General features: G+C 39.0%; 2 protein-coding genes across 6 annotated transcripts; one reads left to right on the top strand and one right to left on the bottom strand.

The window, feature by feature from the left end:
- Window positions 1-36,839: 36,839 nt before the first annotated feature.
- Window positions 36,840-40,908, bottom strand: LOC129024092 (X antigen family member 1-like). Its single transcript, XM_054471054.1, has 3 exons — window positions 40,829-40,908; window positions 39,477-39,582; window positions 36,840-36,941 (listed from the first exon to the last, which is right to left on the bottom strand). The coding sequence occupies exons 1-3, from the start codon at window positions 40,906-40,908 to the stop codon at window positions 36,840-36,842; spliced, it is 288 nt and encodes a 95-aa protein (XP_054327029.1).
- An 11,393-nt stretch (window positions 40,909-52,301) lies between these two features.
- On the top strand, window positions 52,302-71,494 carry VCF2 (VCP nuclear cofactor family member 2). Of its 5 annotated transcripts, none has more exons than XM_054472953.2 (3): window positions 52,302-52,755; window positions 55,723-55,822; window positions 68,279-71,494. In XM_054472953.2, the coding sequence occupies exons 1-3, from the start codon at window positions 52,736-52,738 to the stop codon at window positions 68,504-68,506; spliced, it is 348 nt and encodes a 115-aa protein (XP_054328928.1). In that variant the 5' UTR covers window positions 52,302-52,735; the 3' UTR covers window positions 68,507-71,494. The 5 variants fall into 5 exon arrangements, with proteins under 5 accessions (XP_054328928.1, XP_054328927.1, XP_054328926.1 ...); XM_054472952.2 differs by having other exon boundaries at window positions 52,509-52,755; window positions 55,723-55,825; XM_054472951.1 differs by having other exon boundaries at window positions 52,706-52,905.
- The last annotated feature ends 595 nt before the right edge of the window (window positions 71,495-72,089 follow it).

Here is a 72,089-nt window from a genome sequence, read left to right as displayed (position 1 = left end):
ATGTTGCATCAAGTTGGTCTTCATGGTTATTCAGGTTCTAGAGTCTAAATTATAAAATACTAAAACAGTGAGTGGATTGTTTTAAACTAATGTGTCCTAAAACATAAGAAAAGTTCCAATGAAGGTAAGAACTTATGAGCAATGAATGTAACATGGAAAAAAATGATATAATCAGAGTGAATGACTAAACCAAAGCTAAAACTAGGCATAGAGCAGAGCCTGACAGGTGGAACAGTGTTGTAGAAACCAGAGGCTCCTCATTCACAGTGGTAAATATAGGCTTTTTGTAACTTCTGCCCTTAGTTGAGATACTTCGGATGCTGGTCCTTGTGTGCACACACTCCTTTGTGTGATTGTATGAATACCATTTTCACACTTGCTGCATAGGAATTAGAGCACATGCAAAGTATGTTGGCATTCAGATGTGTATCTTTATTTTTCATGATGCATAGTGGTTTATATTGAATACCTAGCTCTTAGTAGAGTCCTCTGACAGGCACTCAACACAGATCCTAACATTCTTCTGATGGGGCAATTCTGCAAAGTCAATATCCTTATGATGTAATTTCCAACACTGTGTTTTTAGTGACTCATACTACTTTTGTCCCAAAATAAATTATAAAGCTAATTTAACATGGGCTGGAAAGCACCCTTGTGACTTCACCAGAGAAAATGAGACTTAAAATTTACATCCGTCCGTGCATGCAAGAAGTCATGACTCTACCCATCCATCAGTTCAAGAGATATGGTTTGAGATCCTCCATAGGTCATGAACTGAACTACAGTTCACATCCCATTAAAGGAATACAAAATTACAGTTAGAGAGGGAGAATAACTTTAAGAGACCTTGAAAAACGCTGAGAGTGGATGTTAAGTGTTCTCACTACAAAACCATAACTACGTGAGGTAATACGATGTTAATTAACTATATTTAACCATTCCATAACATATATGTACTTCAAAATATTATGTTGTGCACAATAAATACATACAATTTTATCTGTCAATTTAAAAATAAATTCATTTGGAAAAAAAAAGTCTTCAGCATCAGGGCAAGGGACTCTCTGAAGGGACCTTCTTTCCTAATTTTGAAACTCTGATCCTCTCTTGCCTTCTCTGAGCCCTGTTACTTCCTTTGGATGTTGTTTGACATATTTATCTCCAGCTCATACATAAAATTTCTCAGAGACAACCATGGTTTTTATGCATCTTTTTAGATGGTGTAACAATGGGGTTCTCCCCACTAGCCAAGAGCAAATGACTACAAAATAACCAAAAGACGAAAGTGCTACACATCCACTTGAATGGTGCTTTTCAAACCATAGGCATCCCAGAGCAGGAACTGCAACATCTAAACCCTTGCTTACAATGTAAAATTTTGAGGTCAATTTTTTTAATATGTAGGTTGAGCATCTGACTTATTACTAAGCAAATTTCTAGCCCAATTTATCTGAAGAGAGGAAATGTCTGTGATTCTTTTTGTTCCTAAATTGCTAGAAATATGGCTGAACTTCTTTCAGGTGAAGTAGGTTTATGGTAGAATTTGCTCTAAATAACTAGTTGTAGATATAGCTTTAAACATAATGTAAATGTCACAATGAGCCTTGGTGGATATCCAAATATAAAAAAAATCAATCCAGACACAGTCCTTATACCTTTCATTAAAATGAACTCAAAATGGATCTTAGATCCAAATGGAAAACTGTAAAACTTCTAAAAGACAATGTAGGAGAAAATCTAGGTGACTTTGGGTTTGGTTTTATATATATATATAACCGATATATATATATATATAACCGATATATATATATATATAACCGATATATATATATAATGGATATATATATATATAACCGATATATATATATAACCGATATATATATATAAAACCGATATATATATAACCGATATATATATAAAACCGATATATATATATAAAACCGATATATATATATATAAAACCGATATATATATATATATATATAATTTTTTTTTTTAGAGGGAGCGTTGCCCTGTTCCCCAAGCTGGAGTGCAATGGTGCGATCTCAGCTCACTGCAACCTCCGCTTCCCGGGTCCAAACAATTCTCCTGCCTCAGCCTCCGGAGTAGCTAGGATTACAGGCGCCTGCCACCACGCCCAGCTAAGTTTTGTATTTTTAGTAGAGACGGGGTTTCACCATGTTGGCCAGGCTGGTCTCGAACTCCTGAGTTCGTGATCCACCCGCCTCGGCCTCCCAAAGTGCTGGGATTACAGGCATAAGCCACCACGCCCGGCCTGGTGATGATTTCTTAAAAATAACACAAAAAATACAATCCATGAAAGAAAAAAATACGATAAATTGGACTTAAATTAAATGCTTCTGCTTTCTGAAAGATACTGTTCAGAGAATGAAACAAAATACAGAAGACTGGGAGAAAGTATTTGTAAAACACATGTAATGAAGGACAGGTATCCAAATATACAAAGAATTCTGAAAACTCAACAATAAAAAAAGGAAGAACCCAATTAAAAAATAGGCAGGAGATTTGAACAGACACCTGACCAAAGAGGATATACAGATGGCAAATATGTGCATGAAAAGATGTTCAACATCACGTGTCATTAAGGTACTGCAAATTAAAACAACAATGAGATACCAATACACACCTAGTAGAATAACTAAAATTTAAAATACTGACTATATCAAATTGCCACCGGTAGAGGGTCGTGACTGCAAGTTGTCCAGGTTCTTGCCATTTTGAAAAAAGAATTGGACAAAACGCCCAGCAAAGCAAAGAAAGAATGAAGCAACAAAAGAACGAAAGCCGGGCTTTATTGAAAAAGAAAGTACACTCCACAGTGTGGGAGCAGAGCCAAGCAGTGGTTCAAGGACCTGAATACGGAATCTTCCTGGGTCCGAACGCCCCCTAAAAGTTTCCCATTGGCCACTTCATGCTCACCTCGTAAAGGAAGTGGTAGCCCGCAATCAGTCTGATTGGTTGCAGAAAGCAGCCAACCAGAGGCTGAAGTGAAGTTACAAAGGTCACACTCCTGTGCAAACTTCAGAAGCTAGGGTGAAGTTATAAAGTTACACTTCTATGCAAAAGAAGACTCTGCCCGCAATCAGTATGATTGGTTGTGGACAGCAACCATTCAGAGGCTGGAGTGGAGTTACAAAGTTGCAAACGAAGACTCGGCCCACACTCAGTATGATTTGTTGCCGGCAACCAATTTCCTATCTGCCACGCAGAAAAGGTGAAAGGGAGTAGCCTCTGGTCCTTTTGTTACTTAGGTGTGGAAAGTTAGGGTTTTCCTTTCAATTTAGTTCTAGGAAGTCGGAGTGAAATAGCCTTAGGTTCCCTGCCTCCAGACCCCATTCTCCTGCCTCAAAATGCTGGCAAGGATGTGGAAATGGAAACAGCAATGAGATACCAATACACACCTAGTAGAATAACTAAAAGCTGAAATACTGATTATACCAAATGATGGTAAGGATGTGGACCAACAGGAACTCTCATTCATTGCTGGTGGAAATGCAAAATGGTACAGCCACTTTGGAAGACAGTTTGGCGTCTTTTTAACAAAACTAAGCAATACAACCCAGAAATCCTGCTCCTTAGTATTTACCCAAATGAGTTGAAAACAATATGTGGGCCAGGCACGGTGCTCATGCATGTAATCCCAGCACTCTGAGAGGCAAAGGCAGGTGGATCACCTGAGGTCAAGAGTTCAAGACCAGCCTGGCCAACATGGCAAAACCCCATCTCTACTAAAAATACAAAAATATGGTGGGTGTGGTGGCTCACACCTGTAATCCCAGCACTTTGGGAGGCCGAGGTGGGTGGATCACCAGGTCAAGAGATCGAGACCATCCTGGCCAACATGGTGAAACCCCGTCTGTACTAAAAATACAAAAAATTAGCCGGGCGTGGTGGCAGGTGCCTGTAGTCCTAGCTACTCGGGAGGCTGAAGCAGGAGAATCACTTGAACCTGCAAGGCAGAGATTGCAGTGAGTAGAGATTGCACCACTGCACTCCAGCCTGGCGACTGAGCAAGACTCCATCTCAAAAAAAAAAAAATTAGCCGGGTGTGGTGGTGTGGGCCTGTAGTTCCAGCTACTCGGGAGGCTGAGGCAGAAGAATCGGTTGAACCTGGGAGATGGCAGTTGTAGTGAGCCAAGATTGTGTCATTGCACTCCAGCCTGGGTGACAGAGCGAGACTCCGTCTCAAGGAAAAAAAAAAAAAAAAACTTAATATGTGCACAAAACCTACACATAAATGTTTATAGCAACTTTATTAGTAATTGCTAAAACTAAGAAGCATTGAAGATATTCCCCAGTGGGTGAATGGATAAACAAACTCTGGTATGTCTGTACAATGGAATATTATTCAATGATAAGAAGAAATGAGCTCTTAAGCCAAAAAAAGATATGGACAAACATTAAGTGTATACTGTTAAGAGAAAAAAAGCCAATCTGAAAAGGCTATATACTGCACCAATCCAACTGTATGACATTCTGGAAAAGGAACAATTTTGGAGACAGTCAAATGATTAGTAGTTGCCAGGGATTTGGAGGAGAAAGACAGGGATAAATGATGATGCACATGAGATGTTTAGGGCAGTGACACTATCATGTAAGATACTGTAATTGTAGCTACATCTTACATATTTGCCAAAACGCATAGGCTATACAACTTAAAGAGTGAAAACTTAACTATAGACTTTTGCTAATAATTACGTATTATTGGCTTATCAATTGTAACAGATTTACCACACTAATGCAAGATGTAGATAACAGAAGAAACTTTGAGGCTGGGGCAAGATGGAATATGGAAAGCATCTGTACCTTCCCTTCATTTTCCTATAAATCTAAAACCACTAAAAATAAGTCTTTAAAAAGAAATCCTTGGAATAAACGGCATGCAATAATTGTAAAAGATAAGCAGTGCTTCTCTTCCTTTCATGATCTGGCATCTGCCTACATTCGCACATCATCCCTGCCTCCCGCACTTATACCTCATGCCCCAATCAAAGTGCTCCTCTGGGCTGGAAGGAATACTATGTACATGCTTCTGTGCATTCACAAGGACCCCTGTGACAAGCAAATTTATTGATCCAGCACTGAGGCCTTCCTCCCACCCTCTGCCTACTTAGACCTCAGGTGAGACTGGGAATGTGCTTTGCTAATAGCAAGAGGATAAATGTGTGGTAGATGGTTCCAGCAGAGAGGTGAAATCTTGGAACTCCCTAAGAAGGGACTGGGGGAGGGACCCAATTCACCAAGAAAGCCTTCTGTCTAGCATTGAGATCCTAAGAGACAATGATGACTATGAAAGTGCAATAGTTATAATATGTTCTGTGTTTTTCTCCAGCAGTACTCAGTGCTACAACCCAGGCCCTGGGAAATGCAGTCTGTGTTGTTAAAGAACACTGGAGCCTAGCTAGCATCACTTGTAAAGGGCAATGATGAGCCTCTAGGAGGCCCTGCTCACTCAGTGACAATGCTCATCAGTTTCTTCATTCTGTGTGTCAGTCTTCTGGTCCTCCCCTCTTTCTGTGCTCTTTTCTAGGGGGTCTTTTATGGGTGGATAAAATTGTCCTGGGTTAACAGAAAACCATATACTGCATGTTCTCACTTATAAGTGTGAGATAAGCATTGGGTACACATGGACATAAAGATGGGAAAAATAGACACTGTGTACTACTAGAGCAGGGGAGACAGGGAGGCGAGTAAGGGCTGAAAAACTACCTATTGGGTACTATGCACACTACCTTAATGACAGAAGCATTCATATCCCAAACTTTAGTATCACCCAATATACCCAGGTAACAAACCTATACATGTACCCCCTGAGTCTAAAACGAAAGTTGAAATTATTTTTAAAAATTGTCCTGGGAGAATGAATTGATTACTAACTCCATCTCCCATGTGGCATGGCCGGCCTCGTATCTATTAAACTGTTTCTCTATTACAATATCATGGTCTTTCTTTGTGCAGCAGGCAGGGGAAAAACCCTCAGGTGGTTACAAATTTGGAGGCTCCTTCAGGATCCCCTGCCTATGGCTCATCAGCCCTCTATCTACTAGTATGATTGACCCGGAGGTGAGCTCGGCTTATTTAACTGAAGGCCATCTCTGGTACTGTCCCTACTGATGACGTGATATTGACCCATAGTGCTTGGGACTGATTGCAGTGGAGAAATAGTTCCTGGAAAAATACCTTTAAACTTGTCTGGTGGGTATTCTAGGCACTGGCAACACCTCCTTCCTTTTTTTCCCCCCCGATCAGTTCATCTCCTTTCTTAGGGCTCAGTTTGGCTCCTTTGGGAGTCTTGGCTGGTTCTCCCTAATTAGTAGGAAGAGTCCTGGTTTGAGAGATTTCTCCTCAACTGGCAGGATTTCAAGGATATTTTTCAGATGGAGACTAGGAGGTTAGTTTGGAAGAAATACTCTTGAAAATTCTTGGTTAGGGATATTGGTTTGGAAGGCCTTCCATTGGTCTTCTCTTGGTTGTGTGTATTTGTGGAGGGGATCTCTGAAAGAATTGCTGACAGAAGTCCAACAGGCCTAACTCCGAGAACCTTCCTTATTTGTCTGGTCACATTCAGTGAGCTCTGAAGGAATTGTTAGCAGAAAGCTCAACAAGCCTGACTCAGGGTGACTGCTCATTACCTTGCCCGGAGACCACCTATTGAATTCCTGGTCAGAGGTCATCCCTCCCTACCTTGAGTGGGTCAAAGATGACAAGGACCAACACAGGCAGGTCGATATTGGGTGCAGTGTCTGTTTTGTTATGTGTATTTTGTGTCAGCTGGGATGGAAAATGTTAACTCAGTTCCCCCATGCAGCCCGTTGGGCGGCATCTTGCAAGATTGAGAAGCTTTTGCGTATGCTTCCATGAAACAGAAAAAGGTGATTTTTCTTTGTGATTATGGTGCGGCAAGCAGGGTCACCAGAGCCGCTCAGGGAAAGGGACTCCAGGAACCTGGCATGCTGGCAAAAGGGTAAGAATTTCTTACCAGAAAGTCTTTTGGTCTCTCTCTCTCTCTCTCTCTCTCTTTCTGTGCAAACTGGTAAACTGTAAAAATTCCTGTCTTTAAAAAGGATTTGTGAGGCTAGTCTTAGGCTGTAGCAAATCTGGTGCAATTTGTGCTATGAATTTGTCTTTCTGTGTCGTTCTGTCATAAAGAGGGATACTGCAAGATACAGCATGGGCCTAGGACCCTTATCAGCCCACTGTTCAAACCCACCCAGCAGACTGGTCACAAACGTGGCTGTGGGTCCCTGAAACAAAAACCAAATGAGGTTTCCCTCTCATCTTGTTTTATGTCCTTGAGAGCATGACTTTGTGACCATGTGGAGGCACTCTCTGTTGGTCTCCTTCATCCAGTAGGCAGGAATTTTCGAGTTCATGTCAGGCGGCCAGTCCAAGAAGACCTGGAGTCTGAGATGAGTCAGCATATTCTGCCTTCCGAATGTCAAGCCCTTGGGTGAGTTTTGTCTTAAAAGGTCTTATCCCTTCGGGGCTTTTGTATTCTTTTGCTATCTTAAGCTCATTTCTGAGAGTAAATTATTGGGGATCATAAAGATGCCTCCTCTACCCCCTTTCTGGAAATACCTCGTACTTATATGGTAAAAACCTAGAAAATTACCATCTGGACTTTAACAAGCTTCTTGGACTGAGTTATTATTAGAACTGAGTATACCACTAAAAGAAAAAGGTTAAAAGGAGGACGCATAATAATGACATGGCTAGCATTAGAAAATTCTCTTTTTCTAACGCTTTAAAATCTTTTGCATGCTTGAAATCTTTTGCATGCTTGAAAATGCTCTATGCTCCTTCTGGGAATGACAATAGCAGTCACCTTGTATCTTAGGTCAGCTGCTAATGTTTTGCCCTCTCGCAATGGTAGCCAGGGTTCAATTCCTGGCTTTGAGGGTGAATCATTTGTGGTTTAATACCTTTGGAACTTTTGCCATTTATTCATTCTTTTCCCCTCCATGGACAGCTTCTGATTTCATGCCTTGAATTCTCTTTCCTCTAAACTACCTTGGGGGAGATTCCAGATCTTGTAAAAATTGCTTACTATCGCTTTGGAGACACCTCGTGCATCTGTGGTTGTCATCCCCTTAGTTAAGGCTTATTAATTTCACATAGGAAGTTACTTTTAGTATAAAATATTCAAAAGCCATAAATATTGGCCATTTCTCCTGGCTGAAATCTGGTAATAAAAGATTTTTAAATAATTTTTCTTTTGAGAGCTCTCTAATTAGAAATCAACTTATTTAAAGCTGATATTTGGCTGTGTACATATGTTGTTTTAAAACCCCTGCTCTCCCTCTAAAAACTTCTCAGTTGACGGAATTTTTTTCATGATTCTGTTTCTGTCTGTGTATCTGTATGTGTTATGTGTGTGATGTTTATATAAAAGAGCTCTAGTTAATTGGCTTAAACAAATATAAGCACCTGAATCAAACATAATGTCAGAAAAATAGAAATATTAATGCCTTTAGTTCACGTGATTCTGATAATCTTTGAAAAATAAAGAAAGTTTAAAGATAATTGGTAAAGTAAAATAAAAACGTTTTCAAAGTTCACATATTTGGTCTACATTAGGCAAGTCAGATACTGTTTGGTAGGTGTTTTAAGGGCATAAAATGCTATGACTTTTAGTAATTGTTTGACTTGTCTGTTTTACAGCCATTAGATTCTAGGTAAGGCCTGGGGTATATGGAGTTAGCCAACTACCTTGGCTAAGCCGGGAAAAGTCATGGACTCTGCAATCTTATACATTGTTAAAACTGCTTACCTACCAGGTTTTTCACTAAAAGTAAAAGCTGCTAAGAGTTAACATTGTAACACGTGTATTTGAGACTACTGGAAAAACAGGTTTACATGCAAGGTATAGAAGGAAAGTAGAATGTTTTTGGTGGGAGGTTATAAATGGCATGGGAATATGGTTTTTGTTAAAGGGAATGTAATTTTGTCTAGTTCAGATGTTTTAAAGCGTTGTCCTAGCCTAAAAGAGCAATGAGGCAAAACTAAAGGTTGAAGCAAGTTGCAAAGTGTTTGTGAAGGGTTGATCTTGTAAAAGAAGCTCTGTGGGTATGGGCAAGTTAGCTAAGATTTGAAGGGGATTATTTAGTTTTTCTGTAGGTTGAATATTGAAATAAAAGCACACACATGCTGGGTCAGAACCTGGGCCCATGTGACTGAATAACAGGGTTTTCTTAGAGAATTGATCGGCTGTTTAATAGAAAATTGTAAAAGGTTGTAAGAGGTTTATGAAAATTTTACCTCATGGTCAAACTAAGATTGTGTAGATTTTATTATAAGGGGTTTTTTTGGTCTTTTTTTTTTTTTCAGACAGGGTCTCGCTCTGTCACCCAGGCTGGAGTGCAGTGGTGTGATCTCAGCTCACTGCAGCCTCTGCCTGCTGGGTTCAAGCGATTCTCGTGCCTCAGCCTCCCGAATACCTAGGATTACAGGCGTGTGCCACCACGCCCAGCTAATTTTTGTATGTTTGTAGAGATGTGGTTTTGCCATGTTGCCCAGGCTGGTCTCAAACTCCTGGACTCAAGCGATCCACCCACCTCAGCCTCCCAAAGTGCTGGGATTACAGGCATGAGCCACTGCACCCATCCTATAGGGTTTTATTAAGAATTGGGTTTAAGATTAATAATATACTAATGCAAAGGAGAAATTTGATTTTCTCTTTTAAACAAGATTTTCATGTAATGTTAAAAGGTAATAAAAGATTTTTGTTTGCCTTTTGAATAAGTGACAGAAAAAAAAAGGAGGGGAGGAACAAAGAGACAGATTTATTTGGCCTCTTGCTGTCTTTATTGGGTCCTGTTTGGAAAACTGAGTCTCTCCTCTATCAATGAGTAAAGATTTTTGCCTTTAAAAATGTTTTGAGTTATCATCTTGGCTGAATAAATGACTTACAGTAATCTGGGATTTTATCTTGTAATAGCAAGTGTTTAAACCTTTGATATTTGACAAGCTTTCCAAAGTTAAATTCTAAATTAAGCCTTTTTTAAAATGTGGTTAACCTTTTAGATATTAGTTACCGCAAAGTCCAAAAGACACATATTTGGCTTATTTGGTATATTAAAATAGTACAAGAAACATTGTCAAGTATGAAATGGTATCAGGTTTTCTTTAGACTGTATTTATATGAATGTGTTATTGGTATGTGTTCCATAACAATGTAAGATTTTTGTAATTCTGTTATGTCTCAGTATATGTTATCAGTGATAATTATGATTGTTATGTTAAATCATAGTGTGCCACAGAGATGACTAGACTTTATCATGGCTGTTCTGAGGCTTTTGTCATCTGCAATTGTTTCGCTTTGGTTATTTTCAAGGTGGTTTCATAATCAGCTATAGGACTACCACAGGTGCTCCTGAATGCATGTTTCTGATAACTTTGGAGATTGTGACACTAGAATAGAGGAAAAAAACTTCCAAGACTCCCATAGAGAGCTAATGTGTTCATGAATATCAAGCAGAACAGGAGTTAATTACATAGACTAAACTAATGGAAGACTAAAATAATCTTTTTATGGCTTTTTGTTGGAAACATTCCTAATTTTTTGTTTTTCAGAGTTAAGAAAACCTTTATGTCCTTTTAACTATTTATAGATTTTAACAATTGGGTAAAGTAAACTCCTGTGAGCAAACTTTGAAGCATATTTCTTTCTCTCTAGCTGATTTCTCCAGAATTTGGAAACTATTCATAAGTATACTTAATTTATGATGGTAAAGTTATTTGCATATGTTCAGTAAATACCTGTTTTCTTTTGTAACAGGACACAATTGGAGACACTGGCTATTTTACCCAGGCTTTGACTGGAATAGCATACTTTCAGACATAAATAGATTGAAACAAAGTTGATTTATAGAGCCAATAAAAGCCCCTTGGGAAAGCTGGCCTCATATCTTGTCTACACAGTCCCTGTACAGGGTTCCTTACCTGTGGTAAGTAAAGAGTGTCACTTTCTGACAGGTCCAGGAGTTCCAAATTACCTTGGGACTACAAGGTGTGGAATTTACCCAATTAATACAAGTATTTGTAGGCACAGATAAATTCATGGCTGGGCTCAAGGTTTTGAAGTCTAATCTGAGATTCCTTATGGAATAAAGTTCAAGCAAAGCCAAATTTTAAAAGAGCCTATAATGGCAAGTAATATGCTGACTTTATGCAAATACTCAGGCCAAGTATAATAAAACTAAAACTTATTTTGCAAATGAATTTGTCCTACTGTGATTTGTCTTTAGTAAAAGCAGGAATTGGAGAGAGAAAAATTATGTTTCAGAAAAAAACTGTAGTATACCTGTTGGTAGATTTTAGTCTCATCCACTGTTTTTGAGTTTTTATTATTTTCTGCCACTGAAGCCACCATTGCAAAATTATAACTGAGACAGTGACAGAGATCTGACCTAAGCAACTCCGTCTTGCTTCTAACCTCTAAGCTGTCCTTGTTCATTCCTGAGTGTAGGCTGAACTAACTGGGAGGAACTTAGTTTATAGTTTAGCTTTGAAACAAAGGGGATAACAGTCCCTTCCCAAAACAAATCCCCTTCCTGCCTGGGGACTAGACTGCCTTTGCAGGACTAACAAATTAGCCACAAGATTAGAAATTATGATTTAGGAGTCATGCAGCTGGAGATTGCAAGATTCTAAACCTCCCCAAGTTGCTCCCGGGGATAACATCACTATTGTCAAACCTAAGATCAGAGCTTGAGATATTTTGCAGACCCTGTACTCGATGGACCAGTTAGCACCACCCAGATACACCGGCTCATCTGGTTTTGTGGGCCCCATCCAGGAATTGACTCAGCACAAGAGGACAGCCTCAACTCCTGTGATTTAATCTCTGACCCCACCAATCAGAACTCCTGATTCACTGACCTCCTACCCACCGAATTATCCTTAAAAACTTTGATCCCCAAATTATCAGGAAAACTGATTTGAGTAATAATAAAACTCCAGTCTTCCACATAGCCAGCTCTACGTGAATTACTCTTTTACTACTGCAATTCCTCTGTCTTGATAAATTGGCTCTGTCTAGGCTCTGTCTAAGCAGTGGGCAAGGTGAACCCATTGGGTGGTTACACAATTTGGACTGAATCCTGAATTCTTTCTGGGCTACAATCCCCATCCTAATGCTTTCAAATGTTTCTTTTATTTTTCTGATTTTTCCTCAATGAAATTGCTACTCCCTCTTTACTGAGGCCCTGCAAGCTGAAGCTTGTGCCTTGTAATATAAGCCAGAGTAAAAAGTGTCAGATTGTCACTGCCTTCCTGCTCTATGACTAAAGATGTCTGGATAAATTGTGCTCAACATTAACCTTTGTTTTTCTTCTGTCTCTATAGAAATGCCTCTTATTAAAAATCTGTTTGTCTTCATGCCATACAGAAGCCTTGTCCATTTGCAATGTCACCTCCTAATGGATATAGCTGTTTAACTGGACTGATCTAGTCTCAGGACTACAACACTGACTAAAAAGATATGGAACAGTATATTTAAATTTGCCTGTTCTTGTTTATCCTATAAACCAAAAAGTGTCTGAGACAAATCTCAATCAATTTAGAAAATTTATTTTGCCAAGGTTAAGGATACACCCATGACACAGCCTCAGGAGGTCCTGACGACATGTGCCCAAGGTGGGCAGGGCACAGCTTGGTTTTATACTGTGAAAGGAAAATCTTGGGGCCCCCAAATTACTAAGCTAAGGGAAAAGTCAAGCTGGGAGTTGCTCAGGACAAACCTGCCTCCCACTCTATTCAAAGTCATCCCTCTGCTCACTGAGATAGATGTGTATTCTGATTCCCTCCTTTGGAAAAGCTTATCTGAAACTCAAAAGAATGAAACAATTTGTCTCTCACCTACCTGTGACCTGGAAGCCCCCTCCATGCTTCAAGTTATCCCCGCCTTTCTAGATGGAACCAATGTACTTCTTACATATATTGATTGATGTCTCATGTCTCCCTAAAATGTATAAAAAGAAGCCATGCCCTAACCACCCTGGGCGCATGTTGCCAGGACTTTCTGAGGCTGCGTTGCAGGCACACATCCTCAACCTTAGCAAAACAAACTTTCTAAATTAACTGAGACCTGTCTCCAGTATTCGGAGTTTACATTTGGTAACTATGGAAGGATTGTGAGTAGAGATGCCCCTGACCTTTGACAAATCTCCTGTTGTTGCTTGGTACTATCATGAGCTAACTTTATGGCTCAAACTAATAGGACAATTTTCTGAGGTCTGAGAGCACCATCTCCAGAGAATCCCTCATCTCCCAAAATTTGGTTGAGATCTAAAGTTTATTTTGTGGTACAACTCTTTTTTGGAGTTTTACTTGCTTCCCGTGAGGACGGCAAGATCTCCTGTTTCCATAACTATGGAAGGCCGGTAACTCATTTATGGAGTTTGAGCTCGATTCCAACATGGAAGGTGAGGGTTTTTTTTCCCTTCTTCTAGGATGGTAGACAGCAGTCTACAGCCTGAGACCCATCCCTAGGTAAGTAACTGAATTGGGGTTTGTCTTGGCTAAAGTTAAGATTAACAACCAGCTGGTCTTAATTTCTCCTTACCATTAGAGCACTCAAGTCATCATATAATTTGTTTCATTCATTTGTTTGCTTAAGTGTTTTTCTGTTGCTGTTTGTTTGTTTCTGTTTTTGATGTTGTTTCAATCTTTTTCCTATTGGGTTTGGCCAACTCTATCTGACTTGATCAAATCTGAAGAAAAGTTCAAAATGGTGGGGAACAAGGCCTCTAAAGTGGCTAAATTCCTACTAAATGAAAGGTGGTGTACTGCAGGGAGAAAAACAGCCAGCAAAAGAAAAAAAAAAAAAACAAAAGGAAAGATTTTTGATTTTGACTATTTAAGGGGCTTTATTTCCATAACAAAGCCACATTTTTTTGCTAACCATGCCAAACTGAAAGCAATGGCTGTCCCCTCTCTCCCCCCAACCATGCTGCAGTTCAATAGCTAAGGTTCTGCCTTCTTTTTTTCCCCACCATGACAGCCTAGGTTTGGTTCTAAATCAAATCCTTTCTGGTTTGATACTTGGTATTTCTGAAACAGCAGCAATTTGTTCTAGCTGAAATAGGGTAATGAGATTTTAAAAGATTTTTTAAAAGGAGCTCAATGGTTAAAAGCTTAATTAAAAACTAACATCCAAGATGTGTGTGTATGTGTGCATGTGTGCCTGTTTGTATTTAAAGGCCTTCATGTTTTTGTGTTTGTTTTTTTTTTCTCTCCTAGGACCTTGTTTTTCTGAGCAAAAGTTTTTTTTTTTATTTTCTCAGTTGACTGAATTCTGTTTTCTTCATTAATAGCTAGTGCAACAGAGACTACTGAGTTTTTAAGGAAGAGTGCAGTTTAGACTCTTAGAAATGTCTTTGTTAACAAAAATTAAGTGCACTGTAAAAGCATCATGTGGTCTAACCTCAAAATGATTCTCTCTTTTTTTTGGAGGCCCAGGATTCGGACTGGTGGGCTCTGCCCAAAGCTGAGATCCAGTTAACAGATAGGTAATCCCTACCTAAACAAAATTGGTCTCCCTATACAATCCTATGATAAATTTCTGTAATTCTATGTTTAATTTGGCTCAAAGAAAAACAAAAGTGTCTCCCTCTAGCACCACCAGACTTTTTTTCTCTGTACCATATGATGTAAATTTTGCTATTTGATTTTCACATGAGTTGTTTCCTTCAATATACAAATTTAAAGCTATTTAGCTAATAACTGCCTAGGGTTGGAAAACAGGTTATTAAGAATCTGAAAGTCTAAGATAGGAAAAAAGAAGGGGGGGGCCTTTATTAATCTATAAGATGTATTTCCATCAGCATGCCTAATATGTATCTGTATTTATGTGTTGTTTACACAATGTTTCACTACTTTTTGGTTGCATTTATTAATCAACCAATTTCACACTTATCCCTGCCAAATACTACAAAGTGTCAAAATTTAGCATAGCAGTTACAAAAGAATAAATCCATCCCAAACCAGAATAATCTTTGCTTTTGTAATTTTTAATAAATCAGACATTGATATTGGTTTAATAAAAATAGCTGCATCTTGAATTTAGTAAGATTACCGTAATTTCTAATCCTGTGGCTTTGGGCAGTCGAGTCCACAGGCAGTAAGGAGGTTTGTTTTGGAAAAGGACTGTTATTGTATTTGTTTCAAAGTGAAACTATAAACTATCCTCCCAAAATCCAGCAATGAACAAGGACAGCTTGGAGGTTAGAAGCAAGATGGAGTTAGTTAGGTCATATCTTTTTCACTGTCTCAGTTATAATTTTGCAATGGTGGTTTCAGAACTTTAAATCATGACTATCACAGTTTTCATAAATAATCTAGGTAAACAATTAAAATAATTTGGTAAACATAATGAGATAAATACTTGTAAACAAATGACATAATTTAGAATACAAAGTTATATTAAATTAAATAATAAATATTTCATTATTTGGGTATTTTCCAATAAAAATATATTGTAGGAAAACATTCTTGACAAAAAAAAGTGTCCTTTTTTAAAAAGGTGAACAAGTTATGTCTAATTCAAAGCTTATTTAAAGGTTATGTGTAAAAGAAGGTAAAGGAACCAGGAAGTAAAAAAGATGTAAAGAAAGTTATAAAAATAAAGAAGTTTTTTTTGTCATAAGAAAGATTAAAGATAAATAATTTTATGTGAGAAAGACTCTTGTATTGTAAATTTAGTCCTAAAATAAAATGACTGGTTGTTTAAGAGGAAGGATGCTCAGAACAAACCAGAAAATCAAAGCATGTCATGAATGGTCTGTGTAAGTCACAATAAAAGGATTTATTTAAACAATTATATTATCAAATTATTTATAATTAAAGGAAAATTAAAATGCTCTTTCTAGAGATTGGGCTTAATGTAAAACAACACTTGTACACTAAATAATTGGTTAAAACAATAAAACTTTCTTAATGGGTTAATTTACTCTTTTTTTTTTTTTTTTTTTTGAGACAGAGCTTCACTCAGTTGCCCAGGCTGGAGTTCAATGGTGTGATCTTGGCTCATTGCAACCTTTGCCTCCCAGGTTTAAGTGATTCTCCTGCCTCAGCCTCCCAAGTAGCTGGGATTACAGACCCATGCCACCACACCCAGCTAATTTTTTTAATTTTTTTAAGTAGACATGGGGTTTTCCCATGTTGGCCAGGCTGGTCTCAAACTCCTGACCTCAGATGATCCACCCTCCTCAGTCTCCCAAAGTGCTGGGATTACAGACCCGTGGCACCACACCCAGCTAATTTTTGTATTTTTTTTAGTAGACATGGGGTTTTCCCATGTTGGCCAGGCTGGTCTCAAACTCCTGACCTCAGATGATCCACCCTCCTCAGCCTCCCAAAGTGCTGGGTTTACAGGCAAGAGCCAAGTTTACTCTTAATGAATTATAAGAGATTTTAACTTTTTTAACCCAAAGTTCAACTTTTATTGCATCTCATCACTTTTCAGCTTTCTCTTCCCTTTTAAAAGGCATGTTGTCTTAAAGGTCTAAAGGAAATGTTTTCTTCCAACATAACATTCTGTGCACTGCTGAAGGTTTTTTCTTTTGCTCTTTGGTAACTGGCCTAACAGATTTTATGTTTTATTGAAATAGTTTCTATGCCATTATTATTAAGTTTGATTTTGCTTAGGAAAAAACTGAGATTTAAAATTTTTTAAGTTAAGGTTATTACATCCCTGCATCTTTCTGTATGTGCTTTTAAAGTACTTGTGACATTAAGTTACAGGGCTTTAAATCCTGGTTCTAGAAAGAACACCAAGTCCTGATAAATCTTAAACACTGACAGCAATTACAGCCTAATCTTCAGGCCCTGTAGAAGATGCCAATCAAAATAAACTGAATTCCTGAGACACAAAGCCAGAAATTAAAGCCATTCAACTCCTCAAGGCCCAGGGACTATTGCAGAAGAGGTGGGCATGTGAGATTGTAAGGGTCAATTTTAAAAGATAAAATAAGTTCATTTTCTCTAAATTAATCATTAATGTCAAAGGCACACTGATGCAAGACCAGCATATGGACCCCTGTGTCAGATTAACAAGGTTTTCATTTTTTTTTTTTTTTTGAGACAGAGTCTCGCTCTGTTGCCCAGGCTGGAGTGCAGTGGCACGATCTCGGCTCACTGCAAGCTCCGCCTCCCAGGTTCACGCCATTCTCCTGCCTCAGCCTCCCCAGTAGCTGGGACTACAGGTGCCCGCCACTACAACTGGGTAATTTTTTGTATTTTTAGTAGGGACGGGTTTTCACCATGTTAGCCAGGATGGTCTCAATCTCCTGACCTTGTGATCCGCCCACCTCAGCCTCCCAAAGTGCTGGGATTACAGGCATGAGCCACCATGCCCGGCCAACAAGGTTTTCTTGAAGCATTAATCAACTCTTTAATAAAGGTTATAAAAGGCTTATGGAAGTTATATTTTATAATCAAGATTAAATTTTATAAATTGTTTACAAAATTTTAAAAACAAATTTAATTGGCTTCATGCTGTTTTTATTAGGGCTTCTTCTTTGGAAAATTGTCTCCTCTCTCAAAGAATGAAGGTTTTCACTTTTTTAAAAATCCTTGAGTTATCATTTTGGTTAAATGAATGACTTTACAATAACCTGTAATCTTATTTCGTAATATCAAGTGTTTAAAAAACCTTTAATATTTAACAAGCCTTAGAAAATCAAATTATAAATTATATCTTTTTCTGACATAATTAATCCTTTAAGATATTGGGTTCCCTAAGGTCCAAAAACGACATAATTTGGCTTATTTGGTATAAAAATTATACAGGAAGCATTGTCAAATATGAAATGGTGTTTGGTTTTCTTTGGGCTGTATTTGTATAAATGTTATTGGTATGTTTTCTAAAATTATGGGAAACTCCTATAATTCTAATATGACTTAGTGTACATTATCAGTAATAATTGTAATTGTTTTGTTAAAATTATTGTGTGCCACAGAGGTAACAAATTTCCTTGTCAATTATGTCTTTGATTATGGCTGCCCTAAAACTTTTGGTCATCCATGGGCAACTGTGTTGTTTTGGTCTTCTTTAGAAGGTGGTTTTATAATCAGCTATAAAACTATAACAGGTTTTATATGCAGGTTTCTGATAACTTTGGAGACTGTGACATCAAAATAGAGGAAAAACTTTGAGGACTCATAGATAAAATATTCATGAGTGTCAAACAGAACAGGAATTAACTGCATGGACTGAACTAATCTTTTGATTTTTTGCTTAAAATGTTGCTGATCCTTTGTTTTGTTTTTCAGAGTCTTGAAACTTCTCTTTTGAGCTATTGACAGCTTTTAACAATTTAGTGTACTCCTATGAAAAAATTTGGAGCATATTTATTTCTCTCTACCTGATTTCCATATTTGTTTATCTCTACCTGATTTGGAACTATTTGTAAGTATTCTTAACTTACAGCAATTCAGTATTTGCAAAAGTGCAGTAAGAATCTGTTTCCATTTGTAACAGCATACAATTGGAGAAACTGATTACTTTACCAAGGCTTTGACTGGAATGGTGTGCTTTCCTTTAAGGAATCAAACTTGACTTATGGAGCCAATAAAGCTCTTGGAAAAATTGGCCTCATATTTTGCATATACAGTCCCTGTACAGAGTTTCTGACCTGTGGTTAAGTAAAGAATGTCACTTTCTGACAGCCCCAGAAGCCCCAGGTTTATCTTGGAAACTCAAGAGGGAAGGAAATGTACCCAACTCATAGATATTTGATGGCACAAATCCACGGCTGGGTTTAGCTTTAAAAAAGTCTTACCTGAAATTCCTTCTATGGAGCAAAGTTCCATCAAAGCCAATTTAAAAGCCTATGTAAAAATTAATTATTCTTGCTGTGCTATATACAAATAATTAGGTCAACTGTAATAAAGTAAACCAGCCTTACCATGATTTGTCCTTAGCAAAAATGGGAAACTGGAGAAGGAAAAATTATGTTTCAAAAAAACTATAGTACACCTATTATTAGTTTCTATTCTTGCCCAGTGTTTTTCAATTTTTATTGTTCTCTACAGTTTGGACCAAATTCTAATTTTCTCTTGGCTACATGTCTTCAAAATAATGTTTTCAATTTTTTTCCTTCTTTTTTTCCCATTTTTTCCTAATTTTGAGTCACCAAAAACTAAGCTATGCTTTTATAAAGCCCTGCAAATTGAAGCCAGACAACCTAAACATGAGAAGAAATTAACAGCAACCTATTTACTTACATAAGCCACTTTTATACCTGCCTACTGATGTATGGACTTCAGAGTAATGTGGCCTATATCAATTTTCCAGAGTTGTTCTTTTGTTTGTTGTTTTTCTCCCTTCCTCCCCCTATTTTTTCTTTCCATAGGACATGAGACCTCACAACCTTCTAGAAATGAGCTTTCCTAATAACTCTAGACCTACCTGTACATAAATAAACCATCCTGGCCATGAGAGATCAGACAAAACCTGGGACCAGAGACTCATTTCCTTTTAAAATGCTTTCTCCAAAAGACTTTAAAAAAGAAGTCTGTGGGTGGGGAAATGTTAAAGGAAATTAAATCTTGGAACCCCAAACTCATTAAGCCAAACGGAAAATTCAAGCTGGGAACTGGGTGATGCAGACCTGCCTCCCACTTTTCGTTCCTAAATAAGATGGCTACAAGATGAAAAGCTACCTGTCTCCCCCATATTTTGCCCACAAGGAAATTCCTAGTGAGCTGCAAAATCTTTCAAGGTGTTTCTGTTAAAATTTCACCATGGCAATGTAAATTGATAGCTTATTTTACAGGTGCAGTCACCCCCAGCCCACAAGACACAAATGCATTTCTGATTGTTCCCTTGCCCCATTTTTGTCTATGTTATCTTATGTAAAGTGCAGATTCCCTGCATTTTTCCTCTGTCCCATTTGTCTATGTCATCTTATATTAAAAATGCAGATTCAGTGAGCCACACAAAAGCATGAATGGCTATTTTTGCCTACCCCCCTTTTTCATGAAATTGTGTGCTTCTCAGTATCCTGCCCTTTCCCCTTCAAATTTGGGAGCCCTCAAAATCATCTTCGGAGAAAGGCACAGACCTGTTTCCCAGGCATGCAAATAAATCTCCTAAAATGATTGAGACTTATCTCATCATTTTTCTCAATTGACTGTCTTTTTAATTTCACAGATGAAGCAACATACAATCCTCCCTCAGTTTACAGGGAATGACATGTATCGAAAGTCCAGTTGTTTTAAGAGTCTGGAAAAAGACATTTGGCTCCCTGTAACCTTATGCCCCCATTGCTGGTAGCCTCTGCCAATCATTCCAACAACCAAAGCTGTCCTTGGCAACTTCCAAAATGTCCCAAAGTGGGCGATGATATTCTGCCTATAAACCACAAGTTTACGATTTAAAAGAAGTACCCTCAAACTTTTTATTTACATTGAAAGAATAGAAATGTTTCTGTCAGAACAGAAGAAATAACACGGCACCAGGAAGATGGAATTAAGCCAATCAGGCAAAAATAAAGAAAAAAGAATAAAAATAAATAAACCAAGTCTCCAAGAAATAAGGGATTATGTAAAATGGTCAATCCTAAGAATAACTGATGTTCCTGAGGGAGAAGAGAAAATAATGTCTGGAAAACCTATTTGAGGGAATAATTGAGGAAAACTTCCTGGACCTGGCTAGAGATCTAGATATCCAAATCTAAGAAGCTCAAAGAAATCATGCAAAAGTCACTGCAAAAAGATCTTCACCAAACTATACAGTCATCAGGCTATCTAAAGTCAGCATGAAGGAAAGAATTCTAAGAGCACCAAGACAAAAGTAGCAAGTAATCTTCAAACGAAAACCTATTAGACTAACAGTAGACTTCTCAGCAGAAACCTTACGAGCCAGAAGGGATTAGGGCCCTGTCTTCAACCTCCTTAAACAGAACAGCTGTCAGCCAAGAATTTTGTATCCCACAAAACTAGTGTATAAATGAAGGAGAAGTAAAGTCATTTTCAGACAAACAAATGCTGAAGGAATTTGTCACCAGCACTACAAGCACTATCACTACAAGAAATGCTAAAAGGAGTTCTTAACCTTGAAAGAAAAGTCCAAAACACACCAAAATAGGACCTCTTGAAAGCTTAAAACTCACAGGGCATATAAAACAATAACACAATGATAAAAAAAATCTAGGTAATAATTAACATGATGAAGAAAGCAGTACCTCACATTTCAATATTAACACTGAATGTAAATGGTCTAAACCCTCCACTTAAAAGATACAGAATGGTAGAATTGATAATAGATCACAATATAAATATCTACTGTCTTCAAGAGACTCACCTAACACAGAATGATTCATACAAATTCAAGGTAAAAGGGTGGAAAAAGGTACTCCATGCAAATGGAAACCAAAAGCAAGCAGGAGTAGGTATTTTTTTTTTTTTTTTGAGATGGAGCTTCACTCTTATTGCCCAGGCTGGAGTGCAATAGTGTGATCTCGGCTCACTGCAACCTCTGCCTCCCAGGTTCAAGAAATTCTCCTGCCTCAGCCTCCTGAGTAGCTGGGTTTACAGGCGTCCGCCACCACACTCAGATAATTTTTTTTTATTTTTAGTAGAGACGAGATTTCACCATGTTGGCCAGGCTGGTCTCGAACTCTTGAACTCAGGTAATCCACCCGCCTTGGCCTCCCAAAGTGCTGGGATTACAGGCGTCAGCCACTGTGCCTGGCCGGGAGTAGCTATTCTTATATCAGACAAAACAGACTTCAAAGCAACAACAGAAAAAAATAAATAAATAAGACAAAGATGGTCACCATATAATGACAAAAGGATTAAATCAACAAGAAGATAATAGAATCCTAAAGTTATATGCACCAAACACTGGAGCTTCTAGATTCATAAAACAATTACTACTAGACCTAAGAAATGAGACAGACAGCAAAACAAAACAATAATAGTGGGAGACTTGAAGACACCACTGATAGCACTAGACAGATTTTAGGGGCAGAAAGTCAACAGACACAATGGACTTAAATGACACACTAGAACAAAGGGACTTAACAAATATTTACAGAAAATTCTGCCAAAGATCTGCAGAATATATGTTATTTTCATCAGCACATGGAACATTCTCCAAAATAGACCATATGGTAGGTCACAAAACAAGTCTCAATAAATTTTTAAAAATCAAAATTATATCAAGTATCTTCTCAGACCACAGTGGAATCAAACTAGAAATCAACTCCAAAGAGGAACCCTAAAAACTACATGAATACATAAAAATTAAATAATCTGCTCTTAAATGATATGTGAGTTAATAATAAAATCAAGATGAAAATTTAAAAATTCCTGGAATTGAATGATAATATTGAAACAAGTTATCAAAACCTCTGGGATACAGCAAAAGCACTGCTAAGAGAAAAGTTTACAGTGCTAAATGCCTACATTAAAAAGTCTGAAAGAGCACAAATGGACAACTTCATGTCACACCTCAAGGAACTGCAGAAACAAGAACAAACTAAACCTAAAGCTAGAAGAAGAAAAGCAATAACAAAGATCAATCTATGGATATTTCTGACCCATACACTGTCTAAATGACCTATAGGTAGCTCTAGAATGGGGATTAGAGGGTTGGAACTTTCAGCCCCACCCCCAACCCTCAGGGAAGGGAGAGGGGCTGAAGGTTAAGTTGATCACCAGTGGCAGGCCAATGGTTTAATCAATGACGCCTACATAATGAAAACTTCCATCAAAACCCAAAAGGACAGGGTTCAGAGAGCTTCCAGCTAGCTGAACACATGGAGGATACCATGCCCACAGAGGGCATGAAAGCTCCTTGCCCCTTCCAACATACTTTACCCTATGTGTCTCCTCATCTGCATCCTTTCTCGGGGTAACCCATTTGCCACAAAATATGTGAGAATTCCCTAGGCTGTAAAGCTGGGTGAAAGAATTAGGGCCTAGGTAGAAGAAAGGGGAAAGTAACCAGGGCAACTTGCTGAGGCAAGTTGACTTGGGTCCTACCTACACTGTCGCTTTACAGGCTACGGCATGAAGTAGCCATGGGTTTCCCTCCTGCCTCTCACACACTGGCATTGAAGTGTCGGGCAAGATACTTATATTCTTTGGGACAGTTTTCCCATTTCTAAATTAGAAATGAGAATATTTACACTAAATTATTCCTATGAAGAATCAATGAAATAACATATCAAGTAGGCATTACATTGTAGATAAATTTGGTTTACTAGTTATATTTCCTTTTTTCCTTTAAAATTTCAAATTTTTTTCATTCCAGTTTTCTTTACAATTACATCTCTAGTATGTGATAACTGCTTTTGAATGTCAAGCATGGATATCTACTTACCTTTTTAAATGAATATCAGTTCAGAAACTTATTTGATTTAAATAAATTATGTTAATCAAATAGCAGTGTAGCTGATGTCAGACATGGCATCAATTCCATAGTTGATTTGTAAATAACCAAGGTGTGACAAGGCCAACCCTAAGTCAATAGTAGTGCTGAAAACTTGTTTGCTGTGTGTGATGCCATGAAGAATAGGCCAATATTCTGGTCAGGCAACACCACACACAAATGAATACAATACTGTATCAAGTGCTCAAGCATTCCCTAAGCAGCCCTGTGGTGGCGGACAGGGCCACAAGGATCACCACTGCAGCTGTTAGTTTGGCTTGTCACATATCCATAGATTTGGCCAATAGGGAGACAATGAGCCCAAATGGATCCCAGTGGTTGATTGCTTGAAGACACAGCAAAAGCAAGAACAGCATCATGTCCCATAGTATGACGTTAATTTGGAGGTACTCAGTGACAGCACAGATGGTCGATCTCTCTGCCTGTGAGGAGCCCACAGACATACCCTAAGGCAGTGAGCACTTTTATACTTTATAACTTTACCCTAAGACAAGGAAAGGCCTGTGGTTAACTGAAACTAGGAAGATGAATGAAGAATGGCCTTGTGTTGGCCTTCAAGAAGATAGGGAGCTGGTGAGAAAGTACCTGTGGCAGCTCCCACCATGCTGCGTATCTCCCTTTGCTCCAACGAGATTCGAGGTATTCTGCCAGGACTCAGGTTAGCCTGCAGCCTGGCTTTGCCTATGTGGCCTATGTGGTGACCTGCAAGAGCTCCAGGACACCGTGGCAGAGCCATTACCCTAGAGTGTCTGGCACAAAACCAAACACCATACGTAAGGTGCCTAGAAACATACCATCTCCAATAATGAGTCCAAAACAGAGGAGGTGATTTTCTGTTGGATCATTACAGAAGATTGATTAATCAATTCAATAGACAAGGATTGATGCCTGCCACATTACAGGAAATATCTGAGATGCTGGAAATGGGAAGACCAACAACACGTGGTACTTGCTGTGGGGGCTGTCACACTGTGGTGGGACAGACAGACCTTTAAACAGAAGAGCAGTTGAAGTGCAAAGGAGAAACAAAGGGAAGGGACACAGGGGAATAAAAAAACAATGAATGTAGTGGCCAAGAAGCACGAGGAAAACAACACAATTTCCTGAAAAGACAATTTTTCTCCATTGCCTTTGCACCTTTCCTGAAAATCAGTTTTACTATGTCTGAGTCTGTTGCTGAACTCTATTCTGATCTGTTAATTTTTTCTCCAATAGCACACTATCTTGATTCCTATAGAATTAACATAATTGACATATGGGGCTGGATAATTAAAAATCATATTAATAAAATAATAAATAAATAAGAGAATTAATGTGAATCTTGACATTATGCAGCATGAGTTCCCCAACGTTATCCTTCAGAATTGTTTTGGCTGCTCTAGTTCATTTTCCTTTCCAGATAATTTTGAAAATTGATTCCAATGCAGTCAGTTGTTTATGTTGATGCAGTTTTGCTTTCAATGGCAGCAGATAAATATGTTAGTAGCTACACAAGGACATGGGGGAAGAAGGTGAATTTCACCTTAGCTTGGGGAATAATCCAATATAGAGGGAGCAGTTGATGGTTCAGGAGAAAGAAGTGATCGTTGCAGAAACAAAGCCCCTGAGAAGGTGGGAGGCATGGGATCCTGAGCTGAGATGAGGGGGCTGGCTTCGGTTATGAGCACTGTATGCAGAAGGGCGGCAGAGAATGCCAGGGAATCACTGAAAGTGAGGGTGGCCTTGGGGATCCCTGACACAGTGGCAGCAGCAGTGTGAGTCACCAGCAAGACCCTGACTCACTAAAATATGGTGAAAGCCCTCTTCCAATAAAGGAAGAGTGAAGGGGTAGAGATGATGAAGCTGTCACACCTGGGAGACTATGGATTTCCCCATAATGTGAAGCAGCAGCTGACCTGTTGTCTGTTATGAGAAATATATGTACTCCCAGCATTTAACAATAATCCCTCCAAATGCAAGAGAGCTGGCTCCCTGGATCCCTTAACTGCTGTTCTGTGCTGGATAACGGAAGGGGGAAAACTGCAGCCAGATGCTGACTTTGGTTTTGTCTTCTCCTGCAGGAAGGTAGAGAAAGGACCCAAATGTCAAAGAGCTTTGAGTAGCTAAAAATTCCTGAACGTTTGAATTGCTCTTTCCTCCAAGTGGGAGGGAAAAAAAATCAGTTTCCTTGGCTTGAGCAAGCCTTAGATCAACCTTAAGCCTTAAAGGAAAAAAACAGGGAAAACAAGCCAGGTGTAGTGACTCCCACCTGTAATCTCAGCACTTTGGGAGGATGAGACATGAGATCACTTGAGGCCAGGAGTTCAAGACCAGCCTGGGCAACACAGTGAGACCCACCTGCTCTACAAAATTTTAAAAATTTGTTGGGCGAGGTGACACGTGCCAGTAGTCCCATATACTCAGGAAGGTGAGGCAGGAGGATCACTAGAGCCCAGGAGTCTGAGGTTGCAGTGAGCTGTGAGCCCTCCAGTGTACTCCAACTTGGGCAAAAGAGCAAAACCCTGTCTCAGAAAGGGGAGTTGGGGGTGTGAAGACACATTCCAGCCTTGTTTTCAGCTGGGCTGCGGCTACTGCAGCCACCTCCCAACATTTGAGCCAGGATTTATTTTGTCCATGATACTTTTAACTCTGTGAGTGCTGAATTTACTGCAAGGAGCTTGAAGGAAATTTCTTGGAGATGAAAAAAGGGGGGAGTTTTAAAACAGCCTTCCGTTTCTTGGTTAATACATCTGGATGTGTGACGATATTGACAGAAGAGGTCCAGCAGTTTGGCTACTCAATGCAGCAGCCACAAGCCAGGGATTGCAGTTTTCCATGCTTCTCTGAATAAATGATAGAGACAAAAGGGATGGAGGTTCTGTAAACTCATGTTTTAATTTTTTCAAAATTTGGAATTTTATCCTGACCATTTCTTAAACATGATGAAAATTTTTACTTAAATTATACTAAAATGTGGTTTCTGAAAATGCTTTTGTCCCTCTTGCATACAACCCCTCCAGAAAAATCTAGAGGAGAAAGAGGATGATTAAAGAGATAAAAAGTTTTCATCACAGAAAAGGCCCTCTCCTTTCCCTGAAGTTTGGGGGTGGGGCTGAAAGTCCCATCCCTCTAATTCCCCATGGTAGAACTACCTAGGGGCTGCCAGCCTCAGTCAACTCACTAGCATATAAAAGATGTCACTTCCTTTGGGAGGCCAAGGCGGTTGGATCACAAGGTCAAGAGATCGAGACCATCCTGGCCAACATGGTGAAGCCCCATCTCTACTAAAAATACAAAAATTAGCTGTGCATGGTCACAGACACCTGTAATCCCAGCTATTCGGGAGGCTGAGGCAGGAGAATCGCTTGAACCCGGGAGGCGGAGGTTGCAGTGAGCTGAGATCATGCTATTGCACTGCAGCCTGGTGACAGAGCGAGACTCTGTTTCAAAAAAAAAAAAAAGTCACTTCTTGGAGATTCTAAAATTTTTAGGAGTTGTATGCCAGTAAACAGGATGGAGGACCAAATACGTATTTCACGATATCACACTTGCTTACACTAGTTCAATCAGAACACAAAATTTCAAAATACTCTTCCCCCACCCTTTTTTTTAAAAAAAACAAAGTCTCCCTCTGTCACCCAGACTGAAGTTGCAGTGACCTGAACATGATTAACCTCATCCTCATGCTCGACCTCCTGGGCTCAAGGGATCCTTCCACCTCCGCATCCGGAGTAGCTGGGACTACAGTTACATACATACATGCATACATTCATGCATTCCTTCATTCATTTTCATAGAGCCTATGTTGCCCAGGCTAGTGTCAGTCTCCTGAGCTCAAGCAATCCTCCTACTTCAACATCTCAAATGCTGGGATTACAGGCGTGAGCCACTACACCCAGCCACAATTTTCAATAGTCTCAAATACTTGGAAATAAAATTAACAAAAGATGTGCAAGAATTCTTTGGAAAAAACTGTAAAACTTTATTGAGATCTTTTTAAGTCAAACATCTTAGATAAAACCAGTTTACGTTGTTTCAGCTTATTTTTGTTCAAACCTGTGGTTGCCCTTCACCTATAATAGAAACATAAGAGGAGGGGACATTACTAGCAGAACTGTATTCAGATGACATTAAAGGTTTGCAAACAACACCAAAGTTTCACTTTTATGCAATGGACTAAAACCAGAAGTCTAAGAGTCACCCTTCAGCTTACATCCCATTAGATCTCTGTAGAGACTTTGGAGATAGACTTCCAAGCATATACATTAAAAAAATTTTTTAAACACACCCTACTTTCTAGTGCTACAAGAAAACCCAAAGACAGTCCGAAGTCAGAACACATTAAATCAAGTGAACCTATTAAAAGAGGGGTTAAAATAGAAAACAAAAGTTGTGTATAATTTTACTAAAAATAAAACCAACACTCAAAAAAACCTAAGAAACAAATGGAATTTATTTAAAAAAAAGAATAATTTAATGTTCTGGCTTGAAACTATGGTCTGGATGTCAAATAGGCTCCTGGAAGTAGTTTGAAAGCTATCTTTTAAGAAAACAGTTAATGTCACATTAAGAACTGCATAACTGAAGTGGATAGAAAGGCCAGTATTTGATTTTTTGCTCTTGTGCAAAAGTATAAAAATCTTGCTTTAGGCTAGTTTATCTTTATGTCGTTTTTCAGGTATGGTAAACATTTGTCCCCAGTTTTCACCTAACAGTGCTGATGTCAACATGAATAATGACTCTTTTTTCACTGGAAAAATCGTACACTCATGCGTGTACGATTTCAAGAACTATCTCCGATTGAATCCGCAAATCCCTCCTCCCCCATCTCTGACTTTACCATCAACCTAGGTAAATGTACCCTTGCCAAACCCCAAAAACAAGAGACTAAAATGCAACCCAGTCAGAGCCGAGAAATCATGTTTTAACCACGAACACCCCAGCAGCTACCCCTCGATTGATGTACTTTTTCTAAAAAATCTAAGACCCTCCCACCAAATTTATCCTCCATTTCATACAATAAATGCAATAACTATACTTCTGCCCTAATACTAATATGATACTTTGAGCATATCCCTCTGAAAACACTGCCCCATATATTATGTCCTAAATCAATTATACTCTAGTTATAAGTAACCCTCTCAGGCAAACCTCTGCCAATTCAATTTTAAAGACCCTGAATTTCCAGAACTGTAAACAACCATTTGTACTTATTTCTTTTTCATATTTTAATTTTACATTTAAGTATTTATATAGTTAATGTAGTTTAACTATTCAAAGCAAGACACTGAAAATACCTAGATGGGTCCACACAACACCATAAACAGATAGGTTTGGTCCTGGCCTTTTTATTAGCTCTTAGTAAGATTATGCATGTAAGCATACCTGCCCCAGTGAAAATGCCCTCTAGATCACCCGGATCAAAAAGAGGAGGTATCAAGCACGCATGAGTGCAGCTCAAAACACCTTGCTCAACCACACCCCCACGGGAAACAGCAGTGATAAATCTTTAGTAATAAATGAAAGTTTAACTAAACTATACTAATATTTAGGGTTGGTCAATTTCATGCCAGCCACCGTGGCCATAGGATTAACCCGAGCTAATAGAGCTCAGTATAAAGAGTGTTTAAGGTCTGCCCTCAATAAAGCTAAACTCCAACTAAGTTGTAAAAAACTTCAGCTGAAATAAAATATACTACGAAAGTGGCTTTAATACCCTGAAGACACAATAGCTAAGACCCAAACTGGGATTAGATACCCCACTTTGCTTAGCCCTAAACCCTAATAGTTACATTAACAAAACCATTCGCCAGAGTAGTACAAGCAACAGCTTAAAACTCAAAGGACTTGGCGTTGCTTTATATCCCTCTAGAGGAGCCTGTTTTACAATCAATGAACCCTGACACATCTCACCACCTCTTCCCCCCAGCCTATATACTGCCATCTTCAGCAAACCCTGAAAAGGTTATAAAGTAAGCACAAGTACACACATAAAAACGTTAGGTCAAGGTTTAGCCCATGAGGTGGCAAGAAATGGGCTACATTTTCTATGTTCATAAACTCTCACGACAACCTTTATGAAATCCATGGCTCAAGGAGGATTTAGCTGTAAACCAAGAGCAGACTGCTTGGTTGAATAAGGCCATGAAACATGCACACACCACCCGTCACCCTCAAGTATTACTCCAGAAATCACTACTACTAAAAATTTTCTACACACATATAGAGGAGATAAGTCATAACAAGGTAAGCGTACTGGAAAGTGTGCTTGGACAAACCAAAGTGTAGCTTAAGCCAAAGCATCTGGCTTACACCCGGAAGATTTCATGACGACCTGATCACTTTGAGCCAACTCTAGCTTCAAACCTCACTAAAAATATTATTAAATTATCTTAATCAAACCATTTACCCTAGACAAAAGTATAGGCAATAGAAATTTTTACCCTGGCGCAATAGACATAGTACCATCAGGGAAAGATGAAAGAACTGTATCAAGCATTAAAAAGCAAAGACAACCCCTTGTATCTTCTGCATAATGTATTAACTAGAAATAACTTTACACAGAGAATTATAGCCAAGTTCTCCAAAACCAGACGAGCTACCGAAGAACAGCTGAAAAAGCACACTTACCTATGTGGCAAAATAGAAGATTCATGAGTAGCGGTGACAAGCCTATCGAGCCTGGTGATAGCTGGTTGTCCAAGATGGGATCTTAATTCAACTTTAAACTTACCCACAGAATTATTTAATCTCCCTGTAAGTTTAGACAGCTCTTTAGACCCTAGGAAACAACCTTCCTACAGAGAGTAAAAAATATTTCCACCATAGTTGGCCCAAAAGCAACCACCAATTAAGAAAGCGTTTAAGCTCCACATCTATCTTAAATTCTAGTCACTCTACTGAACTCCTAACATCACATTGGACTAATCTATTACTTAATAAAAGCAATAATGTTAGTATAAGTAATATGAAAATATTCTCCATTGCATAAGCTTACATCAGACTGGAATAACCTACTGACAGCCTAATATTAATAAAAGATATAATAAGCTCTTTATTATTTACACTGTTAACCCAACACAGGTATGCTCTAAGGAAAGAATACAAAAAGTAAAAGGAACTCCGCAAATTTTACCCCACCTGTTTACCAAAAACATCACCTCTAGCATTACCAGTATTAGAGGCACTGCCTGCCCAGTGACATATGTTCAACGGCTGCAGTATCCTGACTGTGCAAAGGTAGCATAATCACTTGTTCCTTAAATAGGAACTTGTATGAATGACCACACGAGGGTTCAGCTGTCTCCTACTTTTAATCAGGGAAATTGACATATCCGCGAAGAGGCGGATATAAACAAATAAGACAAGAAGACCCTATGTATGGAGCCTTAATGTATTAATGCAAATAAAAACTTAAGCCTACAGGCCCTAGCCTACTATCCCTGCATTAAAATTTTTGGTTGGGATGACCTCAGAGCATAATTCAACCTCCGAGCAACCTAAACTAAGACTGCACTAGTCTAAGCAAGTTAATATATATTGACTCGATAATTTGATCAACGGAATAAGTTACCCTAGGGATAACAGCGCAATCCTATTCTAGAGTCCATGTCAACAATAGGGTTTACGATCTCCATGTTGGATCAGGACATCCTAATGGTGTCGCCGCTATTAGGGGTTTACGTTGTTTCAGCTTATTTTCGTTCAAACCTGTTGTTGCCCTTCACTTATAATAGAAACATAAGAGGAGGGGACATTACTAGCAGAATTGTATTCAGATGACATTAAAGGTTTGCAAACAACACCAAAGTTTCACTTTTATGCAATGGACTAAAGCCAGAAGTCTAAGAGTTGAACAATCGTTTGTTCGACGATTAAAGTCCTACGTGATCTGAGTTCAGTCCGGAGTAATCCAGGTCGGTTTCTATCTATTTAACATTTCCCCTAGTATGAAAGGACAAGAGAAATAGGGTCAACTTCATAAAGTGCCCTCGCTCCATAGATGATGCTATCTCAATCTAACAAATCATCACACACCCTACCCAAGAACAGGGTTTGTTAAGATGGCAGAGCCCGGCAATTGCGTAAGAGTTAAAACTTTATAATCAGAGGTTCAACTCCTCTCATTAACAATGTGCCTATAATTAACCTTCTCCTACTTATTATCCCTACTTTCATCGCTATAGCATTCCTTACACTTATCGAATGAGAAATCTTAGGCTACATACAACTATGCAAAGGACCTAATATTGTAGGTCCCTACAGGCTGCTTCAACCATTCGCTGACCCAATAAAACTTTTCACCAAAGAACCCTTACAGCCCTCAACATCTACTATTACCCTTTATATTATTGCTCCAATCCTAGCCCTTTCTATCGATCTCCTCTTATGAACTCCCCTCCCTATACCAGATCCTCGAATTAATTTTAATATAGGCCTCCTATTTATACTAGCCATATCAAGCCTAACCATTTATTCTATGATCAGGATGAGCATCTAATTCAAAATATGCACTAATCGGCGCATCACGAGCTGTGGCCCAGACAATTTCAAATGAGGTCACCCTAGCCATTATCCTGTTATCAGTTTTACTGATAAGTGGTTCATTTAACTTATATGCACTCATCACAATGCAAGAACTCCTCTGACTGCTCCTACCATCATTTCCCCTAGCCATAATATGATTATCCCCACACCAGCAGAAACTAACCAAGCCCATTTTGATCTAACAGAAGGAGAGTCAGAATTAGTCTCAGGCTTCAGCATCAAACATGCAGCAAGCTCATTTGCCCTCTTCTTTATAGCAGAGTACAAGAATATTATCGTAATAAATGCCCTAACTACCACTATCTTCCTAGGAGCACTACACACCATATATTCACCAGAACTCTATACCATAAATTTCATTACCAAGACCCTTCTTTTAACCACCCTATTCTTATGAATTCTAAGAGCATACCCTTGATTCTGCTACAACCAGCTCATATATCTTCTATGAAAAAATTTCCTACGACTTACACTAGCATTCTGTATATGACATATCTCAATGCCTGTCCTAATTTCTAGCATCCCACCCCAAACACAGGAAATATGTCTGACAAAAGAATTACTTTGATAGAGTAAACAACAGAGGTTAAAATCCTCTTATTTCTAGAACTATAGGAATTGAACCTACCCCTGAGAATCCAAAATTCTCCATGCTACCTATCACACCATGTCCTAGAGTAAGGTCAGCTAAATAAGCTATCAGGCCCATACTCCGAAAATGTTGGTTACACCCTTCCCACACTAACTAATCCCTTAGCTCAACTTGTTATTTCCCGTATTATTTTTACAGGAACTCTTATCACAATGCTAGGATCACACTGATTTCTCATCTCAACAGGGCTAGAAATAAACATACTAGCCCTTATCCCAATCCTAATTAAAAAAAATAAGTCCCTACTCTACAGCTCTACAAAAGCAGCAACCAAATATCTCCTTACGCAAGCAACCACATCTGTAATTCCCATAATAGGTATCCTTTTCAACAACCTGTCCTCTGGACAATGAACAATAATAAACACTATTAATCAATTTTCATCATTAATAATAGTGACCCTAGTAATAAAACTAGGAATAGCCCCCTTTCACTTCTGAGTCCCAGAGGTAACCCAAGGAACCTCTCTAATACCTGGTATACTTCTCCTCACATGATATTGTGAAGAAACATCGATTATGTTTTAAATTTTCCCATCAACAAACACGAACATCCTCCTGTCTATCACAATTCTATCCATTATAGTAGGCAGCTGAGGAGGGCTTAACCAAGCACAATTGTGTAAAATCTTAGCCTACTCCTCAAGCACTCACATAGGCTGAATAATAGCAGCACTACTCTATAACCCAAACACTACCATTCTAAACCTAATTATTTATTTTATCTTAACAATAACCATATTTTTAACACTCAACCTGAGTATAAGCACCACAACGCTGTCACTATTACACACCTGAAACAAATTAACATGGTTGACACCTATAATTCCACTAATTCTACTATCTCTAGGAGGTTTACCTCCATTAACAGGGTTCCTGCCTAAATGAATCATCATCCAAGAATTCACAAAAAACAAGAGCCTTATTGCCGAACCATTATAGCTATCATAACCCTACTCAACCTGTACTTTTACATACGCCTAATTTATTCCATCTCAGTGACATTATTCCCCACATCTAATAATATGAAAATAAAATGACAATTCGAAAACACAAAACCCATACTATTCTTCCCCCACTTATCTCTTCTACCCTCCTCTTACCTGTCTCTCCATTAATACTAACTACAACTTAAAAATTTAGGTTAAATAAGACCAAGAGCCTTCAAAGCGTGAAGATTACACTTAATTTCTGTAACAGACCTGAGGACTGCAAGACTCTATTCTGCATCAATTGAACGCAAATCAACCGCTTTAATTAAGCTAAGCCCTTGCTAGATTGGTGGAATTCAAACCCACGAAAATTTCTTTCGTTAACAGCTAAACACCCTAATCAACTGGCTTCAATCTACTTCTCCGCCGTTGGGAGAAAAGGCGGGAGAAGCCCCGGCAGGACTGAAGCTTCTCCTTTGAATTTGCAATTCAACATGAGAAATCCCCTCAGGGCTGCTAAAAAGCAGCCCTGGCCTGTCTTTAGATTTACAGTCTAATACTTACCCAGCCATTTTACCTTTTTTTCCCCACTTATGTTCATCAATTATTGATTGTTTTCAACTAACCACAAAGACATAGGAACTCTATACCTGCTCTTCAGCACATGGGCAGGGATACTAGGCACCGCCTTAAGCCTTCTAATTCAAGCAGAATTAGGCCAACTAGGAACTCTGCTAGGGGATGATCAGATCTACAATGTTACTGTTACCACCCACACATTCATTATGATCTTCTTTCTGGTAATACCAGTCATAATTGGGGGATTCAGCAACTGATTAGTCCCTCTGATAATTGGTGCACCCAACATAGCATTCCCCCTAATAAATAATATGAGTTTCTGACTTCTTCCCCCATCTTTTCTGCTTCCACTTGCATCCTCAATAGTAGAAGCTGGCACTGGAACCAGCTGAACAGTTTATCCCCCTTTAGCAGGAAATCTAGCATATGCAGGAGTCTCTGTGGATCTGACCATCTTCTCGCTCCACTTGGCAGGTGTTTCTTCTATCTTAGGGGCCATTAACTTTATTACCACAATGACTCTTTTCTCACTAGGAAAGTATTTCTGATTACATAATTAATTATATAGCCACATAACAGCTATCACTATCATTTTTGACATCAAAACATCGAATAAGTATATATCGTGAACAGTGGCAAAAAAGGAAACAGAGATAGAGGGAAATGGAAAAGAAGAGTAAGACACATGAAGAAGACAAATATTTGTTTCTAAAAGTAAGTGTGTTTGAGGGACAACTGGCAAATGTCACAAGTTCTACAGTCTTTGTGATGTTTAGATATTCAGGTATTACAGGAATATATTAAATAATGAGTGTGTTTTTATCATATCAATAATTTCATCCATACTTTGAAAATATTAGAGTTCAAGAATGTATTCATTTTCTATTATGCCCTATATTCAAAACCTGTGTCTTGTACATATTCCATGTTCATCTTGTTCCATTTTCTTCTAGATAGTGTAAACTACTATATACTACTGGATACTTTATTCATAGCTATTTTTCAAAAGAACAAGCTTTTAAATTTATTACTTTTGGATTAGTTTGCATTTTACTAATGATTTGTATCTGTCTTTTATTCACGACCTCTTTCCTCTTCTGTTAGGTTTATTCTGTTGCTCTTTTATTATTATTTTTGCTTTTTATTATGATTTTCTTGTATCATGTAATCTGCTATCCGCTTTAATAAGATGTGCATTTAAGGCTATGATCTTCCTAAGAATGCAATTGAGGCTTGTTCAATAGGCTCCTGGAAATAGTCTGAAAACTATTTTTAATGCAAATAGTCTAATGAAATGGTTTAGCAGTGTAGAGTAAAAACATCTAGGTAATTTCTTCCCTATGCATGGAGTGTTTCCTTTAAATTCAGAAGCTCTTCTAATTAACAGTCAACAATTTGGAAAATATGTGTAAACTATGCTGAATACTCAGGAATTAGTGAGTTATGGACTTTAAACTTTAGATCCTATTAACTGACATCTCAAGACAGAAATTTATAATATGTAAGCTATGATACAGTTAGAAGTGATTCTATCATATGTGTCTTCAATCTAATTACACACAGTAGCTCATGAAGACTAACAGTAGGACAAGGAGCATGCTCACTGACCTACATGCATTCTCCCTACTTCATGGGCACAGAAACCTGTCTCCTGCCATTTTATTATTCAGATATTCAAGGCTTCACTGCTGAAAGGATTTAAACTGCAATTATTCATTAAGAGCCAGAGAATTGGTCAGGCGCTGTGGCTCACGCCTGTAATCCCAGCACTTTGGGAGGCCCAGGCGGGCAGATCACAAGGTCAGGAGATCGAGATCGTCCTGGCTAACACGGTGAAACCCCGTCTCTACTAAAAATACAAAAAATTAGCTGGGCGTGGTTGCAGGCACCTGTAGTCCCAGCTACTTGAGAGGCTGAGGCAGGAGAATGGCCTGAACCCGGGAGGCGGAGCTTGCAGTGAGCGGAGATCGCGCCACTGCACTCTAGCCTGGGTGACAGAGCGAGCCTCCATCTCAAAAAAAAAGAGCCGCAGAATTCAGAATTTGACAAAATCCAAGAACAGTCATTCAGGTCTCCATATAGAGAAACAAATATCAAGCAGAGTGGTTGTTTATTTTCTTAGGAGCAATGAAGTCTCAACTCAGATATTATAATTGGACTGAAGCTGATTGTTATGATAAACAAATCATGAAAGTTGAGTGTCTTTGTATTCTATCCAACAAAACCACAGCATGTAGAAATCAGCACTGAAATGGAATTTAATCTGATGTGCATTCACTATTTTCAGTAAGAGCAAACATGGGTGTAGAATTTATGGGATTCATCCAGAATCTCACAAATCATGGTAGAGCTGGTACTAGAATCCTCTTCAGTTCTCAGCACATTTCACACAAACTGGTATTACAAATGCACAATGTATTTGTTAAAAGCAGAAATTAAAAACTAATTCGAAAATTGTTAGCTGTTGGTTATACTCAGAAGAAAATGCTTTCATATTTGATGATTCAATATGGCTTTGACCCAATTTGTTTCTGTATCTGATAGTGTTTAAGTCTTGCAGTCAGGCATTCAGGGTCTGAACTACCTTTCAAAGAAAGTCTGTATTTGAGCTCTGTTTTTAAAGGGGCACTAATGTTCTCTGCCTTTATTATCAAAAGTATAATATTGTGGAAAACAGAAAGCACCTAATTTTGCGTCTTAATAGATAACATACCTGCTTCTGGCAGATTCTAGTTTTGGCAGAATCTTCCCCTTGACATCAGGATCATCTCTGCATTCATTCCCAGTCTTTGACTGAGACAGCTCCTGGAGATCAGCTTCCAGGTCAGACACTTAAAAGTGCAAAAATTATCGACTGAAGCAGACAAACATAAAATATAAATAAGGAAATTACAATATTCTTTTCCTCAGCATTATGAAATAAAAGCCTGTAGGCTAGTGTCATAACAAATGTGATGCAAAAATGTTACAATTTCGTTTTCTCGTATTATGAAGTCTTATTTTATTTTATGTATTTAATTGTTTTTTGAGACAGGGTCTCACTCTGTCCAGGCTGCAGTGCAGTGGTACCACCTCGGCCCACTGCAGGCCCAACCTTCTGGGCTCAACAGATCCTCCTGTCTCAGCCTCATGAGTAGCTGAGCCTGTAGGTGAATGCCACCACAAAGGATAATTTTTGTATTTTTTAGTAGAGATGGAGTTTCCCCAGGTTGCCCAGGCTGGCCTCAAACTCCCAGGCTCAAGGGATCTGCCGGCCTTGGCCTCCCAATGTTTTGGGATTATATACATGAGGCACTGGTCCTGGCCTGAAATCTTATTTTAAATGACAATCTAAGGATAAATCACACTACACCTACATTTTCCATATGTTAGTTATCATTGTGTATTATGAATAGCAAGTATCAACTATCTAAGAAATCTGAAGTCTGCCACATAAATAGCATTTTAATCATAACTTAAATGTAATTTTCTGAAAGTTTACATCAATGTATTGGCTGGCCTATGACAAGTCATACAGTTGTGACACCCATCCCTTGTTGAAGTAACCTGAAAATTTTCTGGTAAAATTAATTGAAGTTATGCTTAGGTCCAAAGGCCCTACATGTAACTTTCCATAGATGAATCTCATTGAGAATGAAGTACCAACAACAACAGCAAAATCACTGTCCTGCAGTGAGAGTACAGGAAGTTGAGTGCAAATAAATAACTGGGTATATACCCAAAGGATTATAAATCATTCTGCTATAAAGACACATGCACTCATATGTTTATTGCAGCACTATTCACAATAGCAAAGACTCAGAACCAACCTAAATGCCCATTAATGATAGACTGGATAAAGAAAATGTGGCACATATACACCATGGAATACTACACAGCCATAAAAAGGGATGAGTTCATGTCCTTTGCAGGAACATGGATGAAGCTGGAAACCATCATTCTCAGCAAACTAACACAGGAAAAGAAAATCAAACACTGCGTGTTCTCACTCATAAGTAGGAGTTGAACAATGAGAACACATGGACACAGGGAGGGGAAAATCACACACCAGGGCCTGTCCGGGGCTGGTGGGGGTAGGGGAGGGAGAACATTAGGAGAAATACCCAATGTAGACTATGGGTTGATGGGTGCAGCAAACTACCATGGCATGTGTATACCTCTATAACAAACCTGCACATTCTGCACATACATCCCAGAACTTAAAGTATAATTTAAAATAAATAAATAAACAAACCAGCATTGTGGACAGTCATATTCTGGAAACCCCTTAACAGTGAATTGCTAAATAATCCATGGCCCAAATTCTGTCAGTGTTTACCTTGAAAATGCTACCCGTTGAGGAAACAATTTCTGTTTCATGATAAACTTACGGCACTTTAAGTTTTCTAATTATAAAAGTGTTTAAACAACTTTTAAAAGCCTCTCAAAATCATACTAATATAGCTATCCATATGCCAGTGTCCTGAATTATCCAACTTTTACCAAACATACTGTCAAAAACACCAATGAAAGGAAACAGTGGCTGTCATTCATTGAGCTCTTTTCTGGAGTTTCTATCCTGCTTCACTGAACTGTGTTTTGTCCTGAGCCAATAATGAAGTACCTTATAGTACAGCCATATTTGAGTATTACGCATCTTAAGCAAAACCAGTCACTTTCTCTTACAACATAGATGATAGGAAGAACATAAACCTTGAAACGAAATATGAATTCTGTCTCCATGACTCAAGTGTTCTTTGGTAAACCTCAACCCATGAGCCTCAGTTTTCTTATTTATAAAATGGGGTTAACATCCCTATGCAAATGGGCTTTACTCAGGGTGTTACAAAGTAGGGTGACTTGGCACTCTACGTGCTATTAAAGGGTGCATACAACACTGTGAACACCACGGTTGAGAAGATGATATAACATTCTAAGAAGATCAAATTACACTAGTGAAATAATGTACATTTTCTTACACCAAATCGTTTCAAAAATCAAGTTTTGTTGGAATGCAGAGCCCCTCCCATTCGAACCTCCAGGGTGGAGTTGAGAAGTTGCAACACAGCACTGGGTGCTCCTCACTGGACACCTCTACCAGGCACTCTACAGACCTCAAGGCCGTGGTCACCTAAGTCCTAATTTAGCAAGGACGGTATTTGCAAGCATATAAAGTAGATCTCAAAGAAAAAGAGAAGATTCATTTTATCCAGAGACTGCACAAGACTGCAAACCATACTCTTCACTTTTCCAGCCAACTTTCAGCAAATGTTTGAGATCCTTTCCTAATGTTTTCTTTCCTCCTGTTACTGGTCATGGTATAATGTGTGATGCACACATAGGCCTCCTCCCCTTCCCACAGACATCTTTCATTCCCTTCCCAGCACCTTGAATCTCAGCTGCACCCTGTTCTTCTTCTCTTTCCTGACTAGGTGTAGGATCCCGACTTTCAGTTGGTGGTTCCTCTTCTTGAGACTCTTCATGACTGGGCTCCTGGGACCAGCAGGGGTGAGTGTGTGCAAATACACTCACATACATCTCAATAATATAAGTATACAGAATACATAGATACTTCTGATCATAAGTCTAAGACGTTTCTCCAACACTATTTCATATTCTTAATGTTTCATAAAGTTACCCTTCCCACAGAGAGTTTACTCTAAGACAGTTACCCTCAAGGGCTTTGGAAGCCGTTTTAATCTGTCTTGGTACAGATGTGTGCAATCAGTTATCAATAAGCATGAGAAGGAAGTCATGGGCAAAAACCGGGGAACAGAAGATCATCCATCCAGACAAAACCAGAATATAATCCTCTTGGATTAGTCTGTCCTTCATGAGATGCCATGATCATTTTTTATCAGCATGGAAGACCTTTACCAGTGTGTGTATACTATTTCAACAACACTATCACAAAAATAACTTTCTGCTAATAGAAAACATTGAATGTTAAGGCACTCACAAGCAGAGGCACAGTCAGCTCAGAAGGTCATAAACTTCATCTTGGTATAGGCCTATATGTTGATCTTCCTTGGCACCTCATATTTCACTCTGCAAACAGAATATGGTGATTGGGAAAATGCACTTGAGAGGATAGCTATATTTAGCCACTTCTATGGACAAATGTTAACTTGTAATTTTTTTAAAATTTGGAAAAACTTTGAAAGTAAGTCCCAGGGCAAGTGTGTGTGTATGTCTTCTGAATCGTATGCTTGCAAAGCTACTTATGTTGGTCAAGCTAGCACAGCAATGTCTTAAGGCTCCTGGCAAAGACGCAGGAAATTTCTGATGAGGTTTTTGGTGTCACAATTGGACTCTCCATCATGGAGACATTTAGGAAAATACAGCTAGAGAATTAAAATCTGAGTGACAACGGCTTTTCTGACACACCCATTTGCTAGGCCCATTTGCCCCCTAAAATCAAGTTTTGTTGGAATGCAGAGCCCGGCCCATTCGAACCTCCACGGTGGAGTTCAGAAATTGCGACACAGCGCTGGGTGCGCCTCACAGGCCACCTCTGCCGGGCACTCTACAGACCTCAGGGCTGTGGTCACCAGCCCGCAGCATTCCCAGTTTCTAGGCTCCTTCCTTACCACGCACTTTGTCCCTTCCCATCCCTTCCCATCCACCCAGACTTCCCACCTAGGAGTCTGGAATCTGTCCTCTGTTGGGGGTTCCAGATGCTTCCAGGACTCAGATACCTCCAACAGCAACCCCAGCAGTTGCCCCATCTCCACCTGACCCCCCTCCACTCCGTGGCCCTCCTTCCTCCCTAGTTGTGGCCCTGCCAAGACCAGAAGGCCCATGGCCGTGGTGCCGCATGAGAACTACGACCTTGAGGCACTTCTACCTCTGAGCCAGGGACCACGCTGCCTGACCCATTCAGAAGCTTGCTGGCTCCTCCTCACACTCATTCTCACTCCACCTCCCGGGAGGACTGCCCTGCGGACCCACCCGCTACGTTTCAGTAGGGGAGAAAGAGTCCAGACAGCAGGAAAGCGACCCTCACACCCTCTCAGCCCCATAGCTGTTGCGGGAAGTCAGGGATCCCAAACACAGGGACCGGCTGAAGCCATGGTAGAAGAACGTGGATTGTGAAGATTTTATGGACATTTATTAGTTCCCCAAATTAATACTTTTGTAATTTCTTATGCCTGTCTTTACTGCAATCTCTAAACATAAATTGTAAAGATTTCATGGACACTTATCACTTCCCCAATCAATACCCTTGTGATTTCCTATGCCTGTCTTTACTTTAATCTCTTAATCCTGTCAGCCAAGAAGGATGTATATCGTCTCATGACCCTGTAATAATTGCGTTAACTACACAAATTGTACAGCATGTGTGTTTGAGCAATATGAAATGTGGGCACCCTGAAAAAAGAACAGAATAACAGCAATTGTTCAGGGAATAAGAGAGATAACCTTAAACTCTGACCGCCGGTGAGCCAGGCAGAACAGAGCCATATTTCTCTTCTTTCTAAAGCAAATGGGAGAAATATCGCTGAATTCTTTTTCTCAGCATGGAACGTCCCTGAGAAAGAGAATGCACACCTAGGGGTAGGTCTCTGAACTGGACCCCCTGGGGCGCACCTATCTCTTATGGTTGAGATTGCAGAGGTGAAATAAACTGCAGTCTCCCATAGTGCTCTCAGGCTTATTAGGAAGAGGGAATTCCTGCCTAATAAATTTTGGTCAGACCAGTTGATCTCAAAACCCTATCTCCTTATAAGATGTTATCAATGACAATAGTGTCCCCGAAACTTCATTAGCAATTTTAATTTCGCCTCGGTCCTGTGGTCCTATGATCTTGCCCTGCCTCCACTTGCCTTGTGATATTCTATTACCCTGTTAAGTACTTGATGTCTGTCACCCACACCTATTCGCACACTCCCTCCCCCTTTTGAAAATCCCTAATAAAAACTTGCTGGTTTTTGTGGCTTGTGGGGCATCACAGATCCTACCAACGTGTGATGTCTCCCCCAGACGCCCAGCTTTAAAATTTCTCTCTTTTGTACTCTGTCCCTTTATTTCTCAAGCCAGCCAATGCTTAGGAAAATCGAAAAGAACCTACATGATTATTGGGGCAGGTCCCCCGATACATAGCGTTTGCAATGTGCTGCAGAGGGGTCGACCAGAAGCCTAGTGAACATGCGCACTGAGGCGGCCACCCAAGAAGCATGTGCAGTGAGATCTGACTTTGTCTTTTGGGCTGAGTTGCCCCTCCTTGTCCCGTCACGTCCAGTCCTCCTCTCCTTCCCAGGTCCCCACTAAGGAGGTTGGAATCCATCCTCTGTGGGTGGATTCATATGCTTAGGGCCTCAAAGACCTCAAATAGTGTACCGCTTCACAACTCACTCCAAGTGCAGCTGACCCTCCTCCCCTCTAGGGCCCTCCTTCCTCCCTTGTCTGGGCCTCCCATGACAACAAGGCCATGGCAGCATCACTGCCTTTTAGTAGAAGGATGACCACCTTGCAACCCTTTTCTCTACGTGGCCATGGATCCAGTCGCCTGATGCACGCAAAGACCACCCGCCCCTCCTCACACTCACTCCTCCTTCAACTTCTGGGAGGGCTGATCTGCAGACCTACCGGCTGGATCCTAGTTGGCAAGAATGAAAGAAGTCACCATCTGTTGCCAGGCCCAGTGGCTCACGCCTGTAATCCTAGCACTTTGGGAGACTGAGGCAGGTGGATTACCTGAGCTCATGAGTTCCAGACCAGCCTGGGCAACACGTTGAAACCTCGTCTCTACTAAAATACAAAAAATTAGCAGGGCGTGGCGGCATGCACTTGTATTCCCAGCCACTCGGGAGGCTGAGGAAGGAGAATTGCTAGAACCTGGGAGGCAGAGTTTGCAGTGAGCCGAGACCACGCCACTGCATGCCAGCCTGGACAACAGAGCGAGAGTCCACCTTAAAAAAAAAAAAAAAAAGTCACCATCTGTCAGGGCTCTGCAGGGACAGGAGACAGACACCAACGCACATGGGCAACAAAGGACTTGCCCAGCAAGGGGCATGCACACTATTAAGTCACATACATGCAGGGCCAGACAGGGTTTTCCTGCTGTCCCCAGACTCACATCCACAGGGTCTCAGGAACATAAAGAAAGAGACTTGAGAGATCTTTTTGTTTTGTTTTGTTTTGTCTCTTGCCAACCATTCTCATGCATCCAGAAACTTTGGGAACAGACAGTCCCACATCACCCTTAGTGGAAGACGTATCTCAGAAAGACCTTTTGTGAAAGAACTAAATTATTTTCATATCTATATTTATAAATGCTTTTCTTCAGACAGGATGTCTCTCAGTTACCCAGGCTGGAGGGCAAGTGGCATGGCCATACCTCACTGCAACCTCGATCTCCCGGGCTCAAGCAATCCTCAAGACACAGTCCCCCTGAGTGGCTGGTACTACAGGTGTGGACACCACACCTGGGCAATTGATTGATTTATTTCTTTAGGCAGTGGTTTCACTATGTTGCTCAGGCTGGTCTTGAATTCCTGGGCTCAAGTGATCCTCCCACCTTGGCCAATTTTTATACATGCTTTGATTAATCAATTTTTATTTGGTTCTGTGTTTTCTGTCATGCTTGCAATGAGTTTAACTAAATTCTAATGCAGACTAAATAAATACACACCTGTTTACTATTTTTAGGTTGTGTTATTGCACATTTAAGTCTCTGGAATAGTAACAGATTTACATGAATATAACTGTAGGTCATTCAGGCAGTGTATAGTTCAGAAATCTCCATAGATGTTGATGGTAGGATCTAGGCTCAGTCTACTGTGACATGATGCACAGCAGTGGTGACTATGCTCATCATAAACTGTACTCCCCAAATAGCAGCCAAATAACCTGTTCATAAGACAGCTCTGACATTATTTGCATAACACTGTAAGGTAGAACACTACCTCAAAAGAGCCACTAGTATGTCAGATATGGACTGGCTTTAGGCATATTTATTCTGATTTTGAAATCTGGTGTAAAGTGGGTCTTTTAAAGTCAGGGACAGTTTTGTTAGAATTGGGTAGGAATCATAATGATCTAGGATTGATGGAGCCAACAAGACAAGGATTTTTAGACTAAGGCTTCAAAGAGTTTTGGGATTGAAAAACGTCATTTGACACTTTTTATTGAGGAGTTGATGGATCTTTCAGGCAGTTGCTGAAACAACAGTAAAGTTCTTTGCAACGTTTATTTTCCTAGGCAAGAGATTCCTGTGTTAGTAAACTTATGTTGATGAAGCTAGTGGAGTATAAACTCACACTAATGTAGACAGTAAGCTGTGTGCATGATTCCTGTTGTCTTTACTTTTATATTACTTAGCAGTTTAATGTGGGAAATAGTACATGAAAAGGAAGCAAGGAAGGGGGCCGTGATCAGACGTAGCTTTTTGTAAGTAAATTAGAACATAGTGTTGAGCTGACTCCTATATATTCCATCCAGCTGGGCTTCCCTTAAGGAAATACCTTGAGTAGGAAAAGAGAGGTTTCTCAATTTCTCTGTCTCTAAAAAGCAGCTTGAGTAGGAATTGTGGTTCTTCAAGGTGTTTGTTTAGATGAAGTCTCACTCTGTCACCCAGGTTGGAATGCAGTGGCACAATCTCGGCTCACTACAACCTCTGCCTCCCAGGTTCAAGTGATTCTCCTGCCTTGGCCTCCCAAGTAGCTGGGACTACAGGCATGCGCTACCACTCCCAGCTAATTTTTGTATTTTTAGTAGAGATGGGGTTTCACCATGTTGGCCAGGCTGGTCTCAAACTCCTGACCTCGTGATCCACCCACCTTGGCCTCCCAAAGTGCTGGGATTACAGGCATGAGCCACTGCGCCTGGACCTTGTTTTTGTTTTCATTTTTGTTTTGTTTTGTTTTGTTTTGTTTGGAGTAAGAGCAGTCATAATCCTGACCTAATATTAAGTGTATCTTTTATCTTTCATGTTAATTTCAGTTTTTAGTATAGTGCACTCAGAAGTTCTCAAAGAATGGAAGATAGTGATTTCTGGATTTAGACTTTCTGTGAGCAACTAATTAACACATGATCAAAGTCATGGCATCAGATGGCTGCATGGTTGTTCTTCACTGAGACCTGGATTTTAATGATTGCTGAGTAGCCGCACTCCAGCTTCAAAGGGCAGTGTTTAACCTCATGCCAAATTTAAGCTTCTTCCCACCATTCTTGTGGGAGATAACCCTTGACCAGCTGGATGGGTTCAAAGAATGATAATTTTAAAGAACTGAGATAAAATAATTGGTAAATAGTATCCATTGCATACAAAATATACAAATACACGGCACACCCACATATACATACTTATATTTATTTGTGTACTGAAGTATATACAAACTGTGTATTTCTCATGCATTGTAATAAAAGAGTTTGAAGGTCACTACCTTAGAGATTATGAGACAAAATGTTTAGAGGCCCTTTCTTTAGCCATCTGTGAAGATGATGGATTAAGACTTGCTCAGAATAAATTCACTGTTGTCTGTAGCTTTCTACATAATGCTTTAAGTAGCTCTCAGTGATGTTTAAATTGGTCAATTTTATTGTGGGCATTTGACCCTTAGCAAACTCATTTGTGAACTCCTGAGTTGGTGAGAAAAAGTCTGATTAGTGGTAGGGTTTTAGTTCCTACCATGTGTTTCTGCAGCTACAGGGTGTGTTCATGCATGTGCTTCTGTACTCGTCTGATGGTGCTTTGATGTGTTCCCTTTCATTTCCCCCCTTTATTATTGACTGTCTCTTATGGTTCCTATTATGTACTTTATTAGCATCTAGTGACAATGCCATCTGTGGTATTCGGATTTGATCCGTTTTACACATATTCCAAAATATTTTCAAGCATGAATATTTATTCTTACCAACTTTCCTGTAAGTACTCGGAGGAGTCCAATGCAATTAAATATGCATATTTGATGTTACATCTTACTGGGCAATAATTCTACTGCATTTATAATCAGACTAACAGTCGTTACACTTGAGGTATATGTCACCATCATGCTTACATAAATGACACATTGACCAAGACATAGAATGAAAGATTCTGAGATATTGACATTTTTTTTAAATGACCTTGAGAAATACACAATCATGGAATACTTGGAAAAATCATCCCTTTGAAACTGATGCAGGATAGACCAGCCCCAAAATTGAAGCTTAGCCTGAGAGGGCTCTTGGCTTTTCCCAGGAGAGATTTCAAGTGTGAGCTGGTAGTGTCAGACAGCAATCTTTTATTGAATGGAACTGCTCCTTGCAGAGCAGGGCTAACTCATAGGCACTACACTCAGAGTCACCAACCTATGGGGTCTTTGCAAACGCATTTCTATTGACTTATACCCACTTTCAATTATATGTACATTAAGGGCAGGTTAATGCAAGTTGAGGGGCGAGACATTTAGAACTTTCTATGAAAGGGGGTAATTTCCAGGCCATTGCCATGGGAAGCTGTTGTAACTTCCAGGTCATTGCCATGGCACTTGTAAACTGTGATGGTGCTGGTGGCAGTGTCTCAGGCTAATAAGCAATAAGGGCAATTAGGGATCACCCTTGTGGCCATCTGCTGGTTTCTGCCAGTTTATCCACTTTATTCTGTCTGAATCAGATTCTGTTTTAGTCAGCAGGGTTATGACCAGAAACAAGTCCTGCCAGTCTCCTACCTCAGATATATGTTTCTGTATCATTTAAGCCCTGGGACAAGTTTCTCAGACTGAAAACATGGTTTGGTAAAGCTGGATGCTTTCTTAAGGGGATAGGGTAAGATCAGAAAATAATCCATACTTTTCAGTCTGTGAGTAAATAAATTAAATAATGGATGAAAATGTATTTCTTAATGTGATGCAGAATAGTAGATATTAGATTAATACAGGGTCATGAATTTTTCTTTAACAGGCTTGGCAATAAATATTTTAGTCTTTGTGGGCCACATAGATTATGTGGCATATTGTGTTTTTTAAAAATAAGAGTTTAAAATGTAAAAAAAAAAAAGTCCTTATCTTAAAGGCTATGCAAAAATGAGCCATGGGCTGGATTTAGCTACCAAGCCATAGTCAGCTATCCCCTGGATTATCTTTTAATTCAAATATTTGAATGCTGCATTTTTGTACCAGTAGTCAAAATATTAACAAAGGAGAGCTCTACCCCCACATAATATTTAGAAAGGCTCAAGAGAAAGTCACTTTGGCCCTGAAAATGAGAAAAAGCCTAATAATCTATGTTATCATTTTTTTTTTGGATCATGAGAGAGCTGAGGTAATAAGGCAGCCATGGGAACTGATACAAGAGGATGACAAGTCCCTCTGAGGAGAGATGACACACACAAACTGTGTTACCTCTGGCAGAACATGTGTGCAAGAAGTGACAGTCATAAAAGTGGATAAGAAGGAAACAACTGAAATGTAACAAATTCATAAAGTTCAAACGTAGGCAATTGAGAGAGCTGGAATCCCTAGAAGTCTCAGACATAAGTAGAATCCACGTTCACAGACAGATGAGACCCTGTCTCAAATAAAAAAATAGTCAAATTGTATAAGGCTAAATAAAAAAATCAAGAACAAAAATAACAGATGCTGGTGAGTTTATGGAGAAAAGGCAATGCTTATATACTGTTGGTGGAAGTGTAAATTATTTCAACCACTGTGGAAAGGAGTGTGGCAATTCCTCAAAAAGCTAAAAGCAGAACTACCATTTGACCCAGAATCCCATTACTAGGTATATAAAGACACATGCACATGTATGTTCACTGAAGCACTATTCACAATAAAAAAGACAGAATCAACCTAAATGCCTGTCAATAGTAGACTGGATAAAGACAATGCATCTATAAGAAAAAGAGAGACATCATGACCTTTGCAGCAACATGGATGGAGTTGGAGGTGATTATCATTAGCAAACTAATGTAGGAACAGAAAACCAAATGCCACATGTACTCACTTATAAATGGGAGCTAAATGATCAGAACACATGGACACATAGCAAGGACCAACACACTGGGGCCTATCAGAGGGTGGAGGGTTAGGAGGAGGGAGAGGATATGGAAAAATAACTGATGGACGCTAGGCTTAATACCTGAGTGTCAAAATTATCTGTACTACAAACCCCTGTGACACACATTTACCTGTATTACAAACCTGCACATGTACTCAACCCAAAATAAAAGTTTCAAAAAAACTCACAAAATATATGAAATATTCTGATATTTCTACTGAGAAGAAAGAAATTCACTTATTTTTGTACAAAGAAGGAAGAAAGGAAGAAGGAAGGGAGGGAGGGAGGGAGGGAAAGAGGAAGGAAGGAGGAGAAGAAAACAGAGAAAAATAGGGCTGAACAAATGTGTCTGTCTCTACCCAAACAGCTCTTGATGAGAAGGCACTTTGAGCAACTTGAGTGAGAAGTAACATAAATCAGAGGATGTATTAGTCTGCTCTCATGCTGCTGATAAAGACAAACCTGAGACTGGGCAATTTACAAAAAAGAAAAAAAATAAAAAGAGGTTTAATGGAGAACTCACAGTTGCACATGGCTGGGGAGGCCTCACAATCATGGCGGAAGGCAAGGAGGAGCAAGTCATGTCTTACATAGATGGCAACAGGCAAAGGGAGGGAGGTTGTACAGGGAAACTCCCCCTTACAGAACCATCAGATCTTGTGAGACCCACTCTCTATCATGAGAACAGCATGGGAAAGACCTGCCCCCATGATTCAATCACCTCCCACCGGGTCCCTTCCACAGGGTGGGGACACCACCAAACCATATCAGAAGATCTCAATCATCTCCATTTACAGCCTTTCAAAAGTTTTTCTGGCTGTTGTTTCTGAGCAATTCAAAACTGCCTGGGGCCCAATGAATCCATGTATTCTCCTGAAGGGCATCTTTTACCTGGATTAACAGCACAGCTGAGAACTAAACTAACAGACCAGTTAGTTTAGGAAGAAAAAGGAAAGAAAAATATAGTAGACCAACATTTCCCTCCCCCATGATATTGTTCTCTTTTCACTTTTTCCATTCAATGTAGAGAAGGGTAATTGAATCCCAAAATTTCTAAGCTGAGAGACCTCTGAAAGATTATCCTATACAGCCATTTTCAAAATATTTTTAGCAACAGAACACTTTTGTGAAATGAAATTTCATCTAAAACCCTACTGCAGAAAATGGGGTGATAAAGTAATATTTTTCATATAAATGTATCACTTTAGTTTCAAGTTATCTTTCTCTAAAGGCTGTCAGTAAATTTGATTGAGGTTCTTCTGAGGAACCCAACAAATTATTCTGTGGATTTCTGCATAACACTTCAGTTCCATATTAGCTTCTACATCTGAGTTTTTGGTATTTTTACTGTTACCGTTTCACGGCTGCAAGAAGATCTTGATTTTCACAATATATTTATCACTAATCTGTATCTTGGGAAAAAGAGAACCTCACTTTAAAAATAAACAAGTTACAAGTAAAGGATGGAAGAAGATATACCCTGCAAATATGAATCACATAAAAACTCAAGGTGTCAAATTAATACCTCACAAAGCACTCTTTATAGTGGAGATTATTACAAGGGACAAAATGGGACATTACATAATAATCATGAGATCTGGTCATTTAAAAGTGTGTGGTGCCTCCCTCCCCTCCTCCAACTCTCTCTCTCTCTCTTGCTCCTGCTTTTGCCATGTGAAGTGCTTGCTCCTGCTTCACCTTTTACCATGAGCAAAAGCTTCCTGAGGCCTCCCCAGAAGCTGTTACCAGAAAGGGGTCCCAATCCAGATCCCAAGAGAGGGTTCTTGGATCTCGCCCAATAAAGAATTCAAGGTGAGTCCACAGTGCAAAGCAAAAGCAAATTTATTAAGAAAGTAAAGTGGTGAAAGTACAGCTACTCTACAGACAGAGTAGGGTATTCCTAAAAGTAAGAAAAGGAATGCATCCACCCTAGGTACAATACTTGTTTATATACAGGATAAAAAAGATTATGGGGAGATGTGCTCTGTACAAGGGTTTGTGATAAAGGATTAATTTTCTTAATTACTATATTTTGCAAGAATTGATATGATCTTTAAAGCAAAATTAGGAATGCTTCTGTTCTCAAGATATTGGGATATCAGGACACTCCTAAGTCTGGATCTGTTCAGTAAAAACATCTAGAGGCTAGAAATACCTAATTTTCTGAGAATGCAGCCAAGCAAGCAAAGCCCAGCCTCATTTTTCCTAGATTTTTCCTATTTTTTCAAGATAGAATTTCTCTGGTTCGAATGCCTCTGACAAATCCAGCACCATGCTTTCTGTACAGCCTGCAGAACCATGAGCTAATTCAAGCCTCTTTTCTTTATAAATTACCCAGACTCCAGGTATTTCTTTACAGCAATGCAAGATGGCCTAATACAGGGTCTGCATTGCTTAGGAGTCTCATGTTGATTGCAGTGTCCTCAGTGGTTTCTGAAGGAAGGCTAACTTATCTCCCAAATCCTGCTGGTGATGCTGATTTGCTCACATATGTCTGTGGCTGGTGTAACTTGCATTTTTGTCTCTCTCATCTTGGTCAGAATCTGGTACTCCCTGGCTGACTCAGCCTCAGCCCATGTGTGCTGGCTTCTGCAGACCCCTCTGAATCTGGGCTTCATCCTCCCTTCCGCCCCTGGCCAGGGTTGTCCACTACACAGCCTCAGCTGCAAGGTAACCTAGTCCCTATCTGGCTTAAGCTTGCCTCATGGTAGCACCCCTGGCTCTTGAATCAGCCACTTTCCATACCCTCCAACCCCTCCACCTTCTAAGAGAATGCAGCCCCTTGGGGTCTCACCTACAGCACAGCAATAACCAAGATCAGCTCTTGAAAGCAAAATCCCTCATTTCTAACCATCTATTTGCCCACTTTGTAGATGATAGCATGATCCAATAGATATGGAGAACGTGGTGATTCAAGTAAAAGGAATGATCATTACAAAAGCTTGCTTCTTGAGAATGTGGAAGGGCATGGGATCCAAGTGAAGGGCGTTAAGGAAAAAAATTATTCATGGCATTTGTTAAAGAACGGTAAGGCAGACTTCATTCAGGACCATCAGGATAGGTGTAGGGACCACTGCTATGGGGTTTTGTAGTGAAGGGAGAGAAACTAGGTTCCACTCCAAATACAACAACGAAAAGTGGGAATTTATAGCCAAGGAGCAGGGTGGGGAGCAATGGATGGAAAATTACTAAGAGGAAACACCACAGGTAAGGGGGTATTGTGGCTAAATTGAACTAACAGGATTGTTGGTGAAAGTGGGCCAGGGTCACCAGACATCACCTGGGGGATGAGGAACCTAACTGAGATATTGATGATGGGAAATTCTAACCAAACTGACTTAGCAGGATTCTTGCTAAAATTGCACAATGCAGCAACAAACATGGCAGTCTAAAAGTCCCCTGTCCAGGGCTGTCTACTCCACAGCCTCGGCTGCAGGGTCACCTAGCCCCTTGCTGGGTTAGGCTTCCTTTATGGCATGATCTTTAGCTCTTGAATCAGCCGCTTTCCACATCTGCCCCCCCATCCTCAGGGAATGCAGCCCCCTGTGGTGTCACCTACTTAACAGCAAGAACCGGGATCAGCCTAAACTCTAGCACTCCCTTTGCCAACTTTTTAGATAATAAAGTACAGATAGAGGAACATGATAATTCAGGAGAAAGCATAACTGCAAAGGATGATCCCTTAAGAAGATGGAGGGCATAGGACCCAGGTGAAGGGCCTGGTCTCAAGTAGTATCCTGTCACTTCCTCCAGGGAAGCAGCCAAGATTGTAAGTGCAGGTCCACTGCTGTTGGGAAGTGGTGCGAATTCTTCTCTGATTGCTTCTATTTTCTCAAGGGAATATCAGTGTATATCATGAGAAAATTGGGTGCTGGTACTTGTGGAGGGATCTTGCAAGTAGACTAGACAGAGAAGGTACACTTGTGGAGGATGTACATTGTTTGTCTACTTGGGGGGGGATTGCCAGGAGAGTAGGGAGGAGAGAGTTAATAGCTTTGGGTAAGCTGGCTAAGGAAGGTGAATGGTGAGGAACGCGGTTGTGGTTAGTGGAGAGGAGGCCTCCTTGAGGCTAAAGGCTGTGGATGCTGGGGCACTGGAAGAGGGAGCTGTTAGGACACGATCGGGTGCTGCCCGTTATGAGAGTGGGGGATGCAAGAAGTGGACATCGTGGAGGGGCGCGGTCTTTCCTGAGGCCCAGGGCATGACCGCGGGCGGAAGAGACTTAAGTGGGCGGGAGGAGACCCCCCCTGAGGACGGAGAGGCGCCGGCCACGGCCTGGTCAGCCCCGGGGGCGCTGAGGTAGCCGAGGAGGATCAGCGGTGTGAGGGCTGCAAGGACAGGGCGTGTGCCACGTGAGAAGCGTGTTCAGAGACTGGCTGGGTGGGAGGAGAATGTCCATGAGATTGGCACAGGTCTCGAACATGGGGCGGCTCGGGCAATAGCGCAGCAGAGCCTGATCCTCAGCGGATCGTCCCTCAGGCGTCAGCTCCCAACAGCAGGGAAGGAAGCCTGCGGGGTACCCAGAAGAGGCAAGCGCCGACCTCCCCGGGCTCCGATGCGCAGGCCCAGAGCCCGTCAATCCTAGGCCAGCCCCGCCCTCCGGGCTGCGTTTTTCCGGCGGCGCAGGAACTTCCTGCGCGGTTGCTATGGTTCCGAGGGCAGGACTATGGGAGGCTGCCCTGTACGGTAAGTTCTTCGGGGCCTTTCCGGCCGTGCTCTGGTCCCCACTGTCATCACGCTTTGCTTTCTCAGCCAAGATCTCGGGGCTCGGGGCGGAAACGCAGCGGAGATGTATTTTCTTCCGGGGTTGTGGCGCTCGGCTCTCAAGACCTGCAGGTGACAGTGTTGCCCGGTGGCGCGGCCCTCCTTGCCTCCTGCCCCGCCCTTCGTGCTTGAAAAAAAAATGCCGCGAAGCCTTCTCTGAAAGAAAATGCTGGTTCTTTGGTTGTCAGTGCCTTACAAGCCCTGGAGGCGGGGGTGAGGTGGGGATGTGGTCCCTCGCGAAAACCCAGTCAGTGGACAATAGCATTCTTTTTTTCAAATTGGCATTTCCTCGGTGAGGCTGCTAGGTACCCTAGCAACTAGTATTTCTGTTTCTCTGATTGGTTTTGTCATCTTTCTCCACGTGATACTGGAGTTGTATGGACCTTTATCAATGTATTCTTTCATTACAAACGTCACTGAATCTCATGGTAGAAAACTTGGTTAGACTGTTAAAGCGTAATAAAGGAAGCCAATCTTATCCACAGTCCGATCACCCAGCCGTGACCATTAATCATATTCTGTGATAAATTTCCTTAGATGTTTTTCGTAAAGTTGCATTTTAAAAAATGAGATTAACATTGTTTCATGAACATTCCGCTTTTTAAACTCAGCTTCACACTTTGAAAAATCATTTTCATAGTATTACTCTGTTTTAAAAACAATGCAAACGTATTGTAAGCTGTTGAAAGTTTCAGTAAAACTTGAGCGCAAAATATTCAAATACTCAAAATACCATGATCAAAGACAAACATCACCATGCTCCCTAATGAAGGCAGAGCTGTGGCATGTGTTTGTTTCACTCTTTTATCCTGGCACCTGGAGTAGTGCCTAGCACTTAGTGGATGCTCAATAAACATTGTGAAATAAAGTAATATTTACACCCGGTCATTTTTTCTTTGTATATAATCAATCATTTCATAATGGAGTGTAATATAGCAGCAGTTTTCTACGTGATTTTTTATTTGGCATTTTGTAGTCAGCATTTGCCTATGTCATTAAGATATCTTAAAAATCTGTTTTACTGGCCTCAGCCAGTTCAGTTGACAAAGGCCATTTACCTGGTTGGACAGACTCAGGACAAAGCCCAGATCTTTCCAGGTTTGAGGCTCTTTCTTTCATTTCATAATAATCTCACTGAGGCTTCGGTAAGATGTAGCATAGAATTTCCTGGGTAGATGGGGTGGATCTTTTATTGTTGCTCCATGTTTTGATCAGCTGTTAGTATATTGGCTATCTTTTGACAAAGATCCTGCCCTGGATCAATTCATAGAACGGAGATTCTGGAAGGATAGGCATCCTAAGGTTATTTTCTGAAAGGCATGCTAAGGTTATTTTCTGGAAGGCATCCTATGGTTATTTATTCCAGTGGTGAAAAGCTAGTCAACCTAGCCTGCTGCATTGATTTAGATCACGTAATGAGGAGCTTGCAATATAAAGAAAAATACACTAACTATGAATTCAGGGGCCAAATTACCAACATGCTATTGGAATTAGGGACACAGACAGTTGACAGTAAACGGTATTTATGAAGCAAGCCTGATCTGACTACAAAGGTCTTTGTCTCCCCAAATCCCACTAAAACTGCTTTAGCATGTCTCACATATCTGGGTAAAAATCACATTTCCTGCAAAAAAAAAGTGCCTTTTTAAACACTGTACACAAATAAGCTGAATTCATTTATACTGGCAAGTTCTTTATCATAAAGATATTGTTTGATTTGGACATGCAGTTCTTCATTAACTTTTACTTCCTGAAAACTTTCCTGGAGGACCTTGGGCCAAGGCTAAAGAGAACTTTCCCTCCAGCCTCAGCTCTACCAGCCTTACTCATTTTACTGTCTGAGTCACTGTGCTTCTCTGGGCCTGCTCTTTGCTCAGTTTTAAGAAGAGAGGTCAGGCTATGTTAGTGGGTGGCACAGGAAGGCAGATCCAGGGAAGGATGTGGTTAAAAAGCCCCTGTTCCCAGTACAGGAACTCCTTTTTTTCCTATTATGTGTAGCTTTATCATTTCTTAAAGAAAGCAGTTTAATTTAACAGAGTGTTAGAAATCACTGCACTACATGACTAGTACTCAGTCTCCTAGAGATGAGAATTGATTAAAGAGTAATGAAATTATAAAAATAAGTAAACTCAGCCATTCTTAGGAGTACCAAAAACTCAAAAGTAAGTCTCTAAGCAGATGGCTGGGGAGAATGTCTGATTAATAATAGAGTGCTGTGAAAACTATGTCAAACGCTGCAATCTGATTACTTATTGACAAGGAACCTGAAACTGAAGATGTAATCTTACCAATCATTGAGAACAATTTTGAGAAAAGAATGTTTCAAGGAAGTAATCAGCCACAATCTCATGGTAACAATCTAGTGGAGTAACTATGTCATAATACTAGCTGGTATAGCAACAGTAAGTGCCTAACCACATTCAGCATACAAGAAATATCTCTTCAGTGTCGCTATACCACTGGCATAAGAACTTAAGAGTAGACACTGGCAGACACACATGTCTTAAGATCTTATTGAAGGAGTTAAAAATCACTTACCCTGGAATTGTAACTTCATGGAGTCAAAACAATGAAACTAATTAGGTAGATTTTGAAAACTTAGCATTAAATTCCTCATATTCTTTATTTTCAAGGGTCATTTAAAGTTATGAAAATTATTTCTAGAAATGAAATGTACAGCTTGACTTTACTTAGAGTTCTTGTATTACATTTTTTTATCTTCATGCCTGGTAATGGAGTACTTATGACTTTTATATCTTGGGATAGCAAATAGTGACATATTTTTTCAGGCAAGGTCTCATATATGTATGTTGTCACTGCTTTACAGTTTAAGCGTCCAAAAGATCAGTTGTTTCATCTAACAACTCTCTCTTTGCAATTTATTTTCAGGAAAAGAAGAAGAAATGGCAGTAAAGAGGGCAACCATCATTCCACCCAGCCCAAAAGGAATAAGAGAAACCCTATCTTTCAGGATTCTCAAGATACAGAGGTAGCAAGTGTGGTCAGATAGCCTCTATTTCATTCATTGCCTACACTAAATTATCCAATTTGTGCTCCGTGATGAAAAGAAATGTATTATTCCAAGAAACCTTCATAAAAGTTTTCTTTCTTGATTACAGTGGCTTTTGAGCTGGAGCTTTAAATTATGATATAGTATCTCACAGAAAATGGAAAAGAAGCACAGAAAAACTTTGCTAAACATAATCAGGAGGAATTAGCCCCTGTAATTTTGTCCCCTCATATGAGCAGGGAATAGTAGTCTTACTTCCCTTATTTTTATATGGAAAACATATTTTTTAGTACATAGTGATATGTTATTAGGTGGAAGGCAAGTCTTGCTTTCTCAGTGAAAAAAAGTGAAAAATTTGGGGCAGTCTCATGATTTTTGCAAAACCTTAATGGTGCTAGAAAAAGAGTTTGAAGTTTTTAATTTTTTATTGATATAGAATAGTTGTACATATTTTGGGGGTGCATGTGATATTTTGATACCTGTATATAATGTGTAATGATCAAATCAGGGTAATTGGGCTACCCATCACCTCAAACATACATCTTTTCTTTGTGTTGGGAACTTATAAATCTTCTCTTCTATTTTGAAATATACAATAAATTATTGTTAACTGTAATTTTCCTACTGTACTGTTGAATTCTATAACTTATTTCTTCTATCTAACTGTATTTTTATACCCCTTAGCCAACTTCTTTTCATCCCCCCTTCCTCTTTTCTAAACCTCTAGTAACCACCATTCTAAGGAGCTTGAATTTTAACTTCAAGGTGCTTCACTTTAATAACTTGTATTCATTAGCATAGTATAGCTTTAATTGAGATATAATTACTAGTAGAGTGTTAAAGGAACCTCGTAAAGTCTTTCTGAGTTAATCCTCTTAGTTAATAACTAAGTATGGCTCACCTTTCCGTTTTTTGAGCAAGATGAGAAAAGATTATCAATCCAGGTCCTCTTCTTGGTACCTACATATACACAGGTATGATTATCCAAGATTGTGGGCAGCTACTTGGATGAGTAAAACATAACTAGATTTAACTTATATAATTTGTTTTGTTAGGTGCTTGGGGATTTTTGTGGGATGTATTTGCACATATAGGAATATTTTCTTTCAACCATACATCTTACAAATTACACCACCACTTTCCCTGTAAAAATCCTAGTACATAGATATAAGACTTACAGAAAGTACAAACACAAAGAGCCGAACATTTCTCTACAAGTGTGTCTAACTTGCCAGGAACATTCATTTTACCTTTCAGATTACTGAGTAGTACAAGAAATTAAGAGTGGAAAATTATGTAGATATACACACAAGTGGCTTATCTGGAGCAGGTCTCTGCCTTTTTCTCTTCCCTACTGTATAGAGTAGGAAAAGATTTTGTGCCCTAATGCTACAATTCCAAAGGGGCAGCAGAAATAAGAGAAATGAGAGAAAAACAGAACCAGGAGGCCCCAAATACATTTAAAATTGGAGGTCTATGAATCCTGTTATTTTTCAACTGATAGGAAATCTCCCCTTGTCAGGTTATCATTTTAAGTAATATCAGTTCAGATGACAACTGAGGCATTTTTTTTTTTGAGATAGTCTCACTGGGTCACCCAGGCTGGAGGTGCAGTGGCATGATCTCGGCTCACTGCACCCCCACCTCCCAGGTTCAAGCGATTCTCGTGCCTCAGCCTCCCGAATAGCTGGGATTACAGGCATGCACCACCATGGCCGGCTAGTTTTCGTATTTTTAGTAGAGATGGGGTTTTTCCATGTTGGCCAGGCTGTTCTCGAACTCTGGCCTCAAGTGATCCGACCACCTTGGCCTCCCAAAGTGCTGGGATTACAGGCATCAGCCACCATGCCCCGGCCTCAGTGAAATTTTTGAAGAACATTTTCTCTTAGGTTCTTAGTAGTTTGGAGTCATTCTCATCACATTTGATCACATACATTCTAAGAGACAGACCTACTTTGGGAAGCATTTTTGGGGATGGAATCATTGTTGAACAACATAATGGTCATTAGATGTGGTTTTAAACCCTATGGCAAAATGGGAACCTTCTGAAATTAGCTTCTACTCAAAGATACATTCAAAATGGAGGAACAAGCTTTTTCAAAGATGGCCTAATCTGTTTTGTACATTTTAAGAAGCCGTGTTCATGGAGCATACTAAACATTCCAAGCACTTTCATATTGCAATTGAATCTTACAGTCTCAGTTGTTTTAATGAATTGAATATGTCCACATGTTTTTCTGCAGGTGAGGATTACCTATCAATCTTTTTTTTTCATTTTTGTTTGTTCAAATCCCATTTACTGAATTGAAACAAGATGAGTTGTATAGATTTTTAAATAGTTGTATAGATTCTGTTATAAATTTAATTTTTGAGCTGGAAAATAACTTACAACTCAGTGTCTGTTCTAACTTCATCTTATGAAGGAAACTGAGCTACAAAAAGCATAGATTATTTACCCCATCAGCACAGAGAAGTTAACACATGAATATCATTGCCTTGCTAATTTGGAAAGTGGTTGTAATTCAACAACCTAATTAATTCGGTATTTTACAGTTCATAAGATTCCACAATGTTTCTAGTATTAGAGAATGTGTACACGTCATTTTAAATGCCTTGGAACTTTGGGAGCACATATTTTAAGTGCCCTCTGATGGATTTGGTTAGGATCATCTGTTTTACTTAAGTTTCTACAGGTGCCTTTGAATAAACATCATATTATTATTCCAGGGATAGACTATGTATTAGGAGTGAATGTTTTGTTGTGGAGGTTCACATAAAGGAAAAGCTGTAAGGCATGGAGGGATGGAATTGAGAGGAAAGCTAGGGCTTGAAAGAAAGTAAAATACTGGGCCGGGCGCGGTGGCTTACGCCTGTAATCCCAGCACTTTGGGAGGCCAAGGCAGGTGGATCATGAGGTCAGGAGTTCAAGACTAGCCTGGCCAATATGGTGAAACCCCATCTCTACTAAAGAAATACAAAAATTAGCCAGGTGTGGTGGCGTGCACCTGTAGTCCCAGCTACTCGGGAGGCTAAGGCAGGAGAATCGCTTGAACCCAGGAGGCGGAGGTTGCAGTGAGCCGAGATCGTGCCACTGCACTCTAGCACTCTAGCCTGGGTGACAGAGTGAGACTTCCTCTCAAAAAAAAAAAAGAAAAAAGAAGAAAGTAAAATACTGGGTTCATCTGCTTTTATCATTAAAAAGTGTTATATAATTTTATATCATAAATACATGCATGAATTTCTGCTCTGTTTTTATGAAGATATTCTGTAACTAATATTCCTCCTCATCTCCTCAGTTCTGTTTATCCTTCATTAGCCTGCTAAGGTTCTCTTTTCACTCCGTAACTAATCTTGTGTCTAGTTTATTTTTCTCTCAAGTACTGTGTCTTTTCCCTCTCTTTTAAATCCAAACTGTAATCTACATTCACTCCCTTTTGTTTCTCACCTCCGTTTGTGCAACTGCTCAGTAAACCTTAGCTCCTCCATCCCCTCCCTACTCCTTTGCTGTAACATATGTCAGGAAACATCTGAGACTTCCTAAATTGCATTAACAAATATTTACTGAGCACCTACCATTTGCCAGTCATTGTCCTGGGTGCCTGGCATCAACTTAGTGTCTCTGTCATTTCCTCAATGACTCCTTTCTATTCTACCTCTGGGTGTATCAAATGTATCCCTTTCTTTACATTTCCACCGTCCTAATTCAGGCTTGCATTGCCTCTTGCTTGATACATTGCAAAATTTCCCAGTGGTTTTTGTGGTCTCATCCACCCCCTATTTCATTAATCCATTAAAATGCTCTTCCTAAATATAGATCTGAGCATTTATCTTATGCTCAAATACCTGTTTGTACAGACTTCTTAGAGTGACATTCAAGGCCCCTGATAACCTAGCCATATCTTCTCTTGCACATTTTGGCTCTCACTAACTCTTCTCTGGGAGATACCAGCCACATCATCTGTGGCTTTGTCTCCTCAAGAACTCTTCTTCAGCTTGCTTGTGCTCTTATTGCTCTCTCCATTTGTCACACCCTTCCTATTAATATTCTCTGTATCTTTGAAGGCCTAGCTCAGATGCATTTCATTTTAAGAAGCCTCCTCTATTTCCCCAGTCAGCATTCATTGCTACATTCTTGTAATTGCAATAGCTTGATGCTGTCATTCTCAGAGTACTGTATGCTACTTGATTAGGCTCAAGAATTACCTGTTGAATCCCTAAGTAGCCCAGGCAAAGTGCTTCCTTATACATTGTATAATAGACATACGAATATTTGTTTAGATACTGCTTGGGCATCAGAACAATCTGTGCCTACTTGACAGCCTCTCAGAGGTTGGGCCCCAGCATGTGCACATGAGTCAAAGTGTCAAAAAGCCACAGGGGTGATTTTGATGCCTATTCTGAAACAGAATGTATTATAGCAAATCCCTGCTGGCCTCAAAGTTTCTTTGGTTACAGGTAAGTATGCAGATTTCTTTATGGCCCAAACTAACCTAAATCCTGCTTTTTCACACAGACCTGGACCGCAGGATTTTTGTAAAGTGCCTTTGTGAATTTTGCATAATGAGATACCCTACTTTAGAGTCTTCATAAATATAATTTTATTTTGCTATGTGTGTGAATTTGCAAGGGCTCTATCCTTCATTTGCCTTGCACAGAGATCAGCCCTAAACCTATATTGAAAATTCAGACAAAAAAGAATGAGCTTTGTAACTGTCAGATACGATAAGCATTCTGGTAAGACATTTGTATGAGGATTTAGGAGGATGGTGAAGATGTTTTATATATTATGAGTCTTTCCAAATACTGAAGTGCTTAAAATCTCATTTATTCTCTGATAAAAGAATTTGCACTTTGGGAGGCTGAAGCAGGAGGATCCCTTGAGCCCAGGAGTTCAAGGCCACAGTGAGCTGCAATTGCATCACAGCAATCCAGCCTGGGTGATGGAGCGAGAGCTTGTCTCTAAAAAAATAATAAAATAAAGTGTATTAAGGTTAATGCTTCTGTACTAAGATAGCAGTTTCAAGTGTCAAAACCATACACCATCAAGAGGCAAATTTTCCTCTCAATCATTCTGACAAACGGTCCATTAAGTGGGATATCTCACATGAAACAGATTCACAGGGTAAGTGTGATAAAGCCCAGGTTGCATAATATAGGCTATGTTTATTAAATAAACAGCATTATTAGCCTAGAAAATGCTAGTGTATTGACTTTTTAGATGCGCTTTACTAGGCTAAAGGAGGTTAAACCCTCTTCCCAAAATCTCAGTTATGGAATCACAGTGCTTTTTAAGTCTTTGCTTTGAAGTCAGAAGTAACTGAATCCATAAGCAGGAGATTTTACTTGGTTTTGTAGTAGCATTCTTTAGTTTGCCTACTTACAAATAAAATGTTTGTTTTTCACAAAAGAAATATATTTGTAGTAGATGAGTTAGAAAGTGAAGATACAGGCCGGGCGCGGTGGCTCATGCCTGTAATCCCAGCACTTTGGGAGGCCGAGGCGGGCAGATCACAAGGTCAGGAGATCAAGACCATCCTGGCTAACATGGTGAAACCCCATCTCTACTAAAAATACAAGAAAAAAATTAGCTGGGTGTGGCGGCATGCGCCTGTAGTCCCAGCTACTCGGGAGGCTGAGGCAGGAGAATGGCATGAACCCGGGAGGCAGAGCTTACAGTGAGCTGAGATCGTGCCACTGCACTCCAGCCTAGGTGACAGAGCGAGACTCCGTCTCAAAAAAATAAAAAATAAATAAATAAATAAAAATTTAAAAAAAGAAAGTGAAGATACAAAACTAAAATTAAAAAAAAAATTATTTAAAGTCCCAACTCTATATATGTGAACTCAGAATATCTGAGACAGGTCTCAATATGGAAAGTTTATTTTGCCAAGGTTAAGCACGCACCTGTGACACAGCCTCAGGAGGTCCTGACAATGTGCTCAAGGTGGTCGGGGTATAGCTTGCTTTTATACATTTTAGGGAGATGGAAGACACCAATCCATATGTGTATGATGTACATTGGTTCAGTCTGGAAAGACGAGACAATTTGAAGCTGGGGCTTCCAGGTCATAGGTAGATAAGAGACAAGAGGTTGCAATCTTTTGAGTCCTTGATCTGCCTTTCACTGAATATACAATTTAGTCTGGCTCAGTGAATCTGCATTTTTATACAAACAATAGGGTAGAGGGAGTAATCAGATATGCATTTGTCTCAGGTGAGCAGAGGGGTGACTTTCTGTCTGACACCTGTGAAGATAAGTTATCAGTTTACATTGCCAGGGTAAAATTCAACAGAACTGTTTTAGGGTAAAGATCTTGAGGCCCACAAGGAATTTCTTTGTGGGCAAATTGTGAGAAAGGTATGTCGCTTTAAAAAAAATCTTTATAGCTATCTGATTTAGGAATACAATGGGAAGTGGGTTTGCCTGATGTAGTTCCTTTGGCTTTGTCTTTAGTGAAAATGTTTTTCACTAATTTTCCCTTGGCCTAATGATTTTAGGGCCCTGAGATTTATTTTCCTTTCACATTTTCCCCACTTTCTTTCTTAAATCTTTTGGAGAAAGCATTTTAGAAGAAAATGAATCTCTGGTCTCAGATTTTGTTTGATCTCTTGTCGCAAAGATGGTTTATTTCTAGATGGGTAGGTCACACATTATTAGGAAACCTTATTTTTAGCAGGTTGTGAAGTATCATGTTCTATGACAAAAAAGTAGGGGGAGGAAGAGAGAAAGAAAACAACAAACAAAAAGATGGGGAACAATCCTGGAAAATCAATATAGGCCATATTACTCTGAAGTCCATACATCAGTAGGCAGGTATGAAAGTGTTTTATGTATGTAAATAGGTTGCTGTTATTTTTTTCTGAAGCTGAAGTTGTCTAGCTTCAGTTCACAGGGTTTTAAGAAAGCGCAGCTTAATTTTTGTTGATTTCAAATCAGGAAAAAGGGAAAGGAAAGAAAGAAAAAAAATGAAAACATTATTTTTGGAGGCTTGTAGCCAGGAAAAATTTTAGAATCCAGTCTAAACTAGAAAATAAGAAAAATTTAAAAAACATTAGGCAAGACTAGAATCTAACAACCGGTGTACTGTAGTTCATTTTGAAACATGTTTTTTCTCTCTCCAAGCCCCATTTTCACTAAAGACAAATCATAGGACAAATTTATGTGTAAAATAAGCATTAGTTTTATTATACTTTGCCTGAGTATTTGTATAAAGTCAGCAAGAATAACTATTTGCCATGCACACTCTTTTGTTTTTAAATTGGCTTTGCTGGAACTTTATTCCATAAGGAATCTCAGATTACACTTCAACGCCTTGAGCTCAGCCATGGATTTATCTGTGCCTGTAAATACCCACATTAATTGGGTAAATTACTTACTGAGGTCCCAAGATAACCTGGGACTCCTTGGGCCTGTCAGAAAGTGCCATTCTTTACTTATCACAGGTCAGGAACCTGTACACAGACTGTGTAGACAATATATGAGGCCAGCTTTCTCAAGGGGATTTTATTGGCTCTATAAGTCAACTTTGATTATGTAAAGTAATCTGTTTGGATCTGCCATTCCAATCAAAGCCTCAGTAAAATCAGTGTCTTCAATTGTGTCCTGTTACAAAAGAAAACAGAGTCTTATCAATTTTTTGCAAATAACTACACTACCATAAACTATGTATACTTGTAAATAGTTTTCAAATTCTGGAGAAATCAGGTAGAAATATGCTTCAGATTTTTCTCACAGTAACATAGTTAACCCAATATTAAAAGCTGTAAAATAGCTCAAAGAAAAATGGTTTTCTGGACTCAGAAACAAAAGTTAGAAACAATGTTACAAATTCAGAAACAAAAGTTTCTGAGTTTCAAACAATGTTTCAAAGTCACAAAAAGATTATTTCAGTTTTCCATTAGTTTCATCTGTGTAATTAACTCCTGTTCTGCTCAATGTTTATGAACACATTAGCTCTATGGGAGTCTTGGAAGTTTTTCCTCTATTCTAGTATCACAATCTCCAAAGTTATCAGAAGCCTGCATTCAAGAGCACCTGTCAGAGTCCTATAGCTGATTATAAAACCACCTTTTGAAAGTGATAAAAGTAAAACAGCTGTGAATGACAAGAGTCTTAGAACAGTCATAAAGACATAATCGACAAGGAAATTTGGTTACTTCTGTGGCTTACAACTATTTTACATAATCATTATTACTACTGATAACATATACCAGAGGTTCCCAATCCCTGGGCCTCTTAGGAACCAGGCCGCACAGCAGGAGGTGAGTGGTGGGCAAGCGAGAAATACTGCCTGAGCTCTGCCTCCTGTCAGATCAGCAGCAGCATTAGATTCTCATAGGAGCGCAAACTCTATTGTAAACTGTACATGTGAGGGATCTAGGCTGTGTGTTCCTTATGAGAATCTAATACCTAATGATCTGAGGTGGAACAGTTTCATCCTGAAACCATCCCTTCCTTCCCCCATCTGTGGAAAAATTGTCTTCCACAAAACCGGTCCCAAGTGCCAAAAAGGTTAGGGACTGCTGACATGTACCAAGACATATCAGAATCACAGGAATTTCATACAATTCTGAAACACATACTAATAACACATTTATATAAATATAATCCAAAGAAGGTTAAAGCCATTTTATATTTGACAATACTTCTTGTATGATTGTATTATATCAAATAACCCGAATATGTCTCTTTTGGATGTCAGGGGACCTAATATTAAAAGATTAATGAGGACCAAATTTATAATTTTATTTTGGAAAGTTTGTCAACTAGAAAAAGTTAAAAATACTTGATATCACAAAATAGGATCGAAGGTCATTGTAAAATAAGTCATTCATTTAGCCGAGTGATAGATTTCAAAGAAAGACAAAAGTTTTTATTTTTTTGAGAGAGGAGACTTAATTTCCCAAACAATAAGCTTTAATAAAGACAGCATGAGGCCCATTAAATCTGTCTTTTAAATTTTTCCAAACAAATTTATTAAGTTTTGGTCATTTTGACCATAACATATAATTTCAATAAACTTTTTCATAACCTTTATTTTTCTTTAATTAAGAAATGGGTTAATGCTCCAAGAAAACCTTGTTACTCTGACATCGGGGCCCAGATGCTGGTCTTGCATCAGTGTGCCTTCAATATTAATAGTTAATTTATAGAGAAACTTAACTAATTTTATCTCTCAAAATTGGCCGTTACAATCTCACATACCCACCTCTTCCATGATAGTCCCTGGGCCTTGAGGAATTTAATAGTTTTAATTTCTGGCCTTGTGCCTTATGAACACAGTGTATTTTGATTGGCATCTTCTACTGGGTCTGAAGATAAGGCTTTAACTGCTGTCATTGTTTAAGATTTAGCAAAACTTGGTGTTCTTTTTATATCCAGGAGTCAACGCCCTATAACTTAAAGGCACAAGGACTTTAAAAGCAAGAAAGTTACATGGATGTAGTAACCTTGATTTAAAAAAAAAATTAACTTCAGTTTTTTTCTAAGCAAATTAAAACTTAATAACAATGGCATAGGAGTTATTTTGATAAAATGTAAAATTTGTTAGACCAGTTACCAAAAAAAAAAACCTCCTGCAGTACAATTGATATTCCCTATGGAAAGTCCATTTAGGTAAGCTGCAAATCAAAACTAATGAAAATGATACTTGAATTAGTTAGACATAGGCAGAATGTTTCCTGGGTAATAAATGAAAATTTTCGGATTCATAGAAGAATTTAAAGCCAAGAGCACAGAATGTTATGTTGGAAGAAAACATTTTCTTTAGACCTTTAAGATAAAACATTTTTAGCATCAGGCTATGATAAACAGTTGGAACCTGAGGAGAAAAATTACAGAAGCTGAAAATGAGTTGAAGGAGAGGGTTATTATCTCAGGCCTTTTCAAGGGGGAGAGAAAGCTGAAAATACAAGATAATAAAAGTTGAAAATTGGGTTAAACAAATTAAAATCCATTGTAATTTTATTTAGAGTAAATCAATACCTTAAGAAAATTTTGTTGTTCTAACCGATTCTTTAGTGTATATGTTTTTTAAAAAATCAAAACCCAATCTGTAAAAGACTATTATAAAAAATTTCCCTTTAATTATAGACAACTTGATACAAATCATTAATGAGATGCTTGGACTTCCTGTTTTATCCCAGACATCTTTCTTTCTTAAATAACCAGTTATTTTAGGACAGAAATTTACCATACAAGATTTTTTCTCATATAAAATTATTTTCCTTTTAACGTTTCTTGCCAAAAATACCCCTTTATATTTATAAAGAGGTAAATATATAGTATGTAAAGAAAGAGACATTTCTTTACATTGTTCTTATTTACTGGTTACTTTCACCTTGTTTCATAAATAGCTTTTAAGTAACCTTTGAATTAGACAAAAATTATTTTCTTTTAAATAAGAAAATTTTTTTAGAAAAATATTTTCCTATAATGTTTTAAAAATTAGAAATCATCCAGACCTTTTTAATGAGTATTTATTATTTAACTTAATATAACTTTAGATTTTAAATTATATGACAAGTTTTTTTACAGGCATTTATTCTATTACATTTACCTAATTAATTTTTTAAATGGTTTACTCAGATGAAAGCTGTGAATGTCATCATTTAGTTATTTCTCTGTTAACAATTTTTATAGCCTATAAATTTAGGTTTTTCTAAGAACCTGAAGTATAAAGACTTCTGATATAGAATGACATATCATTATTGTTAATGGCTGATGAGATTCTGTTGTATGAATGCATGCACTATAATTTAAGTACTTCTTTGTTTTTAAACATTTAGTTGTTTCTGATTTTCAGCTAATAAAAATATTGATAGTATAAAAATGTCTTAATGAGCATTTCTATTTATATCTGTACACAATTGAGTTTAAAAACTTTTAAAATGAAACAAATTAAAGGTAGATGTATTTTTTCTTAATAATTATTCTAAAGAAATCCCTTCTAGCCTATGAATTTTTAATGTACACAGCATAGCATCACCCTAGTGTTGCACTACAGTGTAAAATCAATATGTTCTCATTGGAGATGAAAATTTGATTCATCAGAAATGATTTCTTGTTCTTACCTTATTTTTCAGGCAGTACCTGTAACAAAAAAAAAAAAAAAAAACAAGGAAAGCCAACTAAGAGGAACCAAAGTGTGGGCTGTGGGTTTCTTATCCAATGTAATAGCTTACTTAATTTTGGAATATTCATAACTTCATTACTTTGTGACAGTGGGCGTTCTATATTTTTATACTCAGGCCTAGGAAAATTTTTTTTTAATTTTCTTTTTGAATTGGCCTTGACATTTAATCCTTAAATCAATTTGATTGCTATTGCTAACTCTCACATCTGGCTTCATTTGACCCCTTCTATCTCTTTTCCTGCACAAGTTCTTTTAACATGTTTCTGGTTGGATAAAGATGAGCATAGGTTGTCTCTTGGTACCTGTGGGCAGTGTACTGTGTGACCTAAGTTGAACAGCTGCAAATGACCTATGGACTATGACCATTCTTGGTTTAAGTCTTACTAATGTTACCTTTGGAAAAAACTTACTTAGAAGAAATATAATACCAGCATTGTTAAATATTGTAATTTGAATAAGAGTCCTTGCCATTACCTTCTTCTTTTGGGAATTGTAACATTGGAAGGCAGGAAATTCTTGGAAACAACTGTTTACAGGGATCCCTGAGTAGCTTCTCCAACATAAAAAAGACACTGAATCATGTTAGTTTAATGAAAAAAAAAGAAGATCTTAAGAGGAAAATACACACCCTATTAAATCCATAAGTATATAAGAACAATGAATGCTAGTCATAAAATGCTAATAAGTAACATATAACTTTAACTAAAAGTATGTCAAATGCCTTTCAGGATATGTACGTAGCACTGAATTGATATAGGAAGAACATACATGTCCACTATCAGGATATGTGTACAAAATCATTGTTTATTTGTATCTATGTGTATATCCATGTATGTATAAATGTATGTGTCTTATTTGCTTCATTGTAACTTTTACCCATAGTCCAGCTTACTTGTTATGGTCATTATTTCTACTACATCCTTAGCATTAATTGATACTTCAGGTGGAGGATGAGCACTTACTTCTCTGATGCAGTTATTGGAATAAATCGTACAAGCAAGGGTAGAGAATGTGTGAAGGGATTTGGAATTGGAAGGCTTATGTTTGAATCCTCACCCTGCCACTTCGTAGCTATGTGACTTTGGACAAGGCAGTGATCTGTTTCCTCATCTGTAAAATGGGGGCTGTTAATCCCAACTTAATTAAAGGGTTGTTGTGAGGATAGAATGAACTATCTTAAATGGCTCTACTTTGTAAAAACCATTAAGCCCATTATAGAGTTTTATGCTGCTATTCTCCAAGCCAAGTAGGAAAAATATTGTAATAGCATAATAGCAATCCCCTTTCTTTTTCCTTCCAGTTTTCATGGAGTGATAATGAAAGGAGCAGCAGCCGCATTAATACCCCAGAGAGAGCAAGTGGAGCAGAAGGCAACTTAAACCAGATTGTTACTGAACCTGATGCAAACATTCCCCAGTTCTTGCATGAGGGGTATGTACCATGCCAAGGTCTTTACTCCCATATCAACCAGATCTTGAAGGAGGCTCACTTCAACAGCCTGCAGCAGCGAGGACAAGCTCCAACATGATGAATTAGGACTTCCTTATTCCAACCTAAACTGTGTTTATAAAAGCAATTGCATACACACCAAAAAAAGTCTATTGGTTTTTAAGTCTACATTTTAAGTAACAAGTTAATGGGCAGTTGTTTAATTGGGGTTTTACTGCACTGTTGCAATTTTAAAGGGGCTGTGAAGAAATGTTTATGAAATTTTTATTTTTATTTTTATTTTACTCTTTCTACGTGGAGTTTTCAAGTTGAGTGTCAAATTTATGTTAACGTAGCAATATGAGGAAACTTCTCCTGTGCATTGAAGCCATATGTCCAATTCAGATTGATTTCCAGATCTGTCAGTTAGAAACTCTGTGTTAAACATCTTTTTAAAATACAAGTAAGTCTTCATTTTTAAAAATACAATAGCCTAGTAAAGAGGTATGTAGCTTTCATTTAAAAAACAAACAAAAAATCCACACTCAAAAAACCATAAGTTAGTATTCCCAAATATGCAAAGCCAGATTCAGTGTTGCACTGAAATGAACTGCCATACTCCCCTCAGAAGGTAGATGTTCTGTTGAAATTGCTCTCTAGTTGTAATGGCAACAATCAGACCCAGTTTAGACTATGAACATGAAAATCTCTCTCTAATAACTGTCTCTACACTTTGTATTTCCAGGGAGAATGTTTCTAAGGCTCTTGTATACTTAGATACCTTCTGTATCATTTATCCTCTAGAGTGTGCACTTCAGACTTAGTAGGAAACACTGCACAATTCTGTCAGATAAGAAATATGTAATAACATTTTGTCTTAAACAAAAATTTATTACATTAGCGTATTATGTGATCTCATAATTCCATCTATTATGTATAGAGTTAATGTTAATACAGTGTAAGCTACTAAACTGATGTTTAAAGTAACAAGAATTGTGGAAGTGGGTTGGACAACTGTCCACTTTATGCTACATAGACCCTTTCACAGAGATTAGGGGGCTAGCTTCCATTATTAAAATTGCAAAGATTCACATGGCTTAGAAACAATAAGGTGAGATGCCATTAGAAGAAACAGGCCGTATTATTTATTTAGAGATGGGGGGGGTCCCCATGTTTTAGTCATACTAAAGAGCCAACCAAATTTGAATGGGGAATTCATAGATGTGCTTCCTCAGTGGTGAGCTGTGTGAACAAAGGACCAGGATGCATCAGGTTATCTGCCCTGGACTATGCAAGGGGTACAACCTGTTGCTAGATTTAAACAAAAATGCGTTAGAGTCTAACAGTCCTCTCCTCCCTGGTCATATTATCTTTTCCACTATATTTGGAGGTCCACAGAGTGGAAACTAGCAGATCTGAGAACTATGGATAGCTCTACAAAGAGGTGTTTGCCAATTGGCAAGGTTTGGAAAAGACGTAAGGTTACAGTTTTACTGAAAGAAGAATGAGATTTTATTAAATGACAGAATTAACATATGAAAATGAACACTATCCTAGGAAAAGAATACATACACACACACACACACACACACACACACGTTTTCATGGTTGTTTCCTTGAATATGGGTAGGATTTTAAGGAAGATACTTGTAGTATAATTTTAGTGTTATGGGGAAAAAATTACAGCACCACATTGGCCCCAAACTTAGGGAGTAGGCATGAGTCAATTATTTCTCAATTAGATGGTTTGAGTAAGAACATTTTTTTCTATGGCCAGTGCTTCCAAAGTCAATACCAGATGTATGGTGAGAAGAAATTTGAATTCTAAAAGGTTTTATGGCGGAAAATAGAGAAAGGATACCTAGCCACCAGTTTCTCTAACAATAAAGTGAGCAACTAAATACTAAAGAAGATGAGATATTTGAATTTTCAACCCACATGTACACAACAGGATTCAGAAATACCCAGGAAGAATTCTGCATGCTTAAATACACAGCATCCTACTGAAAGAAAGTGTCTATTAAAAACACAGTGTAGTTGAACAGCTGAGAAAGCAAATTTCCATTCATTCCCCCTATTTAAAGATATGAAAGATAAAGCTATCACCATGACAAAGCATTATTTTTTCAAAGTAAAAAAAATAATAATAATAATAATAAAGCAATTACATACACACAGAAAAAGTGTTGGCTTTTCAATCTCTATAAGACTTTTCAGTACTTAGTTGAACTAAGTAAGCACAATCTTATTCCAGAGTGGTCAGTGTAAATCTCTTGTCCTAGTAAATACAATATGCAATCTCTGTCCTGTCTTTTGCAGATTGTGTAAACCTGTTTATGTCATAAACTGGTTTATGTCCTTTGGTCCTGAAATAAAACTCAATACTTCACAGCAGGGAAGGAACAAGCTGTTTAAAACTAATTATCTCTGCTATGAAGGAGAAGTATTTTCAAGGAATATCAGAAGAAAGTAGAAAGTGAGAGGAGGTTCCAGCTGGGCTTCCTGGGTCGAGTAGGGGCTCAGAAAGCTGTGAAACTCACTCATTTCCTGCATCCGGACTTACTTTGGTCCTGGATGAATAATATTGAAGATATATGCTTAAAACATTCCTAACATCAGAATTTGTGCCTGTGTTTTCTTCCCCAAGAAAGCTATAAACAGTGAAAATTTTGTTGTAAGCTTCCCTGTATCCTCTCTCCCTCTGTCCCTTCCCCCTCCCCTGAAACTAAAAGGAATGTTAAAAGCCCACTTTTCTGTGACCAGCAGACCTTATCTATGCTCCCAATTCCAATTCCTTGTAAACACAATTTGTAAAATCCCGTGAGATCCTGTCTCCTTTGCCATCCCGCTGCAAGGTTATAAGTAGATAAAACTTAAGTTACAATTCCGGTTTTCCTCAAGATCTGAGACATGTTAATTGTCTTTGTTTCTCCCTCTGGTAACATCTTCCCACCGCACGTATTTCCTGCCTTAAAGAGTTTAAAAGGTGATAAAAAAATCTAACACTGGCTACCCCACTCGGGACCCCTTCCACGCTGTGGAAGCTTTGTACTGTCACTCTGCTTAATAAAGCCTACAGCTTTTTTTCTCTCGGTCTGATCTGTGTGTCTCTCTTTGGCGTGGCTAAGGCAAGAACCTTTGGCGTTACAAAGGACTTCTCTGGATTTTTTTTTTTTCAAAATTTGGAGTTTGAAAAAAGGGAGCCAGATTAGTTTAAGAGGTGAAATTAGACCCTGTTATATATTTTAAATGAGAATATAAAGCAAGGGCAGAATGCTGCACCAATAATGAGGTGTGGTGGTGCTTGGGGAAAGAAACTGCCCTTAAATTCAAACCCACCCTGTGCCACACTCTGTGCGAGTTACTCATTAACCCCTGAGGTAGGTGGTGTGGGCTCTCCATTTCATAGGTGAGGAGTGGGAGGCTGACAGTAAGTTATCCGTATGACTACATACAATTCTGAGAAAACTGAGAGTGGTTAATGATTTGCTAAAAGAAACACAGTGGCCAAGCAGCAGTGCCAGGGTATTTCTGCTTTTATAGTGAAGACCAGGGCTGCCAGGACACATTTTCTCTAGGGAATAGTTCTCTGTTTACATAACCAAAGAAACAGTAGAATGAAACAAATTTACTCTAAGCTCTTCATCAGAGTCTAGATGTTGAATGATTTTCTAAATTCATTT

The sequence above is a fragment of the Pongo pygmaeus genome, chromosome X (assembly GCF_028885625.2).
Source record: "Pongo pygmaeus isolate AG05252 chromosome X, NHGRI_mPonPyg2-v2.0_pri, whole genome shotgun sequence".
In the NCBI taxonomy this organism is placed as follows: domain Eukaryota; kingdom Metazoa; phylum Chordata; class Mammalia; order Primates; family Hominidae; genus Pongo; species Pongo pygmaeus.
This window is presented reverse-complemented; position numbering and strand designations above follow the sequence as displayed.

Excerpts from the sequence above, each read along its gene's own strand:
- LOC129024092 (XM_054471054.1), bottom strand. The coding sequence starts at position 40,908 with ATGCGGCACCACGGCCATGGGCCTTCTGGTCTTGGCAGGGCCACAACT. Across the intron at positions 39,583-40,828 it reads GGGCCACGGAGTGGAGGGGG|GAGCCCAGTCATGAAGAGTC; the intron begins GTCAGGTGGAGA and ends TGCTGGTCCCAG. Across the intron at positions 36,942-39,476 it reads GGGTGCAGCTGAGATTCAAG|TGTCTGACCTGGAAGCTGAT; the intron begins GTGCTGGGAAGG and ends TGCACTTTTAAG.
- VCF2 (XM_054472950.2), top strand. The coding sequence starts at position 52,859 with ATGTATTTTCTTCCGGGGTTGTGGCGCTCGGCTCTCAAGACCTGCAG. Across the intron at positions 52,906-55,722 it reads TCGGCTCTCAAGACCTGCAG|GAAAAGAAGAAGAAATGGCA; the intron begins GTGACAGTGTTG and ends ATTTATTTTCAG. Across the intron at positions 55,826-68,278 it reads ATTCTCAAGATACAGAGGTA|TTTTCATGGAGTGATAATGA; the intron begins GCAAGTGTGGTC and ends TTTTCCTTCCAG.